Source organism: Athene cunicularia, assembly GCF_003259725.1.
Source record: "Athene cunicularia isolate RWA chromosome 3 unlocalized genomic scaffold, athCun1 chr3_part1, whole genome shotgun sequence".
Lineage (NCBI taxonomy): Eukaryota > Metazoa > Chordata > Aves > Strigiformes > Strigidae > Athene > Athene cunicularia.
This window is the reverse complement of record NW_020799097.1, coordinates 122,813,886-122,885,974: the sequence shown is the minus strand read 5'-3', so window position 1 is coordinate 122,885,974 and position 72,089 is coordinate 122,813,886. Positions and strand designations below refer to the sequence as shown.

The following is a 72,089-nucleotide window of genomic DNA, read 5'->3' as shown; positions in this document are numbered from 1 at the left end:
GTGATTCTGTGATTCTGTAATATTCTCCAGGTAAATAGCTTACCTTCTTGTAACCTGTTGTTGCAGCCTGTTTTCCTGACTAACAACTGTACAAAAGGAGATTGCAGTGCACATCTGCTTATTGCCCCGACAGCTGGAGAAGGCCTTCTTGCCTGCCTTGTGCCTCGTGTTGAGTTCTGCTTTGGTGCTGCTGAAACAAGAAGTTCAGAAAGGATAGGAAGCGTGGGACTTTGCTTCTCAATTTTATTTTTGATTTTTTTTTCCGTTTGAAAGCAATTCCTTAACATTTGAAGATTAAGGAAACAGCTTCTATTCTGGGTGATGAGTAAAGCACATTAAGAGTCTTAGCAGAGACTTGAGATGATGCTAAGAGGCATCTTCTAACCCCAAAACTTGTGTTGCTTCCCATACCTTTTTTTAAAAAAAAAAATTAAAAAATCTCTGTTCTCCAAAGCCTAGGACTGGTAATTAAATTGTAGCTGCAGGAGTAATGACAGATATGGGCCCCTTGCCCACACCTTTTCATCACCACACCCATCTCCCATCTGTTTTTTGTTTGCCCTAAAGCTTAAGTGGTTTCAAGATCTTCCTCTTGCATGCATGTTCTCACCATGTGCCCATTTTAAGTATCTCCAGGTATTTTAATGAATTAATTAATTGCCAGTTGCTGACCTCAACACAGGTACATCCTGTAAGTCCTGACTTGCAGCAGGCACTTTTCTTAGCACAGCAGCCCTTCTGGGGTCTACTCCAAGTCTAAACCTTTGTGTTGTCCAATAACTTTCTGTTCTAAACCACTCTGTGTAACCCTGATGTTGGCTTTCCCTGCCAAAGCAGGAAAGGCAAGGGTGGCATTAAGGACATGAAAGGCAGTATTTTGGGAAGCACCAAACCACATAATCTGCTTGGAATATTTTAGGGTTTTCCCCTTGTAGTGGGTATCAACACTACTTCAAACTACCATGGGGCAAGTCCACTAAGAGCAGGTGAATTTATTACCAGTAATTTATTATTATCTGCAGTACTGGTAGATTGTCTGCTCTAAGAAAATCTTCTTCTAAAGGGGGTGCTAGTGCTTCCCGTAGTGTTACAGGGTCATAACACAAGCCTTTGAAGCGTGGTCAGTGCTGGAATCCACATAGCACCACATGAGAACAAAACGCTGTAATGATAATTGCTCATTACCTAATTATACAAGAACTTATAGCCCCAGAGGGTGAACGACTAATTAAACGGTTATCCACTTTTTAAATGGCAACAAAGAAGTGAGGAATATTAATTCTTTTGGCTCTTGTTCCAGTAGCAAAGTCATGTGTTCCTTGAAAGGTGAGTGAGGCAGTCCAGGATGGACAGAGCTCTCCCCATCCTGATGCTCTGAATGCTGTCGGGGGTTATTGAGGCAGGGAACTTGTTTTTGGGAGAGCAGACTGCTTACTCCAAAGCAACTCAACTTTTGAGCTGATGCATGTTACCCAGGAAGGCAGCTGATGATGGCCTTCAGAGCAGTACGGGTGACCTTTTGCATTCAAGGATTTGCTTGTGTAGAATTTGAAAGAGAATATTATCTGGAGCACTTGGTCCCTTGGTGTGGATGCAATGTGCTGGGGACAGGCCCTGGTTTTACCCTATGTTGGGGCATGCTGTTATCACCTCGGAAAAGAGCTGCCTGTCAAAAAAAACCCTCAGTGGCATTTCTCTGTACGATTAAGGACCCTGCAGATTTTGCACCAGCAGTAGTAGACCTCTGCAAAACTCTTGTCCTGAGTGCTGAATTCACCAACAGTTAGCACCCTAGGCTCTAATTTAATTTTCAAAAAAAAGTACTGGACAGCTTAGACCTCATTTTGAGGCACACACCTTCCTTCGGAGCCCTCGTTCCTGCCTCCCAGCAGTGGTATGCTATTGCCCCACTTGCAAAAATACCAAGCACCTCAGTGCTTAAACCAGGGCCCCCCAAATACAAGAGACACACCAGCCTTGTCAGAGCGGAGCAAATCCCCCTTATCTGCTGTTCTTCGCTGTTGGGGGGTGAAGGTAGGCAATGAGTGGTTCTGCAGGACGTGTTTCACCTTGTGCCCCAGTGGTGCTCCAGCAAGCAACCAGTGCTGAGCTTCTGTGGGATTTGGAAACAAAGCGTTCCTCTGCCTGTCCTGCCTATGAAACCCAATAGTGTAGGCATTCCCAAAACGCAGCTCCTAGGGTATGAAACACAACTGTGCGGTCGTGGTACTTCCTGGTAGCTCACAGCTCACACCTGGGACATGGCAGACAGTGGTTAGAGCTCTTGGCTTTGGAACAGGCTGCAAAGCCCAGATATCTACCTCACCAGAAGAGCCCCCTCAGCATAACCACCAAACGCAGAAAGCAGAATTTGTGACCTTTCTAGGCCGAAGGACTAATGATTTTAATCCGAAGGATATAATTGCGATGGAATGAAATTTCAGCGAGCGCAGCAACGCCCAAGCGGTTTCTGGGGAGCAGCTGACGTTCTCTTGTCCACATTCTTGCAGTAACAGGGGTGTGTATTTTTTGGGGTTGCCGTAGATTACAGAGCTGTTTCTTAGCCGGATAGCTTTTATATTCAAGCTGGCTTTTCCCCCACTTTCCGCAAATACGTGGACCAAGTTTCTGCTGTTAAAGGGGGGTTACTAACTTGGGAGGTAGGTCAGTCCCTTATAAATCAGAACGCTAGCTATTTTTGGACATTTTGTTAAGGAGTGGAGTGGGTCAGACGGAAGTGACTCTTTTTTTTTTTTTTTTTTTTTTTTTTTTTTAATTCCCCATCCCCCCTGACATTGTAACACAGTTGTTGCTTTCAAGAATATGCATGGTCTGTTTTCTTCAGACTGTTGGCTCGTCTGGTAAAATAATTAGCTGTTAGGCAGACAGAGGGAAAGGATCACATCTGCACAAGACAGGAAGACTGGGACAGTAGAAAGGGGGGAAAAAAAAAATCCCTGCTTGAATCACAGCTGCCCACCATGCATAGTAACAGAGCTTGCCAAGAATATTCAAATTGATTTAGGGAGAAAAGCTGAGGAAACCATTTAACCCCAGCCTGCTTGGATCTGTGACAGTATCTCTATGGGCTGCTCTGCTCCCACTTTGGGCCGAAAGAAGGGTTTTCAAGCCACATGTTTCACCAACCATCCTTCCTCCTTCCCCTTTTGCAACCAGAAATACAAAACACAGACTAATTGCCAGGCATGAGGCTGTGAGCAGATTTCCACACTGAGAAAATAATCAAAGGTGGGAACATTTATTTCATATTGACGGGATTAAGTTGTAATTGTGTCATGTGATTAAAACCAAGAGCCAGGCAAATTATTTGTGACTAATTTCAGGCAATGGGAACCTTTTTGCTGCCCGCTGTACTCTCTGAATTAGGCCCCTTCTCAACAGAAGTGGTTGGCATGTGCATTGTCTGCAAACAACCTTTTCAAGTGTGAGAGTCCAAAATTACTTGTTCAAGGGTTTCTGAGCACATGCATCCACTGCAGATTGCTCACAAGCAGTTGTGAGAGTTTTGCATCAAAAAACACAAGTAGCAATTAGTTTGGACATGCGAGCCATGCAAACAATCCCTTTCCCTACTTAAATAAATCTAAATCTGTAAGGGTATGCTCATTTAATTATTATAAAAATAGGTGGTTGGGAGTATTTGTTCTCAGAACCTGTTGTCTCTGGGAATGTCTTTTCCTGCCGGAGTCCCAGCTCAGCCTCAGCAATCTCTTTGGGATAAATCCACAAAAAGATAAATGTAGAAATGCATAGAACTGTAGCCAAATAAAATAAAAGTGCTATAGTGCAGGTGTTTCAATACTCGATTTCAGGTGCTAGTGCTCAGGTTGAAATCTGAAGCCCTAAATGGCACCTAAGCTGTGGGTGGGCCTTCCTTGCCAGCTGGAGAAGCAAACTCCAGATTCAGCCACTCCAAACCCCTGCTCAGCTGCGACCTCCCTTAAAATGAGAGGCCTTTGGCACATAAGCTTTTTTCCAGTGAAAACACAAGTTCCCTGGGTACCTAAATGTCTGCTGTGAGGCAAATGCAGGTCTGCTGAGACCCTGACAGCACTGAGCAGCTATGTGCTGTGTCCATGCCTAAACCACAACAGACCTTAGCAGCAAAGCATTCTCCATCAAGTTCGCCTGCTGAGCCAGGCTGGAAGATGTGTGTGCAAGATGTTTTTGGATCAGGTCTCACACAAAAAACATCTGTGGGAGGAAATGAGCCCAGTAGTCAGACCACATTCACCATTAATATTCATTTATGCACAAATACTAACACAATCATAGATTACTTCTAAAGGAATGGGCCTAAATACCTCCAGCAAGAGACAGTTCTATGCTCTGGACAAATGATTTAGAGGCCACTGAAAGGAAACCCGAACGTTCTTCCTCTATTTCACGAGAAGGGCCTCTTATAAAGAGTTCCTGCCTGTGCATGCTGATGAGGAGGAGACATCTCCTTATAACACACGACTAAGCACCTGAATGGCTTCAAGGGGCCACAGCAGTGTTCTCAGCCCCTCTTATTTGCCACATTCTGTCAGCTTCTTGCACACAGCTGACCATCTCCTGGGAAGCCTCTGCTGCCCCTTCCAACATACACCAGCATGAAACAGGGCACCTGACAGCCCCTAGCACTGGCAGCTCCCCCAGGCTGCAGGAGAGCCACATCCTTGGAAAGATTGAGATCTCCAACTGCTCTGTAGCTCCTGGGGGAGACAGCTGATCCTCTTCTGCAGCACAGGAGCACTAAGCAGGTATTGGATATAAAGGCATGCTGCAGAAGGCTCGGATACAGGAGTAAAGGAGGCTGTGTCTGTAGTTAGGTGGATATGTTTGAGGCAGCGTGCTTGTAGTTTAGATCTAAAAGGAGGGAAGAGCTGTAAAACAGAATTACATATTTTTATTTTTGAATGTGGATAATTGGAAGCCAAAGAATCACATCCCTGAAGCAGGCAGGACTAAGCATGGTAACATCCCAAAGAATGACAGAGATCTAGTGCCTGAAGCTTACAGCAGCAAGTCAAGTCATCAGCAAGACAGAAATAGAAAAAGGCAAGTGCCACTCAAGGAAAGAAAACCAAACAGAATGGGAGAGAGACAGAGAGAGGAAAAGAGGGACGACAAAGAGGACCAGGAAGGAAGGAAGGCCATGAGATGGATACACTGGCTTACTAACCATATTCCAGACTGCTGACACAGACACATTTGCTGGCCCTTGCCGATGACCGTGCAGTCAAGGATAGATCAAGAATGCCCTTCAGAGGACATGCTCTGTCCCTCCTCATTTTGTGTGAGGTGACAACAGTCAATGTGCAAATGTGTGGCACTTTTCCCAATGTTTAGAGTAGAACTGGTGCTCACCCCTGGCCAGACTCCTTCCGAAATCAATGGAACAAGCCCTGGATGGGATAAGAGATGTGTTGAAGAGTGCTCTCGGGGTCCAAGGCAAACTTTTACTTGTCCTAGTGCTGCATTTTCATTTAAAGTTCTTGATGCACCAAGGATTACACCCTGCTGGAACCAGCTATTTCACTGGGAGCTCAGCAAAAAGGGAAGTTTGGGTTTTCTTCAAGGACACAGCTTCACTTTGAAGGGCAAAGCCTAGAAAAGTGTTTAAGAAGGAGGAGACATAGAAACCTTTCTCCCCAAGGTTTGCTCAAGTTCCCCACTCATGAAGAGAAGTTATTAAAAGGGTAGGGAGTGTAAATCCACTAACACCAGGAATCCGTTTTCTTTCAAACCAAATCCCTCAGTGAATCCCTGTGAAGGAGCAAACAAATACACAAGACCAAATCCTAAAACCATGTCGCTGCCCACTTAAGAGCCTCAGATAGATGGTTAAGCATCACCTTACACTGATGGTCCATCTGACTTCCAGTATCTGCACACACAAGACGTCGCCTGCCAACTTCAAGGGAGATATTCATGTGCGCAACAGGCAGGATGAAGCCTTAAAACCCACTAGTAGTTACACTTTTCCTGCCAGAAGCAACATTTTAATCTAAGTATTGGCTCCTGACAGAGGCTGTATTCTGAGGCGCTCCAACATCTTTGCTCCATCTGAATAATTGCAAATGCCTGTCTTTAATCTATTTTCAAGAATTGTTGGGTTTGTTGGGGGGGGTGTGGGGTGGTTAAGTACAAAAGAAAATATTTCTGTGTATACATTCATGGTAACAGAGCTACACAGAGACATAAACTAATGGAAGGTCCATATGTCGAGAGAGTATCATATGTAACGAGAACTGCTGCATTTTTGCAAAATGTAATGGGACAGATATGCAGCAGCTGTGGGTTACTCAAGAAGCAGCTACTTTAGCAAGCTGAATTCAAGGATATTTCCCAGATCTCCCAAACAATGAATAGCAGTGTTGTTTAAGATTACCATTATGCCTTACATCCTCCTTTGACTGGAAGCAGGGGGAGGAAGCCTCTATCTGTGCTTCTGGGGCAGAAGTACATGATTAGTGCCTAGCTATCATAGGAAGCCCCAGGGGAGTAAGGGGGTCTGGACTTGAAGGAAGGAAGGAAATTGTGTAGGATAAACAAAAAGGAGCCTCAGGAAAGCGGTTGAGATGGGCAAGACTTGGCAAAAAAAGAAAAAAGAGAAAGAAAAAAGGAAATACTGAAGGTCTCTGAGTTCTAGCTAATATTAAACTTCAAAACTAAGATGCCCTCTTCTAAAACAGCATTAGAAATTTAGCAGGTTTGTATTTCTATACATTTAGATTTGTTCTAAGGCAAGATATTACTCATTCCAAATACACAAACAGCAAAATTTTTAAGGTTTATTTACCCTTAGGTTTTACTCCCTCTCCCCCCTGAAAAAAAAGAAAAGAATGAAGATACAGAAAACCTGGATGTAGCAGATGCAATCACAGCTCCATTTCACCATTCACTACCAGATTCACTGAGGAGATGGGGCTGGTGTGATCTGTTCTCCCAGGGTGACCAGTTTGCCAGCAGCCCAGCTACCCCACAGCCACCCCAGAGAGCCACAAACTCATTGCAGCTGTGGCTGCTCTGGCCCACAGCACAGCCCAACAGCCCCAGCCACCCTGAATTCCCACTGCAGTTCGAGCCAAGTGGCTCATAATGGAAAGGTAAATACACCAGGGGACCTACACCAGAATCTGCTAATTCAAAATCTCCGAACTCTACTTCTTGGGGGAAGGTCTCTGTGGTGACAGTGCCAGTGCTGCCAAAGAAAACTGCTACAGTTTGCAGCCATCCTTCTGCAGCTGTCAGGCAGAGGGGGAGGATAGGGACCAGCTAATCTGGAATCCAAATTTGTTGCAGGTTTTACACAGGTGAACAAAAACAGCCAGGTCCTCAGCAAACTAAGAGATTACCCAGGTGAACAGAGTTTGCAAAGGATTTTCAGATACAGCAGCCTGGTAGTAGTAACTGCAAAGGAGATTGTTGCATTAAGACAGATTGCATTTATCTGGTTCCCAGATCATGATGTTAGAATTTTCTCTTGCCCTACTGTTGAGATAACCATAGGCTCTATCTCCCTATAAAAGAAAAACGCTTGATTTCCATACAAAACAGAATGAATTTACACAAGAGAAGTACCAGAAAAATCCAACTCTCTTCACCAAGCTCTTCTCTCTGCTCCACTGGTGGAAATCAGGAGTAAATACCCAAAGCTCCGAGACTTGCTGTCCACTCCTGAGGTAAGAGCAGAGCAGAGCAGAGGCTCATGCTTCGCTGATGGAGTCATTCCCACAAGCTCAACTTCAGAAATTCATTATAGCAACAGGCTCAGGCCAAACCTTTTTCTTAGTTACACAGAGAAGGGATCACTCTTTCTGTTGAAATCAATGTTAAAGCCACTGAGTGGCTTATGTAATGTAGCATTGGGCCTCCAAAGTGTTTTATGGCAGAGGAACACATCTGGAGTCAGCAAAAGGCTATTTCGGGCCAAGGACTTTGCTCTTTGGCATATATGATCTACACATGTAAGTCTGAGATGTAATTCTGCTCCTAGAATCACAGCAGAAGTGAGATAAGGCAGCTGAAAGTTTGTGAACTACCTGAAATAAATGAATATTAAAATAGACAATTTTTTCTACTTTAAACTTTTGAGCTGGCCCTTTATATATAGTGATAAACAAATACCACTCTGCTCTCATATCAGAATGCAGTTCCCAAAGCAGTTCATTCCTTTGAGTAAGGACAAAAGCCCAGACCTGCAGCAAGAGGAGCCTGAATTTATTCAGGAGCACATAGGAAACAGCTGTTGCTTTCAACCCAGCCTCTCCTTTATCTCCTTTATTGTTTATTCATGTCTCAGCTAATACTAGTCACTGTGAGCAGGTCAGGACTCTGCACTCCAAAAAAAGCTCCTCAGAAGCTGATGGAACTCAGCCCAGTGCCAGTAGGATGGAGGAGCTGGGTTTCACATTATTCAATTCCCAGGTGGTGACAGAGGTAAATTCCTGACTTCATTAGCTAATAGTGCAGATAAGAGCCAGGCCTTTTCCCCAGATTTTTGTGGAGGGGGGCAAACATTCAGTGAGTTTCATGAAGGAAACCAAATGCAACAAGCCAGAAATGGAGCAACTCTTTGGACATTTCTCCCCTTCTCCTCTGAGTTTGTTGACTACTCCTTTGTACTGCAAAGGACATTTACTACCCCTCTCTTCTGTAACAATATAGAGAGCAGGATTATGCTCAAAAACCTGCAAATGTTGATCTGTAAAGACTGTGTTGTGGTGTTAAGGCATGCAGAAGTGATCCAGAGCTGAAAGATAATAGACTGGGGATATATCTACAGAGAAATGGGAAAAGGCACAAAGCAGTGACCCCAACAGGTATTTGCTGTAGATTTGCTACCAGGCAGGGGGAAAGATGGCAGCACAGTGTGAAGAACAGGAAAATGGAAGGCAGGACTCTCATGTTCTCCTTCTAACTGCCTTCATTTGTCTCTGTTTCCAAGCCAAAACGTGGGTGTAATTGTTCAGGCATAGCATGAAGCTTTAAAGACTCGGTGGATACGGCATAGCGGGAGGACAGCATGATGTCAGCAAGAAGTGAGTTGTTTTCCTCGGCAGTGGAAGAATTAGTGAGCTAGAAATCCAGGGATGTCAGGACTTCAGTCCAAATTGGAAAGAGCATTTGAGCTCACCAGATTGTCAGGGGACAGAGGGACATCCCTATGTCTCCCCTTGCAGAAAGGCTCATTAATTTTTTTTGAGTTATGAAACATCAAGAGTTGTACATATCACTCACATGCTTTTAAAAAGTTGCAAGACCCAAACCAGCATCCCCATGAGGAGAGAAGCAACTTGTAACAGAGAAGTGAAGAGGTGAATGCCTGCTTGTAGAGCACACCTCTTTTCTTTTAACAGCAGATGACAGTGTCACTTATTTTCACAGACAGCTATTTAACAGTCAACATAAGGAAGCATCATGAATAGAGAACAGCAGACAAGGCATAAATTATACAGCTAACTAAAGAATATGGTTCCTACTCTGCTTTAAAAGGCAGGCCAGATGTCTTCAGATGCAGTCGACTGTTAGTCAGCGTGGTGAAACCCTTTCAAGACCAGCTAACTCAAGTCACAATGTGTGCTTGATTTGCTTGGCTGAACAGGGAATCTTCCTGGGCTGTGAGCAGGATCTACACGCAGCTGAAAATACGGTGGGAATGAGTCAGTTCCTTGGAGCTTGTGTGGGAGGCAAAGACAGAACTGTGGGTGGCTTCAAAGTGTTAAACAGCCTTTTAAATTCAGGCCCAGTTTCTCAGAGGAATAAGGAAACAGAGAGATTAACCCAGTCTGGATTCAGTTCCATGTCTTGGGTCAGCCTTGAGAAAATTGCTCTGATAGTAACAGCCACTTCCCAGGCGTGCAGGTCCGCTTGCTCCCAAGCCAGTTCAGCTTCAGATGAAATTCTGTGGAGTTTAGCAGCTACCCAGTTAGTCCCTCACACACAGTGAGGCAGCAGCAGCTGGCCCTTCTCTCCTGACATTTGCGGGCTGCCTCCAAGGTAAGGCAGAGCCTCACCAGCTCCACGTCAGGAGTTTGTCTGTCCATCTCTGCTCCCTGCGCCTCAACCCTTTTGCTCAAGCTGCCCAGGATAATAACTCTGCCAACACAGGCATCTCAGGTACCCACTCGCTGTGATGACGGAGAGCTGCTTCAACCTTTCTAGCTCTATACTGGCAGGGAGTTTCCCCACCCCGCAGTCTATCATTGCACCTCTGGTGCCAAGAGCTTTGGGATGTGGTTCTACCCACAGCCGGTCTGCGTATACAAGCGAAAGGAGATGCTGTGGGTTAAATTACCTGGCACATTGGAAATTCAGGCCCCATCCAGTTGCCTCCTGCCAACTGTTTGCCATTCAGCCCTGTTCTCCTATAGTGCAACTGGAGTCTGGTCAGCTCTAAAGAGGATTTATTGCTTTTACTGGATCAGGCTCACCCGTCCATTTAAGTGGATTAATGTGGGTTAGCTCTAACTTAGCCCCACATGGCATTAGTCAAGTCAACATAAAGTTCCCTACTACTGGCAATGTTGTTGTTTTTTCCCTGTCACGATGAATTTTTAATGGTCTTTATGTGCAAAAGCAGCTTTGCAAAATCTTAGGCTCCTTCTTTCCAACTTAGATGATTTGGCATGTGAAGAATGCAATGAATATTTAAACCTGTAGTTCGGCATAGCCTGCACAGAGCAGATAGAAACCTTGCTCTGGTCTTTCAAGGACTGGCCAGCAACCATGCAGAACCCCCAGCTCAGAGGAACAGCATGGGAGGCTTGTGAGGATACATCAGTCTCTAGCGCTCAACTGAAATCACCCTAACCCCATCATTCTGTAGATTCTTTTAATTAACCTCAGGATTCATATGGAGGAGCTGTACATGGGTGGAGCTGTGGGTTATTTGATAGATGACTCGGATCACTCTGCCGGTCGTATTTTATTCACGTGAGAGTAACTGTTGAAGGCTGTTATTTACCACTGGAACCAGAGTCCCCATCCCAGTAGACAGTGTGCAACCATGTGGTAACAATCTCTGCCTGGAAGATCTTGCAATCAAACCAGATTAGACAAAAGAGTCAAAAAGGAAGGGACCGCTTTTTTGCCCTCATCGTACAGATGGGTGAACTAAGGGCTCACACATACATTCAAGCAGCCACCAATTAAGTGTTTACTGTAACCCCTTTGTACACAGTTTAGCCCACAGCAAAATCAAGGCAAATTGACTTAGCTTTATCGGCTGTAAAAGGGCACCCAGTTCAGGAGCCATCACAAGAAAACCTCCATCATTCGCTTGAACACACAAGGATAGATGCTGGAATTCAGCCAAGACAATGTGGCTTTCATCTTTTACATGAAAGGGGGCTCCCTTTGACATTTTGAGGCCCACTTTTTTAAGAGCTGTTATGCAAACTTCGGCTCACATGAGCTTGAACAATACAGAGACGCGTATGTCTGAAAATTCCAAAGTAAGCGACATTTCCATATGCTGGACCCCATTCTGCAAAGGCATACGCAGGAATAGCCTCACTGACTTCAGCTGAACAATTCCAACAGGTATTAGTTTATAACCACCAGCCATAAAGGACCACAGCTGAAAGACATTTATTTCTGGTATCAGTGTCCCCTGAGCCATGGTTTTGGTTTAGGTATCAGCACGGAAAGGTGCACGTTTCTTCAGAAAGCGCTGATGCTCTCTCTCTCTCAGTGTGGCTTTCTGGAAATTCCAGATCTAAATATTGGCAGTTCTGTGCCATATAATTTGTGAAGCCATCAGACCTCCTGTAGCCAGTGGCTGTCTTCACACGTGATCACCTTTAGGAGGCTCCATAAGCTGGTATGTCATTATCTCAGTGTGTTAATTGATTAAGTCTGGCCTACGTACAGTCAGCTGGACTATTCCCTTTAGGTTGTTATTATTAGCAAGATCCAGACGTTCAAAGCCTTTTGAATCCCAGGAATCTCTCTCATCATGCAAGTAGAAGCCCAAGGAAATCTCTTGGAATCATTGACTTTCCAGCTACAGTAATTTAATTTCATAGATGGAACGATACTCATATTGTTGCACAAGCAAATGAGGACAAAAAAAAAAAAAAAAAAAAAAAAAAAAAAGGTGAAAGCAGACTTCAATCTGGCAACAACAACAACAAAAAAGCAAATCATCCACCTACAGCCCTTCAAAGATACAGCCAACACTCCCAGCTGAATTAACAAATTGTGAAGCAGACCCTTTAGCAGCTAGAGTCAGAGTGAAAAAAACCAGGGCATTACTTGACACATTTCTTTGCCCTGATTGGGAAAACATGTCACTTCCCTCCTAGATATCACTGGTATATGTTAAAACAAGTATTCCACAAGTGATGAAAACAACAGCACTTGGTTTCCAAAGGATGTGTCTGAGCATGACTGCCTGTTTAAGAGAGAGGTATGGTGTGAAAGCAAAGTTGTTCTTGGGGGGGTGGATCTTTAGTGTCCAGCAGGGCATGGCTGCCAGCCGAGTTTATCCACAGGTAGGGCATTTTCTCACATTGTTTTCCTGGTGTCTAATCAGGGATGAGCTCACCAAGAGTACTAACAGCTCTCCGTTTTACCCAGCTGCCTATTTTTATGAAGCTCATAGGAAATTAATTTCTTCAACACTTCAATCTGGTTTTGACTGGCCACGTGGCTTAAGACCCATTACAGGAGTAGGACAAGCAGAAGATTAATGGTGCAAATTCAGATCTGTTAAAAACAAAGCCAAAGCTGAATTTTTGTGTGTCTCTTTACTGCAAGTTGTGGTGAAATTCAGTGAGGCGCAGAGACTTTAGGATCCACATTTTAAAAAACCCCATACCTACTATTTTCAGTGATGTGGCCTCATTTCTGGAGATGCTGATCAGCTGTAGTTCATGTTGAAGCAATCAGCAATTACTAAGCAATCAAATTAGAAGTCTCAAATTAGGATCCAAGCATCAATCAATGATTTTCTGCATCAGAATCACTAATTTTCTACTATTTACCTGAATTGCTCACATGACCAGGCATTGTTTTAAGCAAAGCAGGTCTTTCACTTTGTGTTGCTTGTGACAAAGACCAAAAAGATGACCCCTAAACAGATTGTGATGGCGACTCAGGCTGTAGAACTTGTCTATATTTCTTTATAGGGGATGGGAAAATGCATAGAAGAACTTTGCAGAAGGAAATAAACACAAAGATGCGTTTTGGCATTGTTCTATGTATTAGCCAGGCTCCTAGAAAAATTGCTGCCAGTAATTAGTGTCCTAACTCTGTATTTTGGGGGTGACAATATATTATTGAAGCCAATGGCAAGTTTGCCATTGACCTCAGTGGAGCCAATGTTTTACACCTACCCGGCTAGGAACTTTTATGGGTTTCAGGAAGAAATTAAGACATTCAGCACCTCTCAGAGCAAAGCCACTTGTATTTAGGAGCCTAAATACAGACTTTACACCTTCATCTCAGATACCCAGTTCATCCTAGTTTATATTCACAGCTTCAACACAGCTGTCTTTGAAAGTATCTGAGTTCCAGAAAACGAGAATTATAAATCCAGCTCATTTGTCAGCAATCTGACAAATAAACAAAACAATAAATTCGCTGTCTTTTCAATGCCCACTTCATATCCTCAATTTATTTTGTGTCTTTTGACACATAGGAGGCTTCAGAGAAACTGTATGACAATAAAAATACAGTGTTGTCTCAACAATAAGAAAATTAAGGTTAAAGGATCCATAGGAGGGGATTAAAAACACTTGCCAAGCAAAGGATTTAGAAGAGGAGACAGTGGCATTTGCAAATGGCTGCTATAGGGCTGCAGCTCCTGAGCATCATCACATTTGCAGGGCTCTCTATATAAAAAACTGGCTGGGAAAACCCCTCAAACTATCAATTCAGGACTAGAAAAATCTCCAGAGAAAACAGTATAAGGGTTATTATGGTATTTCAGAGAAATCAAATAAATTTCAACTGAACAATTGTTAGGCTTAATGAATAAACTCACATTGCTGTTACATTCAATCTGATTTTTTTGAAGAGGCACATAAACCTTCCTGTTTGACAGGACAAATCAATGACAAATTGTCTGATGCTGGGAAGAAATTTCCTCTGCTAGCAGATGATTCCAATACAGAGTTTCTTGTATTCTCTCCCTTTGAAGTATCTGGTACAGGCTGTGGTTAGAGACAGGATATCGGCCTGACGAACCCCAAAGACATTTTCTTGTAGCTCAGAGTTCAGATGGTCACAAACAGCAGTTGTTCTGGTTAGAAAAAAGTATCACGCAGTTGCTGTAAGTTCAAAAGCTCACTGCTCAGCACCTGGATTTTCTGCTCTTCATGCCACATCTTTACAACCACTTCCTTCAGGAACTGGCCATAAACTGTGCTCTGATGGCGACAGCTCTTAAAACATTATGCATGTGAGTGGCTTTCAAAACACAGTCTTTTCAGGGGTTCTTCTTTGTTACAGGACCTTTTTCTCATGTATGTTAGCACATAGGCACCCTTTCAGCCTTTTAATCTTTGATTGGAAATTCAACATAATATTGAAAAGAATTGCTGGCAACTCGAAGCCCTGCAAGATGTCAGAAAATGAGTGAAAGATGTCTGAAGGAATGTCCCTGTCAATTTGTCACTTTTTAAGTCAAAACTGCTTACTCCTTCTAGATACATTTTTTTTATTTTCGATTCTGGCTTGTGAAGGTCCAAGTGAATGAAACAACCTGGCAACTGGGCACAGGAAAAAAGGCGATGATACAAGGTGCTAAGGGTAAAACCAGTGATCTGGGGTCACATGAAGCCCTTCCCCAGCCGTCAGCAGGAAGTTCTTGCGCCTCACTCACCTAGTTGCAACCCTGCAGGAGCAGAAAGTGGGTCCCATTTCAAACACAGCCCCTTAAGGACAGAATTGCTGAATTGGTGCACTGTATAGCATAACAAATTTCTTTTTGTAGACTTAGCTGCTTTGTACCTCGTGTCTTGCTTAGGAGAATGGGGGAGGGAGAAGACTGTGGAACGGTCACCTCCAGGAGTTGTTAGGAGAGGGGGTACTTTAGATGCCAGACCTTGAGATACTGGCATCCAAATCCTGCAGATCCCAGGAGACAAATCCTGGCTTCACTTAAGTGTATGGGATTTTTGCCACTGACTTAAGTGGAGTCAGGATTTTACTCCAGAGAACTGGGGAATGCAATCTCCTGGCACTGAACGAGCTGTTCCTCTCCAGTCTTCTCCTACCTGATGCTGGAAGGAGTCCATTTGTTCGAAGTCTAGGGAAGCACAAATGCAGCAAATAGCACTGCATCTGTGATGAGCGCTAGTGTTTCGAAATTAAATATATGTGGTATTTCTTGTTGTCTCTCTGACACACTGCACCCCTTTGTGCAAAGACAGGGGTAAGTGTGAGGACTCTGCTCACCCAGCAGCCTGCTCCAGGCCTGTGGCCCTTCTGGCCACACGTGGAACTAGAACTGTGTCTCAGCCCTGTGGCAGATGGCAGAAACCATATCTAAACTGTGGTACTGGCATCATTGCAAAGGCTGCCTTGCTCTGGCCAAATGGCTTACACCAAACCCCTCCATTTCAGCAGATGAATGAATGCACAGGCTTTCCTGCTCGCCACAGCGCCCATGGTTTCCCCACAGCCCCTATCACTGGCCCCAGAGAAACAGAGCCACTGACTATTTAGCACATGACCCTCAAGTCGCAGCAAAACAGATAACTCCTCTGCACAGAATGCATCTCTCTGCTTCATCCTATTGCTATTTCACTTTCTGCTTCGGAAGCCTTTCCATTTCTGTGGCTGGCTCAACCACTTAATGGGGTTCTGGGGTTTTCCCCAAGATGAGGATGTTCACTGAGGTCTATTCACTAAGTGAATAGAGAAATCCTGCAGCAGTACCCAATACTTGGGGCCACTGCACAGAAAACTCCATTCATTGTTGCCAAGCCACCAGGGTCAGCCTCACAGCTGGAGTTTTACCTGTTCATTTATTTATTTAAAGGGTAATTATCACTTGGGTTTTTAGTTCATGCTGGCAATTTCAGATTTCTGCTCCAAAAGGATACGCGTGCACACACACGTGCTTATATATGTATGTATGTGTATATACATTTCCTGCTTGACAGCCTGAGCCACAGCGTTGGTCTGAACACTTGTCTCAGAGGCACAGTCCATCTGCCCTTCCTGGCAGGAATATGTGGAAACTGCTGGGGGTACCTCAGCTTGAACATCAGGGCCCGTACCAGTACATCACTGTGACTCTGGGAGCATCATTTTAGGTACCCTTTAAAAAAAAACAAAAACCAAAACACTGTGTTTCTAGTTAAATTTTGTATCTGGGACTAACCACATATCCTGCATCCGCATTCAGTTGTAGCTTCTATTTTGTCTTTTTTAGCTGCTCAGAGTTTTCTGAAACAAATTTATTGGGATTTGAATTTTGCAATGTTCAGACTCATGAACAAAACCAGCAGAGTGTTGCTTCTTTTGGCTGTGCACATCAAAATGCTCTCTGTTTTAAGCTGTGGCCAGCACTTTTGCAAAATGTCATTGAAAGTTATACTTTCTAACCTGGCTTTTATCATTGTTCTCAGGAAGTTGTAAAGAGCAAGCACTTTTAAAGTGAAATCACTTGAGTTCAGGAGTTCTGGAATTGGGCTTTTAAGGTTGGAAATGGCCCTCTAGGGCACAAGGATGTTAATGCTTCAAATTTTAGAAGTGTCTGAGCTTTTAGTTTCTGAATCAGGTTGGAGCTAAACATTATCCAAATACTGGAAATCTCAGATTAGAATATAAAGTACATTTGGGAACATATCAGACTTGATACTTCAACATCAAAGATCTCACTGTTTGCGCTGACAAGCTCCCTATCCCTGTTCTTTTTTCATAGAATTGAAATCTCACATCAAGAGATTAAACAGTTAATAAGATAACATTGGCAAAACATTGAAACAGAGAAATTAAGAGCGTAAAAATCAGAAAAATGCTTGCTCAAAGTGGTAAGCCTGAGAGTAGTCTTGTCAAATTCCCTTAAATCAGATGTTGGCCAATTCTGCAGCTCATCGTGACATAACCTTAGAAAATGCAGAAAAAGAAATGTCAGTTCATATTACACTCTCTATATAATTAAGAATAATTAAGTATTCTAGATAAGAATTAAGTTTAAGACTGGTCATGACTTGGTAATGTCTTAGACATACCAAAGTATGCATTAATTCTAGCTCCCCCATGCAATAATATGTATTCTTAACATCAGTGACTCCTTAGGTCATTACATGAATTGCATTAAGTCTGGAAATGACTTTGTGCTTGCCTTACCACCTCAGAGTACACATCAGTGCATGGCGCTGTGATGGCTTATGCAGAGAGAAGGGGCGTATTACAGTCCTCGGAAGCCTTTCTCTCTACAGTCACCCAGAGCGCTGCTGTGAGATCCTGTCTCACACGACATTAGGCAGCAGCCTTAAAATCTAGCAGAAGCCAAACCAAAGTCTGTCAACTCTTCCTAAATAAATTTACAAGTGGGGAATGAGGGAATGAGATGAATGGCATGGGATGGTTGTGCATGAGTGCAGGGAAGCAACTAAAAATATTTGTGGAGATCTAAGTACACAACCCCAAAAATACACACATACTTTCCACCATTTAAATATCTTGTCTCTGGGTGGAAGCCAAACATTTTTCTATTTATTTCCACGTATGCCACCAAGATACTAAGGAATTTAATTGCCTAATTCAAAATGTTAAGAAAATACCAGAAGGCTGAACATCCTGGAAAAGGACAAGGTGTTAGGAGGATGTTAACTCATCTAGCATCATTTGCTGAAGAAAGGGAAGTGTTTCCAGTTGCTAGTGCCACAAGCTCGCTCTCAAACGATTTGTGAAAAAGGCTGCATTATGGTCTGTACAAGAAGCCAAGTTCTGTCTGTGCTAAGTATTGGGAACACATGCAATGATACCTCTTGTTTCCAGGCATCCTGACAGCTACTTCCAATCTGCATTTCTAGGTAGAATTAGCAGAGAAAGCAGATTTACACATTCCTTGCTGATTAGGCCGATTGGTTTGGTTTGTGCTCCATGCAGCGAGGCTCCTGTAGAAGCCCAAACCTCCCAGTTGGTCCTCAGACAGAGTGGCAGGAGAGAGCACCTTTGGATGAAGATGGTGGTGGACTTGTGCTACAAATTCCCCATGTAACGTTATGCAAGTCAATCAAACTTTCTTGGACTTACTCATTTTCACAAGGATATCAGTTTTGCCTGTTTAAATCAGCTCTCTGAGAATTTTATTACTGAGCAATTAAAGGAGGCTGGGTAAACCCTCACAAAAAAATTCTGCCCCTGAAGCTAATTCTGGGTAGCTGTAGTCACTCCCAAGAAATGCTCAGCACTGCTATTGAGGTGCCTTGCAGGAAAGCAGAGCTGTTGCAGCTGAGACCCACACTGGCTATCCCTTGCAGTTGCCCTCCATTCCTACTGCAGTTCCTGAGCTTTTGTGAGGGGAAGCTTGTTGGAAGTATCTGCAGGTTTCCTGAGTGAGCACAGCCAAGAAAATCCTCTCCTTGCCCTCCGTCTCTTCAATTTCACAGGCTACAAGGAGAAAAGTTCACACAGGTGGGACTGCTGTGATAACATTTGTCTGAACCCAAGGATGCCTCCCCAGGAAAAAGGCCTGGGGGTGACCTGGGTCAGTACTGCTCCTGCTGCCAAAGCCAGGCAAGGACAGGCCAGGAGAGCCGTTCTGACCCAGGCAATGGTAGCAGCACATTTGGTGTCAAGTCTCTTTGCTATAAAATGCCAAACTGCATTTGTCAGTGCCCAAAACTCAGCCTGGGTGAAAGGACATTATTTTAAAATGCAATTTGTATTACATTTACTAGTGAAATAGATTTATTTTTTTTTAAAGCCATAAAATATTCAACCTTGTTTCATGTGGTTGCAAGCTTACAGTATCTGTGTGTTCTGCAAACTCAATCTCCTTGGTTGCATCCTGCCAAAATGACAGTACCCTTCCCAGATGATCCGCGGGAGTAAGTCCGGGACCTCTGCATTGATAAGGCTGCAGAAGGTTGATTGCCTTTCCTGGTGCCTTGTGTCTCGATGGTGTTTGCATTTTCCACTGATCCAGGGCTGAAATGTACCACTTACTGGTTCAGATTAGAAATCTCCAGGCATAAGCAACCCTTTTGATTCACACATGAAAGCAAGATGATGTTGTAGGCTGCAGGAAGATATGTGGCTTAGCCAGGACTTCTGTGGGACAAGCAGAATTCAAATGGCCAGGGAAGAGTGTTCAAGTCTTCCTAACGTAATTATTCAACAGAGTCCTGAACACAACACCTGACCCGCAGGGCACACGTGTTTCTCATGAGGCCTGCAAAGTCTTTTAAATAATGAGTAACAAACATACAGTTGTCTAATAAATGTAAACAGAAATCTGTTTGTGTAAGCATATAATATTTCTAGATACATGTAAATACAAATATAAACCAGTAAAAAGTGAAAGTGGACTCAGGATCTCAGCAAAGCTGTGGCGAATTAAACATCGAGGTTACTTTAAACAACCACGTCACCCCATGTGCTGGGTGGGCGCAGATCACACCAAGCCCTGCCATTGCAGGGAGCAAACCTTTTATAAGAAATGTAGTCTGGTGTGCATGCTTCTTGTCTCCCCTCTTCCATGCTGCTCGATGCAGCTTCGCCGTTCAGCAGTGAAACAAAAAGCGGCACACAGAAGAAAAGGAGCAACAGCTTGGTTGTGTTAGCATCTTGGTTATGTTCTCACTTACCCACAGAAAAATAAAACTGGGCTTCTCAGAAGTGTGTGGTAGTGGCCCGACTAGCTCCCATTAAAAATAACTAAAAATTCAGATATACTCACTCTTTTTTCTCCGGTTTGCTGTTGATCGGCTTCAGCCTGGTGTCCTTTTTAACTGGGTTACTCCTTTTCCATCTTCCAAGTCCAACCTCTCTGAGCAGGGACAGCAGTGCCAGCCACCCCAGGCGTCTCTCCTCAGCGGTGGCAGCGGCATCCAGCCAGCCCGGCAAACTCCCACTGTATGACCTCAAAAAGCGAGGTGGCCCTCACGCGGCAGCCGTGTCTGTCAGCCTTCCTCTCTGCTTTCCCCTTTTCTTTGGGGCTGCTCTGCTTGAGCGAACCAAAACAAAATAAGTTCCCACAGCACATTTAGCCCAGCCCAAAGCAGCGCATGGGTTGAGGGCCCAGGGAGAAGAGAAGGGATGGCGGGAGGGGAATCTCAGCCACTGGCATAGCTGCCAGGGCCTCCTGGGGCACAGCACCGGCAGACCAGGCTGCCCTGGGGGCATCCTCCTCCAAAGTGTGCAAAACACCTGAAAACCACTAAAAAAAAAGTGGAAAAAAACACCTCCTCTCATGTTCTCCACTGCATTTGGTCGAGTATGGCCCATGCCCAAGGTTAGCAGCATTCACCAGTGAAAAATGTAAAATAAACCCATAAAAAACCCCATGTAAAACAAACTCAGAAATCCCAAGGTCTTGAGGATGTATTTCCAGAAATGGCCCTGTGTTTCCCAGCACCGTTTTGTTTTTCCCCTCATTTTCCAGCCAGCCAAACAACAACCACCAGTGTCATTTTGATATGATGTATTTATATTTACATGGTACATTTTAAAGCAATAGCTACACTGATCATACATATTAGAAACAATAAAAAAAGAAGTTAAGAACTAAAATGTACATCATACACTTGTATATATATTTTTTTTTTTACACAGAGGTAAAAAGGCTTATAAAAATCAATACAACAGAGTTTTAACTTTTAGTATATAGATAGAATAATGATGAGGCTTCAGGCACTTTAATTTGTTAACGTGAGCGATAGCTTGGAGAAAAAACAAACAAGAAAAAACTTTCCACAACAGGAAAAAAAAAAAATTTGGTTAATGTTTTGTTACCACAGATACAAAAATAAAATCTGAATATTTTCTCTCAAATGATTGATGTCAGTATTGCAAAGCTGACTGGGAGAACGCTACACACTGTTCAGCAGCAGTGTGGAAATTAAGGAGAAATATTTACAAAAAAACACCCATTTCTATCATTGTGCCCTTACACCACTGCCTTCACAAACCAAATAACACACGCAGCAAAATCTACAAGTATTACAAAAACCCAAGAGAAGAGGGAGGAAGGGGAAAAAAAAAAAAAAAAAAAAAAAGAGGGATTTTTTTCTTTTTTTAAAACTTTTATTTCCAGACATACAGAAAGGCTTGGAGTATGTCTACTTACTTAAATAAATAGGGGCACTTCAAGACCGGACAAAAAGCTGTAAGATCTTTTTGTAGTGTTGTGCTTTATAGAGAGAAGATCTTACAGATGTTTGTTTACATGAAAAAAACAGAAATAAAAGGAAAAGGTTTTTCCATTAATTTATTTATTTTTCCGAGGCTGGCTTGATGTTTACTAGACACCATTGAGAGATTTGTCAACTGCTATTAGGCACAAAATATTTATATTTCATTCAGCAAACCAAGACACATCACCCAGAGTGTAACACTCCATCCCTTTTCCACTATCATTCTTTTTTTTTTCTTTTTCCCAACCGAAAAAATCCCCAGCAACTGCTATGAATTAAGCCTACCAAACTCTATAGTGTATAAGCACATTGCATACTTAATTAATGGTTGACTAAAAAGCTGTGATTAACTCTCAGAGGAACCGTTGGGACATTCCACCAAGAAAGAATGGCAAGTGTTCCTTTTACATTTATTTGGCAAATTAATAATAATAATAAAAAAAAAAAAATCCTCTCTTTTAAGACTGATGTCAATGTGCAATAGAGGGAGGGAAAGGACATGCGCCCACTGGCAATTTACTGCAGAAAGAAATTATGGCAGGAACAGCAGTGCCAGTTTGACAAGCCAATCCCTAGCTGCCTCAAAGTATTCGGATTGTACTATGCTAGTTAGAGCTCACTGCGCTAAATCATTTTTATTTTTTTTTAATAAAAATTATTTGGCTATTCCTTGTAATATATTAGAAAAATACTCTTTTTCCAAGCTAATTACAAGCCTTGTACACAAGACAACATGACATTTAAAAAAAATAAAAAAAAAAAAATTAAAGTAATCTTATCCTGCTGTATGCACCTTCTGCATCCACTTGATAAATCTGGGTGGTGAACTGGGGAGGGGAAAGCCAGGGACTTGCTTCAGTCTGGCTCCTGCAAAGACTCACATGCTTAATCCTAGACGCAAACTCACAGAAACGCCTGTTGCACGTGCAATACGTCAAGACACGTGTAAGCATCTGGAGGTCAGGAAATGGAAGTGGTGGTTAACATCCTGGCTCTTGATTTAAAATACCTGTTTAGATTGCTAAATGTAGTTTCTACCGTGGACGCGTATGTTCTCATGCTCATGTTTTATACAGAAAACAAACAAACAAATACAATTTTCCATACAATCCACCACTTAATGCAGCATTTCCCCAGAATTGCCATGATAGTGCTTTTGACGTTGCATTGTTAAAAATTCTTTGCATAACAACAATTTTCCTCATCTGGAACCTTAGTGTTTTATTCACAGATCATTACATGGCTGGCTAATGAAGAAGTTCCCTTTCTTTTGGGCAGAAAAGACAGTTTTATTTTTTCAATGTTATTTAGGGAAAAAAGAAAACCCTAAAATTTAAGTTTCCCTTTCACGTAGTGGTCTGAAATGATTACAGGTAAGGAGAACTACCAGATTCTCAATGGTTATGTGACTATGGTAACTGAGCCTTGCTTTCTGTTCACAGAGCTTTATGAACAGAGAAATAATTTATGATGTTTGCTGAAGGAAATGACAATGGACTCTAGAAGAGGAACTGCAGCTTAGATGGCTATTTTGGCTTTGGAAAACAGAACAAAAAACCCAAAGAATACCAGTGACAGAAATACTGTGTTGTGGTACAAGTTTGTTACTAGCACACCTTCTATACACACACAATAACTCGACTGCAAGTTAAAATATCTTCCAAGTGAGATTTCATTCACTACACCACCCCGTTTCTAGAAATGCCAAAGCTTGCTAACACGCTGATGGTACCGCACAAGCAGAGGCAAGACGGACACAACCTGGAAAAAAAAAAAAAAAAAAAAAAAAAAAAAAAAAAGCCAACCCAAAACCCATGTACAAGACAGTCTGTTTTGATTACAGATTAATAATACAAAAGTCTATGCTGTAGGTTAGTTAGTTAGAACACTTGATGAGCAAATCAATGCAGCGTGAGCCCCAGACGACAATGTAAAGTGATCCAAACTGGTGGCTTCTGGATGCTGTTGGGCACAGTGGCTGCATCAAAATAAGTGATCTCAATGCTCCAAAACCAACGTGTTCCTTGAACTACAGGAAAAAACGTAACACTTCAAATGCATCTGTAGTCATCCAGCAGCTTTATGTTTTCCACCACAGCACCTGCACATGACCCCACAGTGGTAACAAGCCCGAAGCGGCAAGTAACAGCACATACATGGAGCAATGAAAGACAAGGCGATAAGGGCCATCCACCGGAGGCAAAACATTTCATCACTGGTGTCACACGAGCAAGGATCTGTATAGTCTCCTTCTGGATCGGACATACAGTGATAGAGCATAGTGTCTGCGCACCACATACAGCTCACTCGATGGATGCAAGTCTTGACGCGGTCTGGAGCATCCTGGCATTGACCCCGTTTGTTCTCCTCATGATTGAACATGTCCCTGCAGTACACGCACCGTGACCTCTCACCATCTTCCTTCCGCCTGGGCTTGAATTTGACAGGTTGAGTCTTTATCACAGCACCCTTGATATCTTCACCCAGGTCAAAGTCTGAGTTGTCTACATAAGGGTAAGTGTATTCGTGTTTTGAGGCCTCGCTTTTGGCGAAACGTACATAGGAGTCCATGTCATCATGATCAAAGTTCTTTCCTCGTGCTGGGGCATGGCGATAGTCCTCGTATCCAGTCATCCAAATCTTTTCCCGAGGATTGATGCGCACTATCTCCTCATCATCATCTGGAAAGTTGACGTGCCGGTAGGATCGTGGTACTGACTGTGGAAGTAGGGATGAAGGTGAAGAGGGAGAAAAGATAAATAAGCTCACTCATCAGCAATCACTGTCTCCTTGCTTAGTGAAAAGTCAGTATTTAACCATTTTGTCTTTCCTTCTTTGTACACCCTTCACCATGACCCATCACAGAGTTTCAGCCTTTGGCTTGGCAATCAGTACCACTGTCACAGACTCACAATGGTCTGTGTGCACATGGTACAACGTATCATATCAAATTACAGTGTAAAACCTTTTTTTTTTTTTTTTTTTTTTTTTAGTAATTGGAAGTGATTTAAAGCTAAGTGAGAAGGAAAGGGGGAGAAAGGAAGAGGGGGTCTTTCAGGGATGTAGGGGGAAAACCAACCACCAGCCTTAGCTATGGCAGACACAGCCCTTTAGGTGGCAACGCTGGGAAGAAACCTTACTTGATCTAGATGGTAGTGGTCAGAGCTATAATGGTCGTGAAGGTGTCCACGAGTGCAAATTCTTCGATGTTCGCAGGATGCAGGAGAAGCCAGAGTTCGCACAGGCTGTTCCCTTTTTTGAGAGGAGTTAGAGGAGCTATCTGTAGCATTCTGTTTGAAATGGAAAGGGGGGGGGGAAATCAGCATACATACAGCTGTTACTGCACACTGTATTAAAAGAGACGTTTTGCCACTCACTGACTTTGTGCAAACCTGCAATACTGGCAACACCTGACAGCAGGCAGCTTCATAAAGTTTCACGTAAAATACTTGAAAGAGGCAGATCTGTTACCAGGCCATAAAAGGTGTCGCCACACACATGGAAAAATAATATGCCATAGCCTACCCATGACATATTCACCAACACCACTCGTATTCGCTTGGCATGTTATTTGTTATACTGGGCATTGCAGGTTGATGAGCGTTCACACTGGAAGCTACCTCTGAAGAGCAAAGTCAAACTCCGTCAAATGATGCAACTGTGTAAGTCCTGTAGGAAGACTCAAACAGCAGCACATCTGTGTGCCCAGGCTGTACCCCACTAGTTACCCGGGCTACAAAAATACTGGCAATTTTGTTAACCTGCAGGCATCCCATTTAGTCAAAAACTCCTTTACATGTTCCTCTCTGAACACTCACCAAGCTCCAGTTCATCACAGGCTACTTGAATACTCAGCTTTCCTTTAAACACTTCGGTTTTTTTTTTCCTCTTGTTTTGTCACTAATCTCTAATGTGCAATGAATGCTACTTGTGTTTTTATACATTCCTGGCTCACTGTGAGCACTTTCTTTAGGTTAATTAGTTACGTCATTACACAACAACAATCATGAAATCAGTAACATGCTGTTGCCAATACATACAGCTTCTTCATACATGTATTTCTCCTCCTAGAGAAATACACAGTGGGGTACCAGTCTTAGCCATCCTCGGTCAAAATATTTTCCATACAGTATCTAGACATTCAGGATTTTGCCCATTAGTTCCTTTCATAGATTGGTTAGACTTTTTCATATTACCATGAATATCACGTGAGAGCTATTAAATGCACTATCAGATCAGAAGCAGGAAAAAGAGCCTCCATGCACAATGATCAGAAGAGCTGTAATGTTGCAAGCGCCTAAAATATTGGTGCTTTGAACTAAGAAGAGTCTCTGTCCCCCTTTAACTAATAAGCTGTGCTGCAGCGATAACAAGTCCCAGGGAAAGGTCTCCATTTGTCACAACAGTCAGCTAGAGACACAACCTCAAGAGCAGAGAAAAGTTGTATCGGTAGTGGGAGAAGACTGGTTTTACCTGAAAAACCTCCTCTCCTTGTCAAGAATGCACTGTCTAAATATTATTTTCCAATGAATCGTACTAGACACGTCTCTTACTCCAAGAATACAAGAATACTCACTGTGGATATTTATTTATTCTGAAAAACAACACTCTGTAAGACTCTGTCCAACTGTAAGCACACCTTAAAGCATTTACAACACAAAACAGATGTTGATCCTCTTTAACCAGTATAGCACTTAAAAGCACTGAACTCCCAATTTACTTTGTTGAAAGCAAATATACAGTTCTATTTGCAATGTAATGTAAAGCCAAGCTGGGTTATCTGAGAGGTACAACAAGCAGGATGAGTTTTGAATGGCTGACCCACCCACTAGGAACAGACTTTTAATGTATGTGTTTGTTTTGGTTGGCTTTTTTTTTTTTTAAACAAGTACCTAGAAGTAGAACAACTCTTAAGATTAGTTAACATCGCCTCTAAAATGTAACTAACTGGATATTCAGGCTGTTTTTGAAAAGCGGTTTCATCAGCCAAGTCTTCATAACTTCTTAGACAAAGGCATTTCAATTCAATTTCTTTAAATTCAAATCTTTAAATTCAAAGCTAATTCTTGTGCCAGTAACTTTAGGTCCTACAACATCTATCACATTTTGGGGACATTTCAAAAGAAAGAAAGCAGCTTCTGCAAGCAAGTACTTCATAGTAACATTAAGCTTCCAGTCTATTTGGAAAACCTGATAAGAGTTACGATTTAGTTACAACAGCCACCTCCCTCACAGGAGTACCTTTACGCAGTGCTGTATGCGGCGCAAACCCAGATACCGAGCTGTAATTTAAGCTTCTCAGAACAACAACAGAAAGGCATACACCCCATAGCCTGGGCAGCCTCAGCCTGCAGCATGCCCTCAAAGTTAAACTTTGACTGGCATGAACCAAAAAGGAGGCAGGGCCATAACACAGTGCCAGTGCCAGCCAGCAGGACCCTTCACCTTCACTGGAACTGAGGCTGAGCCCTGCTGGGACAAGCCTTTTGTCGATACACTCCGAAAATGTCACGGGTGCTCATGATCAAAATAACAAAGCCTGGGAAAATTACCCAACTGGAGAAGATAGCACATACTGGCCTGCAACCCCCCTTCACTCTCCTCGATGAAAATAAAAATCCCAGAATGAATGTAACTGCTAGATAATCTCAGCGGTGCAGCTGGGAGCTATACCCAGCCCTCCAAGCAGCATGCTATTTGCTGCTCTCGGGGAAGGCAGTATTGCTGCAACTGGAAAAGAGGCTGTAGTGATTTTTATCTTGCCTGATTCTTAACTACCCTTGCTTTACTCCACACCTTATTCTCCTTCAGACCCGTTGGAGCAACTGAGCCTCTCCTCCACATGTGTTGACATGGCTACAAAACCTGTTTGCAGCATACCACAGAGGCTGTGGCTCTGGCCTCTGCTTTCACCTTATTAAAAATTGCTGCATTTCCATGTTCAATGTCCTCAGATTAGAGGGGCAGTTTGCCAACACAAACACTCTAAGCACTCAGAAAGGGAGAAAGCAAGCTATCCGATACTAGGTCTCTGCTCACTCGTCTGTGAAAAAGTTCATGCTGCCTCCTGGTTGGTGACACTAAAGGCAATGGTTGACAAATGCAGTGGCTGCAGGGTTACTTTGCTGACCATTGGGCTGGGCTAAGCACTGTTGCTTTCCAGCAAGGTCCCCCACTGAAGCTTCAAACTTCTGTAGAAGAGAGAAGGCTCTTGACATATAGGAATGAACAGTTTGAAAACTGGGGGGAAAAAAAGGTAGAAAATACCCCCCTCCCAAGAAGAAGGTCACTAATGAATCCCACAAGGACCTCACCTGTGCCAGTGAGCATACTCATCAATGATCTGAAGAGAGGTGAACAAGACTACACAGTTTTCTAAAGAAACTTAAGCTATTCAAGGGAGTAAAAATGAACACTGACCCTGAAAATGTAAGAATCTCACAATGCTGAGGGACTGGATGTTAATTAAAAAAAAAAAAAAAAATTACCCCTAAAATGCAAAGTGATGGAAACACCTTGATCTGACATGTACAATGATGCACTCTGAGCCAGCTACTGTTGCTCAGGGAAGAGGTCTTGGGGTTAAAACAGACAGCCTTGTGACAGTGTCAGCTTGGTGGCTCAGCAACAGATAAAAAAATAAAGGCAGCAGCACCAAAGATGATCATCAAGGCGTTTCATGTATCTGTTGTGCTTCCCCAATCTGTCTGTGGTTCTGGCACCCACCTCCACCCTGTGTCAATAAAAGGGTATTTCCACCACGGCAAGTTCACAGACTCACGGTCAGGACAATCGAGGACATGGGACAGCTTCCCAACAACAGCTAAGTAAATAGCCTGGGTCTCTCCAGCCTGGAAAAAGAGATGATGGAAGGTACCATGAAGATAGGGAGAGGAGTTTACTGAACTATGAGTCCCATAGGAACATGAACAAGAAGGTATTATTCTTCTGGTATCCTTCAGAAGAGAAGATCACAAGGTATTCACTGGAACAGGCTCAGATAATGTTCAAACAGAAGGATTTCTGACAGAGCCCATAGTTAAAACATGGTTCAAGAAGCCATATGGCAATGCTCAGAAGAAAATAAGTGACCAAGGATAAAAAGCATGATAAAGCTCAGGCCTTCAAAAGCATACTGTACCACTCCCCTGGGACTGAACCTGGACTTGGTGACTGGTGAAAATCAGGCATGTTCTCAAATAAGAGGCACTCTCATCTTCAGCCAAGTGCCACTATGAACCGATGACGGCAAGCTTTTGTGAGTGATGGAAGTAAGGAGCAACTTCTGTTCCCCATATCACGATGCATCTTGGCTGGGATCTTCTACCACCAGCATAGCAGTGAAAATTTTGGGGAGGATGGTGAAGGGGAGGAGATATGAGAGGTTTGCTGCAGGTCACCCAAATACAACACACTTGCCTACAGGAATACATCTATAAAGGACACGGTCTCCAGAGGCAGGCTATCTCACCAATGGAAAAACATGTCCTAAACCATCGAGCCACCAGTCTGTCAGAGAAATACTGTCTTCCTCTAAAGCCTGTTGAAACCAATCCAGCCCCAGTATTTGTTTTTGAGGAGGAAACTACTGAAAACATGCCCAGTAGCCACATAAGAGAAATGAACCCAAAACTAGAGTTGTTGGAACAGAGAGTCCGGTAAGAAACTCTGTTTCAACATGCCCTCAAATACTCAATTAGAGAAATTCATGCTGCACGTACTAGAGCTCTGTGATTGCTATGGCGGTTGTGAAGTCTTGTGGTTTCACTGCTCGGATAACAAAATCATTAATCATGACCATAATAGTAATTTTATAAAACCTATGCAACACATTTCCTTTCGCAAGTGAGCGGTACATATCTGAGTGAGCACACATACCATGTGTGTGATATGGCCATTTTGAGAAACAACATTGCACTTCTACATGTAAATGATTGCACTGTGATCATTTTCAAAAATAAAGTGTCCCTGTTTCCCCCTCAAACTTTTAGAAGTGACACATTAAATTAAAATCCACTAGTCGTTATTAAAGAAGATTATGTGAAACATTTACTGAATTTTACTTCTCACTGAAATGGATTTGTTGCACAAAACCAGTCAGCTCATCAGGTGCCTAAGTAATATTTGGAGATAAGCATCTATCATAAAAACTGATGAGAAAAGCCTTCTGCTGCTCCTGAACTGGACTGATCGCCTTGTCTCTAATGGCTTTACAGAATAGGTTCACCCTGTGTGATGCAACACCCAAGGGTGACTATGAAAAAGAAGAAAGATTCATCTCAAAATTATGAAGCAATACAATCTGCGGCAGCTTGTCAGAAATTGGTTGCCAGAGGGAAATTATGGAGCTCTGTCACTTGTAACTTCCAGAAGTGCTCTCAGCCAGCTAAGGCATTTGCAAGTTTACTGTCAAAAATAATTGTAGGTCAAGCCAAGACAGGATGGGGTTTTTTCCCTCTAGGATTTTAATGGTTACATGAAGCAGTGAGGACAAGGGAGAACAAAAGTATCATAATTTTGAACAAGCAGTTTCTCAAGTAACTGTCTTAAAGGAATCGAAAACCTGTGAGAGACTTGCCTTCGCAAAGCACAAGCCAACCTGCTCTCTATTGCCACGCTCCACTTTGCTCATCTCCCACCGCTGTGCAAGGCTGCTCACTGCATCACCCGTATCTGAGGGGGACTGTTGACACAAAGAATGGAAATGCAAAACTTGGTGGGGGGGTCAAGGTGTCATCTTTATCAAGGCAGCCTTCTGCAATGGCCAGACCACCTCACAGCAGCTCCTGTGTTCACTTCGGGAAGCCTGAACATGTTAAAGAGGAGCCTATCACCATCTCGTCATCCGGAGAGACATCCCCGCCATCCCCAGGACAAGAAACCCAGCTCCCTCACCAGTTCACAGCTTGAGGATGAGCCTGGAAAAATGACAATCAGCAAACTGCAACCTCTCCAAGGCTGTAGCCCAACCACCTCTGGCTGAGACCTGTGTGATGAGCTCCCCACACGCAGCCAGAGCCCTTTGTTTGCTCTTTGTGTGCTCTGCCCAGGTGTGATCGCTTGGGAGCCCTGGCACAAGCCAGCTCTTCCTTCCTTGGCCCTTTTTATTCACTAGAATAAGGGAAAACACAGCTGTGCCATCAACATGGAAAGGAAAAATTATAAAGTTGGTGAAACCATACAGCAAACAAGAAATACTGAGCTAAGCACCAATCTGAAGCTTATCTGCAGAGCCTTTACTGTTTATGAACTTCACAAAGAAGAAGTCTGAGTTAGTTTGGACTCATGGCAAAGAAAATTCCACCTTTCCAAAGAAATTAAGATAAAATATAGTCTCCCAATAATTCCTTCAGCTTAGTCTTGCCAGAAAGTCCCTCCTTTCCCCTCCAGCTTTTTTATTTTAAAGCCTAAAGAGATATAGCACTTTTGAATTTCACAGAGAGAGGAACAGCAAAAATCCCAATTTTTGTCTCAAAACACCTTCTACTCTCTATTCAAGAAAATTAGAAAAGGAGACAGTTGACATTTTCCACCCACCTCTAAGTGCACCCTGTATACTCAGGACAGCCTACTTCAGAGGGGGCTTAGATTATCTAAGTATTAGAAAAAGGTTCAAGTGTGAAAAATCTTTCGAGATTCCTGTCTCCTAGACACAAGCTTTTAATTTGTCACGGCAAGATAAAGCCACAGAAGAAAATGCTTTTGTCAAATTTCTGTTTGTTTCCTATCACTGAAGACAAAACAGAAATTGTGTTGAAGAAAATTGCTTTAATACATTTTTGAAACGTTTTGACACTCTCATCTGCTGAAGACTGCTGGAGCTGAATCTAGTTTTACTCCCTAGCAGAAAATCTGAAGGAAAAGCTTCACGTTAGATCATATTCCAGTACAATTCAAAGACAAATTGGCTGTACACAACCATTACAATAAGCTTGGATTCAGATTTTTCCAAAACCAGAACAGGACTATAATTTCTCATATGTTTGGACTGTTTCCTAGTCACCACTTACACAAATACCAATATAAAGTGCAGAAAGCTTGCTTGTTTTACTGCTACCTTTTTTATTTTTAGGTTTTGTGGTTATAGCTTTTAGTGCCAGAAAGATGCTGGTGGCTGTGCTGTCTAAAGTCAGCAAAACTCAAGGAACATTTACAAGGATTCGGTGCACAAGATCATCTCCATTAAGCTAACGCTAAACTCACTCCTGGCATCATCGTCAGTTCTGTGTGGACCACAGATGTGGCTTAATGGCTCACTTCGAGGAGTAAAAAGAATATATGAGAATCAGACATGGTTAAATGATACAGCAAACACTCAGATGTAGGAAGGGGGAAACCTCAGTGAGATTCTCCTGTTTCACTGCTTGCTGGCGATACAAGGTGTCAGACACATCTCTGCAAAAGCAGGCATTTGAACAGATATGAAGAGAAATGCCTGCAAAAGTCGGAGGAGGACTGAAGACAGATAGTACCCCATTTTGCTCGGATTTAGCTCAGGACCAGAAGCTGTGAGTGGGTCCACACAACATTTTCTTCCCATACAATACCCCTCGTCTTGCCCTTACTGCACCACTGGCTAGAGCACCGCTTCAACAGAAGGAAAGGTCTTTGCATCAGGTACTCATAAGGAAAAACCAGAATGCTATAAAGGGAAAAAAACCCCAAATCACAAGCCCATGTTACTGGGCTGCTCCCCAGGCACCATAGCAATCCCATGGTACAGTGGTGAGAGTGGGATGCCTCTGCCTACTCAAGAGGCACTCGTGTCCTTGTCAATCTGGGGAGCCTCTCCTTACCAGGACTCCTACATTTCCTTCTTCATTCTTGTAACTCCTCCTTGCTGTGGCCTGACTGGATTTCTCCATGCTGAGATGAGCGACATCACTTCAGCGGGATCTTTTTACCTAAGCCTGGGAACTGTTTAAACCAACTAATTGCTTAAAACCACCTAGGGACAGAGGCAGGCTTTTCCTTTTTGCATAAAGAGTTCTGTTAATCTGTTTATGCCTTGGAAACGACATCTCAGTGTGGACTACAGCACTGTCAGGATGATCAGCTGCCCAATATTTGTGTTCATACAGCTCTGCGAAGATTAGCAAAGTCTCTCTCCTCTAACAAGTAATATTAGCCATGTTACCACAGCTGTCCTCTGCTAAGGCCATGAGAGATGACCACTGAGGTCCGTACCGCTCTGGGGAGGTGACAGTCCCTGCTTTTCCCTTCTACCAGTCCCACTGCCTGCTCTTTGTGCATACTTGGGTGGAAAACCAGGGAAATCTAGCCAAAAATAATTTTCCTATCAGATCCCTGACCCCAGTTGACCACCCATAGCAGCTTATGCCTTGATGGCACGGGAGGGTCTCCAGGCAAAGTAGGGGGCAGGTATGGGGCATTCTGGAGAGTGAGGTGGGTGCCAAGCTCCTCTTCAAAGTCTTCCATCTTTGACCTGCTTGTCATGAGCATAGCTGCTATTAATTTGGAAAGCGCTAGCTCCTAATTTTAAGGTGCTAACAGGGAACTCAGCGCATCCAATACTGCTGAAAAGCTTTCCTTTCGGAAGACAAGGGATGCTAGGAAAAAAAGGAGAGATGTCTCGCCAGGGGGTGTTAAACACTGGACGTGCACAGGGGACGGCAAGAGCCTGTGCTGCTGCTGAGCACAGCCGGAAACAGATGGCTCCACATAACTCACCACTGAATCTCAGCTTATCTATACAGAAATTTCCAAGGGGGTGGGGGAAGAAAATAAGGTTGGGAAGGAAGAAAAATATTAATGAAAATGAGATTACCTAAAATAAAATAATCAATGCACCTAATCCATCATTAATGTCTTTGCTATATACAAACTCAACACTTCGGCCCCTAAATTCAACAGCATGCTCCTCCTATATAATGCACCAGGTTACAAATGGAGGAGGAAAACAACATTTAAATTCAGACTTCCCACAGCAGACTTAATCTGATATTTTAAGAAGTCAGTTAGGGGTCATTTATTCACAACAGTTATGAGCATCCACGTTATTTTAGCTGGAATTAATCACCAAAATAGAATCCAACAGCTGATGCAAACTTTTGAAATACCCTCTTCACATGCACTGCAAATATGTCAGGCTCCACTTAAAAATGCAGTGGTACTTATTTACTTTGTCTTTCCTTCTCCCTTTTGCAGAAAGAACCGGAGACAGATGAACTGCTTCCTATAATCACCTCTGATTTAATTTTCATAAAATATTTACGAGATAAGGAGCAAGCAGACCCTTGGCAAAATGCATAAGGCAGGTGAGGGAAGGAAGCAGGGCTATTTAGATGCAGTTGTTTACAATGCATTTCTGTGCTGGGCGGAGGTCCATTTTGAGCTCCCTGGACTCTTGTATTCTGTTGTTCGTCCTCAGCTACTACCAAACACATGCATGGGGCAGAGGGAACACCATCCTGCAGTATTTTTTCAGCCAGAAAGCTGGTTTGTTTAGGTTGGGTTTTTTTTTGTTAAAGGGGTGAAAGGGGAAACCTGCCACTTTAAAGGAAAATAATTCTTGAAGCCTCTTGTAAAAGCACCTTTCACTTTTTAGCTTTAACAAACTCCTCATTTTCCTTTCCAAACTCTAAAAAGAGAAACGCCAAACAAAAAAAAAAAAACCAACCCAAACATGAGAGGATGCAACCAAATCATGTTAGACTAGCAACTCGGGTGCATACTCCAAGCTTCCTGAACATCGTGGTGATTTTTTTTTTTTTTTCTTTTCTACCTGTTAATTGAGACAACAGATTCAAACCAGATTTGTCAGCGTTTAAACAGCATGTGGAAATTACAGGCTCCATCATGAAGAGCAGGGCAACATAGCAATTTGCTCCACAGTTCCAAGTCAAGCCCCTTCATATCAACACCAAGACAGATGCTCCAGCTTGGCACCAGGAGCCAAATGTCTTCCCCTCTAAATTATGCAGAGAGGCTGGGATGCTATGGTCACACATGGCTTTGCCTTCTCGCTGCGGACCCGGATCCCTCCGGCCCCACCAGCGCTGCTGGTTTATGTGCCAGGCGGAGTTTCTCTAATCCCTTCTGCCACGGCACGGGAAGCTGTCAATCACTGCTCTGTCTCCTGGCCAAGGCTGCCTCTTTCCAACCGTGTTTACACCCTGTGCAGGGTCCGCTCTGCCTGTTACCTTCAGAGGCAGTGCCTGGGGCCAGGCGAGACACCCCAAATCCGGTCTCCTCCCACGAGTGCCCTGGGACAATGCGTTTTGTTCAAATGCAGCAGCCAGAGAGATTGTAGCTTACAAATACAGCTGCTTGCTGAAAGCAACTTCCTCAGGTTGAATATTAAAATAAAAGGCCATTTTCTGTCTTTGTGAAATTTTCAAGCACCCTGTGGCCAAAAGAAAGGACTAGACGCTTAAAAGGCTAAGTGCATAGCCCAGATTAAAGAAGGAACATAATGGAAAACTGTAAGTAATATCAACTATGTGTAAAAGTGTAACATTTGGCTATAACACACCCCCATCGACACCAACTCAGCTATCCTGTTGTCGTCTTCTTGTCTCAATCGAAGGATGAATTTCACAGTCGCAACATGAAGGAGGAACATACCATAAATATTAAGCTAGGCTCGGCCACAGGTGCAAGAACCACTTTACTTGTATGACTGGCACAAGTACAGCAAGGTATGCAGTGAAGCTGTCTTGCAGAAGGTGTAACCATGGCCAGAGGGTACACGATGAACTTCAGGCAGCATGATGAGTATTAGAGGGGTAGTGGAGGATTTTTGCTGCCTGCTTAGCCCATCACTCGTTATGGTTTCCCTTGAGCCAGCACTTCTGCTTCCCCAGCCCTACAGTGAGCTGGCTCGAGGAGCTAAACTACCGGAAAAGTATTCACTTTCTTTTATAGGGCTAGTGTTTGGTTCACTTCCCCGGGCTGGCTCAGCATGGGGTCAGCTGTGCTGGTAGAAGAGGAATGGCAGGAGCTCCTCTCCACTCCGCTGGCTCTCAGTGGTGCTGAGGCTAAAGATGCATCAGTCAAGTCACATCCCATGGCTGTAGTTTCGTATACAGCACTAAAATAACCTCTGCAACCCCATTCCTGCTCCCCCACACCAGCTCTGCTCTTGGAACGGCTGTGCAGCGAAAGCAATGTGGGGGGAACCAAGCTAGCTAGAAAATAACTTGCTTTTCACAGGCATTTTGCCTCAAATCAGGTCCCCCTTACATAATGCTGAAGAAATGCCCGGAGAACCACAGCTAAACAAAAGCAAGGCCAAGACGAGAAGGCCACAAACCCAGCCTGTGAACCTCTGTTGACAAGCTGAGGTAGGCAAAACCGCCACACTGCAAGCACAGAAAAGATGAGCTGTACTTACAAATGTTCCTCCTGGCTGAGGGGGAGGGATCAGAGTTAGTCAAAGGAAACAGCAAGGGCTACAGTGGCTGCTTTTGGGGAGGAATAGCAAACACCACCTTCAGCAAGGGATCCCAGGGATGGCTTCTGTCAGCGGCCAGAAATTTGGGCTCCACCTCTGGGTGCTCACCCCCCTACATCCCTCCTTTATCTGGGCTGCTGCTATTGCCTGCAGGGCCAGCATTGAGTCCAACTAGTAAGCTGATCCAGGTTAAAAAATAATCTTTTAAGAAAAAAATCTCCTCCCCATCCATTTTACTGTACACTAAGAAAGCGCAATTTCATCTTGGCTGTTTTGTTTCTGACACATTTGTGCCTTAAGCACACAAATGCACTAAAGCATTCAGCTCCAGATGAATTAAAAGGGAACACGCTCATAAACAGCTTCACACTTTAACTCATCGCATAGCTTAAGTACATAACTACACAGCCAAATTATTTTTTCAGAAGACAAACAGGCAGCTAGCTGATTGCAAGTGTGAAATGGTGCTACAATGCACTCAGATCACGAATTCATTAGCTAGAAACTACAGCTAGAGAGTCACCAGTCAATTCACCTTTGGACAAGGAATCCTACAGGCAGGTTTGCCGGTGATCCTTCTCATCCCAAAGCCTCAGGTGACTGTGTATTACAAGAAAATAGACTTTCAGTAATCTGAAGATTACTTAAATGAATGCAAGTCTGGTTATACATAACAAAATAATTGAATAGAGCGTAAAACTGAAAGAGCCAGCACACTAAAATATGCCACCATATCATCATTTAAGCACATGGAAAGGAATAAATGGGTGTTGAAAAGAGAAACAAAAAAACCCTGGCAAAAATCTCCTTTGAACTGCTGGAGCAAACTGAACAAAACTCAATACTTAACCAGTGCACAAATTACAGCACTTACAAGTTCTGGCAAGATACAGCTATAAGGAAACTTCCATCACAGCAGAAGATCAAATTTCAGTTTCCTGCAGGATATACCCCAATCCCAGTGCAGGACCAACTGTGTTTGTATGTGGGAATGGTACAAAGCCAGAAAATACACTACAAAAAACGGTCTTGAGAGGAAGAATTGTGACAAGAGAAATTGCTTACCCTTAACAAAGTAGCTCAACACATCCAAGTCGATGCTATAATTAGTTACATAAAAACTACACGACAGCGAGACTTGGAATATCTGTTAGCAATACAGATATCTTCTGCTTAATAATTTGTTACCAAACGACAGATACTCCTCGCCTTGTCTTCACACAGACACCTCAAACACCCCAAGCTCTCAGTAAGCTGATATTTGCACAAAAGGACCAATTCCTGTATATATAAAAAAAAAAACCCAACATATCCTTTCTTTTGGGTCCCAAACACTTTTCTGCCTCCTTCACAAAGTGCACGTGGGTGCCCGTGACTGACCGAATTTCCAACCACATTCCCATCAAATTCCCCGCCAGCGTGGCAGTGGCTACCGGACCCCTGTGAAGTGCTAGAGTACTGGCTGGGTGATCCCATCCTTGCCAAGGAGTCAGAAGTTTGAAGACTGTGTGTGGTAAAAGAATCAGACTGATAGCTCGGTTTAAAAAAGGAAATAAAAAAAAAAAAAAAGAAGGTTTTGTTGTTTGAAAGCCTTAGACTGAAAAAGTGCCAAAGCAACTAAAGTTCAGTGCACTTGGGAATTGTGCTAAATTACATATTCCTGATCTGCAGCATGAAAAGTCTGCTTTGCCCACCAGAGATTAACCCAAAAGCAAAAAAATAATACGATAAATACAATAAAACAATACATAAATTGTGCAAGACCTCTATTTCCCCCTCCTTTCTTTTAAAGAAAGCAAATAAAGCTTCACATCTACCCCATGGAGCTCTCTCCAATCAGTTCCCCTTAGCTCTTCACTTCACTTACTTCTCACAAATCTGTTATATACACAAGAATAAACAGATTTTATGTTCTGCGTACCTCCACACCACAGTAATTTTTGTACTGCTTTCTGTCCAGACAGGCTGCGAGTGAACAAGAAAAACTCTATAGGCTGAAGTAGATAGTAATTGCCCCAACGGTTTTGAAGGACTTAGAAGAAAAGAGCAGCTGCCATCTCAGTGACAATTGTATTAAATTATCAGTGAGTATAGCTTGCTTGTATTGGTAGAAAGAGTAAGAAAAATAAATGCATTAATTTCCAGCATCACTTAGAAGAAACAGGAGGTCCCAAAGAAAAGGGAGAAACACAACACTATAAAAAAAACCTGACAGCCAGATCCATTCCCATTGAGTGGCTTGAATTTGTTAATGGGCAAAGTTAACCTGAAGAAAGGCAGGAAAAAAAGGGAACAAAAAGAAGCTAGACTTAAAATACCTGCATATTCAGGATATTTTCACTATTTCAGCGGCATCTCTCCTGCCTCCTGACCCCTGGCATAAAAGCAGGAAGAATTCCACCAAGCAGCTGATACACCCTGGTATTAAGAAGGAGGAAGAAAAAAACCCAAACTACACATAAACCAATGACTTCAGACTCGGGGACTACCTTAGTAGTCAGTCTGCTGGAACAAATCAAGGCAGGTTTTACAGCACTGAAGTGCGAGGAGTAAAAGCAATGCTCAAACATGACAAAAAATTGCTAAATTGTTGTTGCACTGACTGTTCAAGTGTAGGATGGGGATGCTCAGACCACTGCAAATCACTTGAGCGCGCCAACTATTAAAAAAAAAAATAAAAAAATCATTCTTAATCCAGTTCATTGCTCAAAGCCAGGAAAGGCCTTTTTTTTTTTTTTTTTTTTTTTTTTTTTTTTTTTTTTTTTTTTTTTTTTTTTTTTTTTGAGGGAGGGATTTGAGCCTGCTGGCTTCTGTGTGTGAATTTTTCTCTTCTTGGCAAGGGCTTTTTCTTTCTTTTAAAATCTGAATTAGAATAGCTGTGGTTTACAATGCAAGCCCAAAATCCAGACATCAGAGGATGTGGCTAGCAGCAGTGAACCCTTCGGCCGTACATGCACAGTACAGCTGGCTGCTGAGCAGGAAAAATAACATAGGTGAAGCCATCTAGTCCTATCACTGGGACAATCCTCTAATCGCTTTGCTCAGCCTCACAGAGCCAATAAGGTGGACTTGCTCACGGTGACAACCTAAGCACCACACCCCAACATCCCCATACAGTGCTCCTCCAAAAGGCATTTTTCCATTCTGTTATTTTATTTCAGCCTTAAGAAAAAGACATTGCAGGCTCTTGCTGCTTCTCAATCCCTCAGCACAACTCGTGAAAGAAATAAATCTTGCAACTCAGTGCTTCATACACTCGGCAACATTGTTTTCCATGGAAGGATGGGACAAGAGATGCTATAGCATCACAAAGAACTTACAAATATATTCCAAAGGAATTGGACTAGGTTTTTTACACTTGCACTTTAAAGAAAAAGAGCTACAGTGGTTCTTTAAAAGAACCATCTGAATGTGGAACGACCAAGCCAGCAAGAAAAATTAGATTTATTGTTTATCTAACTAACATAAATCTTATAAATTTTAATAGTGAGGCTGTAACACGCTTGAGGCCCACATGGGAGATGAAAGTAGGGAAAAGGTTTCATGGAAAGGCAGCAAGGAGAAATCTGTTTTTTTAATTAGGAAACCAGAAGAGATGCAAGGAGGACTGTAACATTAACATCTGCCACAGTCTGCACTGCTACAGCAGAGAATGGGTAGTTGTGTCTGTCTCAAACAACTGTCAGCAGCGTCCAAGCCACATGACAAACTTCCTAACTCCAACATCCCCAAGCACAGGAGTACACGTTCACGCTGAGAAAAAGGCACGAGGGGCGCAGGATTGCTCCAAACACATGACTTCATGGTGAAAATGTGAGTCTGAAAACTTCTGCTGGTAGTGCAAATGTGAATCCCATCACCAGGACCCTGCACAGAGAAGAAAAGTGGTGGCAGCAAGATCTGTCCGCATCACCTTAGTGAAGCGGGAGAATATTTTCCCTGTCTTGAAGAACCGAGGCAAACAGGCTTTTAGACAGGAGTCTGCAAGAGAAGCAATGGATCGAGCCTAGGTATCTTAAAACACAACCCTGTAGCCCAGCCATGCACCCCTAGATTATGCCTCCTCTACCTGCAAATTTCCCCAAGTCTCATTTTGAACAAAAACTAGGATTTAAAAAAAATTATTACTGATTACACGAAACAGCTATGATTGTAACATGCATATCAAACTTAGTAAGGTTGGGTTTTGTTGCTTTCTCCCTCGCATTAAACCTGAACAGGACTGCTGTCATTTTTAGGTTCACAAACCAGAGCAGACATGGGAGCTGTTTTTCCTCCTGCCAGTGGGTGTCTTTTCTTTAGCACTAAAGCAAGCACAAGGCTGCAGATTTATCTGAAAAACATATGAGTGGCATTTCAGCTGAACTGGTCATAAGGTTTCAGAATGAACACCTCTGCTTTTTTAGATAGGTTGCTAAAAAGAGATCATTTCAGGCACTCTGCAGACTCTGGAAGACATTGACCTTTCTTTCCTTGGACTCAATTCACATTTTTCACTTCATGGTCATGTGGGATTATTATCTGTAATTCAAAGTAAAATTGTAGATTAAGGAAAAAATTTTGCATGAGAGCTAAACTATAATGGCAAATTCTGTGGCTGAGGAACTACAGAATATATGCAGTCCTTATTAAACGTTATTTCTGAAACGCATGTTAATTAAAGAAGGCTGAAGATGCAGGCTGGATGGATGGAGACAAACAGAACAATCTCAGACTGCTGCAAAGACAGTGTTTCCCCCAGTGGAGACAGATGGATGGCTAGTCTTACTCAGATTGCATCTCTTGAGAGGACGATTTATAATGTACAAGACAGGAGAAATTTATTTGCTAACATATGGAAAACATTTATGGGCTCTACTGAGGATCTGGAATTAAAGAAACACAACTACATACTGTTAAAACTTCTAAATGGCGATTTCATTTAAGAAATAAGCATATTCCCCTCAAGTCAATGACATTTACTTCTATATACTTTTGTCTTCTGCCCTGTTAAGGCATGAATTTCAGAACAGAGGGTTATATCGATTCATATAGTTGTTGTAGGTCTAATCCACTGAACAATCATTAGATGGCAAAGTCTTGTTTTGAAAGATACAACCCATGCTTCAGAACAACGGGTGGGGAGCATACACCATAGGGATGGGGCAAGGTACTGCTGCTCAAGTTTTGGTCTTGGCACTGCAAGTTAACAGCAATGGGAGGAGATGAGGCTACAGACACCAGCCATCTTCCCAAGGAAATGCTCAGGTATCCACAGCTGCAGATAATTCACCTCCTTAAAAACAAAAAACCCCACCTTCTGGTACAAGTAAATGATCCTCCATTAAGCCACACAAGATCATAGCCTGAGGGAGAGCTCTACCTCTGGGGCAAACCTTCTCTTCCCCATGTAAATAACTTGCTGGATGCCCGCAAGGGTTGCGTGCTGGCTGACGAATAAACAAAAGTTGCATGCAGTCATCGTCCCACAGAGCAGTATTGAAGCTAACAGGATCAGGGACAGTATAAAAGCCCTGTGTCAATCAATATCTGACAGCCATACCAGGGTCAGTGCTTATAAGTAAGGAGGCTGGTTGTTTTAAAGCCAGTACCATTACATTGGTGCAAACATCAGTGCTGATGTGCGAGACAAAGTTGGGGTGGCTGTCTGCAAAATGACATAACAAATGTGAAGTTTCGGACCTCTGTAGTTGAAGAGATTGAAACATCTTCAAGGAGAGGCAGGACTTCGGGCCAAATATTTGAGGCAGCAGTGTAGCAGCAATGGCTGGGATTTTCAGAGATGGGTAAATGACTGATTAAATGACTCAATCATGCAGATGCTTTTGAAAATTCTGCCGCACGCAGTTAAGTTTATTCATGCATGTGTGGGTGAGGGGGAGGACTGTGAAGATTTTAATAACTACCTTAGGAAATAAAAAAGAACAAATGTACTTTCTCTTTAAAACAGAGCAAAAAAAACCCCAAACCCCAAAAATCCACTGCTGTGGCTGGGGAAAAGAGTTTACAGGAAAGTTGTAAAGAAGTTTTGTGTGCAAGGATGACCGAATGGACTATGATACACAAGTCAAAAAGTGTCAAGAAAGAATGAAACAGAAAGGTAAAAATAAAACATATCACAGCCCTATCAATTTCTTCCAGTTTAAAACCCCTCCATGCTTCAGTCTCTTATTTCTGGCTTACGCAGACTTCATACTCCACCATCACCTACCAGATAAATGGGAAGTTGAGAGCTTCAAAGAGCTTAAGGACTGCAGGAAAAGCAGAGACTTCATCCTGGGAAAGTAAAGAAGAAATATTGGGGAAAAAGATGCTCCCAAAGCCTGATTTTTGGAGTTCAACACAGCTGCACTGATGTGACAGCTTGACTAACAGCACCATGTGAGTTACTATCATTGGTGAAGTCCCTCTCACGCTCTGGAGATCACACAACATGCAGTGAGAGCTGCCAGGCAGGGCACAACTCGAAGTGTGAACATCCCCCTGGATCCCAACAAGGTGCTGACCGCAGCTGAGGTTTCCCTCCTTGCTAATCCTATCAAGTAGCTTGTTCCTCCGTCTCCATGAAGCATCCTACCCATAAATATCTGCACAGCAGGGGGTTATCTGTCACCTCCTTGGGGTCAAGTAGGGGGGAAAAATTCTCACAGTTTTGGCTCTTCTTCGCTTTAAATGCAGGAGTTTGGGTGATTCTGATGCAGCTGGAGCACCATTCATCCAACTTTCCCAATGTAAAGCAAGACCTCCTTAAAGGCAACAACTTAAAAAAAGCACCCTACGAGTTTAAAAATCAACACTCAACCACAAGACTGAGCTTGTGGAGAAATTCAGGAGCGCTCCCAGGTCACTAAACGTCAGCTGGTTGGATTTAGAAAAAAGTCTTTCCTATTTCCACAGGCTACTTTTCACTGCTTTAACACTATTTCCACATCTTACCCAGTGAGAGCTGGTACACACCCACCCAAGGCACATTTCAACAGTGACCCCTTTCTGACGAGCTCAGAAGAGCCACACGCACACCCAGCACAACCACCCATCCCCAGCAGAGCACGGCTCACCCAGCAACTTTGGGGACAGAACAGTACAAATCAGTAAACTGCTCTGGCTCCAGCGGTGCCTCCCCCCAGTCCATTCCATTCCAGTGCCTATAAATCACTCTTGGCAGGTAGTTGGGAAGCAGCTGCTAATGATAGCTTTGCTGTGGAGTGCAGGAAGTCACCTTTTAACCCTGCCTGCTGTTGTTTGTCTCCCGGAGCTGTGACAAAAGGACAGATGTGGACAGCATGCCAGCCGACAGTAGGATCTGGCCAAAACGCAGCAGGGAACCTGCCCTGGTCCCTTACCACCAAAACATCACCCTCAAAAACACCTTTTGGCTTCGGGTGCTTCCCAGTGCCCATCTTCAAAATGTCAGTCCTCAGTTTTCCCTCATTCACCCTAAAGATGCTGGGAAGCATCCCAAAGGCTACTTTAATTCAGTTTGTGGCTGCTGCACTGAGGACATTTCATGTTCCACTCTCCTGCCATCCAGTCCCCACCTGTGCCATGGGACAAGGAGGGCATTTATAACATAACTAATGCACATACACGTGTGCGTGGGGGTTTGCGATCGGAGCTGAGCAAATAAATTTAATAGACAAAGTATTCGATGTGAGTGTCTTGTTTTCAGCTCATGGAATATCCATGATCGGATTACGATTTCTTCCAACGTAATTTTTTTTTAATTTTCCCTTCTTTTAAAGTATGCAAGCGTAGCTGGGACAGTAGTTTCTTCTGTTTCAGAAAAGCTCCAAAACACATATTGACATTACCACAAACTAAATACGAGCAACTCACTCCTACTTAAGTCACCACTAGTTAGGCAGATGGCATGCTACTGTACCTTCCTCCAGTTGAAAAACACTTGCTTGAACGTTCTACATTTCATGCATAGGTGAAACACCTTTTAAGTTGGCTTTTGTTAACTGCAGTTCAAAATCTTATATCCTTGAGTATGTACCCGAGTAGCAGCCACCTATTTGAGTTTGTGGGAAGCTGCTCAAGGACAGAGAGAGGTATTAAGAGAAGTGTGCAACACTCAGACTAAGCCACAGGAAATTTGAGGGAGATTATTTCCTCACTTCTAGCCCTGACAACACCTGCTCTGCCATGCTTTTCATGTGGCGACAGGAGGCCATCAGAAACCCTACCCATTCTGTAGAGGATATACTTCCATCAAATAAAACACATCCACTGGCCAAACACCATGACAGCTGGAAGCCAACCCCAAGGCATAAAAAGAAAAATCCTTTCCAACTTGACCATGTAAACCAGAGCATAATAATAATAATTCAAAGGGAGAATGACCTCGGGTGACATGTACTTACAGTGAAGACATCATCATCGCCGACCTCAGCCTCGTTGTGAAGTGTCGACGAGGAAGTCGTTGACCCTAGGAAATAAAATAACAGCTTTTTCAACACATGACATTTATATTTAACTTTTTTTATTAGGCTGGCAAACATTTGGATTCTCACAAGTTTGTATGTTGTAGATGTGTAAAAGAGGGGATTAAATTAAGGAAGAAAAAGCCATCTACTTGAAGCTGGGTTGGAAAGGTAAAATCTGAAAGTGTTTCTTGACACAGAACCACATGGCTGCCAATGCTAATTAACTATGTTAAAAATAGCAGTTACCATTTCCAATTACAGAAGGCTTTCATTTCTGAAGAACGGTAAAGCTATGTACTAATCAGTGCTCAAAACTAGATCTTCAGCTGTCAAGAAAGCATATACGAGTTATTCTTCACATGTTCCCTAGATCTCGGGAGAAAATGACTTTAAACCCTCATTTTGACAATGAATAGTTAGACTGGGTTTCTTCTAATTTTGGAAGTTGTTATACATTGTAAAGGTCTTCTCTGTTATCAGCTATTTCTCAGAGAACCACCTTGCCCCACGTAAGCAAAGTATTTGAATGGAGCTGAAATGTGTAAAACCATAGACAAGAGCAAAATACTGGGGTGCAGTTCTCACTTAATACATGCAAATCATCTAGAAAAGTGGGAAATCACATTAAAAAAGCCTTCCTCCAACCTCTTTCCGTGTCCTGGAGGGGTTCCCCTCCGGAGATGTTCAAGAGCCTGGTCAGCACCCACATCACAGAAGGGCAGTGGGGAGGGCGGCACACGCCATTGCTTAACGTGGTAGTAAATTTAAGCTGTGGCTAAAAGGGGGTGACCCCTCTCCTTAGCCCTGGTCAAGAATCCTGACCCCCTTCCCAGCTGGCTTCACCCCCCATGAAGCTGCCAAGGAGGGTGGGTGCAGCAAGATGCTCTGATGGGGGGAGAAACACCAAGTCAAAGTCATTTTTTTGATGTAAGCCCACTGTTATACTGAATTAGGGCCACATCACATCCCTAACTAAAATAGTTGAACAGTTTGTACCACCTTCATTCTGGAATTTTTTTTAAAATAATGTGCTTTATATAATGCTATCCACACCAGCCTTGGCTGCTCTCAGTTGCATCATCACAAAGATGTGCAGAGCTAAGTGTGAAAGCCCACTTAAAACACTAAGTAACGTGAAAACATTTGTGCCATTTGCTACATTAGCTTTAAAAGTAAAAAATCCAGACGCTCTACAGAGCTGTACAGGATTATTGTACTTGTGCACAAAACTTCTATGCTTCTGATGCTACAGGGAACAAACTACCAGTTAAATAATAATTATAAAGCAACAATTTCATGAAGTGACGTTTCAAACACACATGGTTTGCTGTCTTTAATATTACCTGCTAAATTTGATCAACCACATGAATAAAAAATGAGCAATAAATGAAATTCACTGTCCGACACTGTGTGCACGAGCCAGTTCTTGTTTTTCATTCAGAAAGCCTTATTTGGAAGTTAAGGAGGAACACATTCATGAGGATCAGTCTGTGCTGTTAATGGGATAAATATAGATTTGCTGATTTTGAAGTATCTGAGATCCAGCAGAACTCGATTTTAAATACCTCCACTGTAAAATGGATCAGAAAGAGCAGAGTAGGAATTGCCACATACCAGCATCTTCAACATACTACTCAGTATAGCTGTTATCACCTCCTTGAAACTTTGCACAATCCCATGCCACTTACATAAAACATCACATTTATGATTCAAAACGCTTCCCAGTTTTAGCAAGCAAGAAAAAAGTGGAAGGCCTAGCTGTAACTTCTTCACATTAATGGCACAGCAAAAAGCCAGTGAATAAAGTAGTTGAGAAGATCCTTCCTCTAACTGATGAGGTATTTACCAGGACAGAGCCCTGGGGGATTAATTCTCTCCCAGTATCTACCATTTCCATGTTAAAGCAAGGACAGGGCATCCAGAACATTAAGCTTTCTTATGGAGCTAATGTCCTCAAAAAGATCCTGAAAAAATAATGTCATTTGTATACAAAAAATATCCCAGTCACACTGGGGGAGAGGGAGGAGGAAGGCTTTAGACCAAAAAAAAAAAAAAAAAAAAAAAATCAAGTAAAACTCCCATGAAGAATCAAATTTCATTAGAAGTACTGAATTATAGCTGAATTATGATTGCCTGATTGCAATGAAATGTGAAAAGGAAAAATTTCTGACAACTTCAAAGCATAGGCAATTCAAACGCATTTTTTACAGAAATAAAAAAAACAAGAACACAACGAAGTCTTCAAGAACTACCATTCAACTAAGAGGATGCAGACAAAACTAATTACTGCAAAAAAACCAAAAACAAAACAAAGTTTTATTCAACTCCAGGCAGGAATTCATATTGTGATTTAACAAAGACTCAGTAAGACGAGATTCGGCTACATATAAAAAGCCTGGGCTGTTTGAGTTGCCTTCGCTAGTGTGAAAGCCAAGTCTATCAAAAAAAGCAGTATTAACAGACTTGATAATAATTAAGGGGGAAAGTCTGGACAAAGCAGGTCAGAGAGGACTGGAAAATACTTGCATTGAAATCCCTTCTCTCCTTAAGGGATGAGACAACTCAATTCTTGAATGTAAGCTGGGGCTTGCTCAGCATAGAGTAAGTGCTGGCTACACTAGAACACGTGCACAAGAGATGTCCAAGCCCAAGAACTGATTTTACACCCATCCCTCTTCCCAGCTCCGTGACTCAAAGCCCCTTCCCCACTCTTCCAGGGGTTGAAGTGGCCGCTACTATGTGCCGTGGTACCTTCAATGAGGTCCTCAATGGCTTTTCTCACTCCTCTGTCGAAGGCTCGAGCGTCAGCGGGGCTTTGAAAAGTGAGCCCGAATTTTCTGTTGTCGACTTTCCAGTGGTGGAAGGTGGGGTTCGCCTTTGTGTACACCAGGTCCTTCTTCACAAAGCACTCCAGCACCACCTGGGAGGGCATGAGCCCCAAAAGAGGAGCAAAGTCACTTTTCCTGCCCCAAGGACATAGTCGGTACCATCAAGCAAGCCGAATCACCTCACGCAGGTGCATATCCTTCCCTACCAAACGATGACTAATAAACACCAGACACTGTAAATGTTCTCATAACCACTGCACATTCATCCTTTTCTTGCGCTCTGAGTAGGTGCTTGCTCCCTATCCCAGGAGCCTATTTCAGGCCCAACATGGCACAGGTGACAGCTAGCAGGGGCTCAGGTGGAGGAAGAACCTCTTCTCTCAATAATTTCACTCAACAGAAATTTTATCTGCCAGAAGCAGATTTAGGAGGTGCTCTAACACTCCCCTCACCCTTTTTTCCTCCCTCATCCCCAGCCAGGCAGTCATCTCAAGCTCTGCTGTGCCAAAAACCATCTCTAGGGTGATGCTCAGGGAGAACAGGAATGGCTTGTTAGTCTTACTCTGTCCTCCAAAACCATAAGCATGGCTCCCAAACAGTATCCTAAGCAAAATAGTATTGCAACAGACAAACCATACGTGAAACAGCTTTAAAAAGGCAGTCTTTTTGAAAGGAAGATCATTTCTGACTCAAATAATGCAATTTTTTTTCCCCAAGCACTGAGTTTGCAGAGCCTGTGCAGGGAGTGTTTGTTTTCAAGTTAGCCCATCTCTTCACAGGAGCAAATTTCAGAAGAATCTAATATATAGAAACAAGATAACGAATTATAACATCTAAAATGGACCCTGGAAATATGGAAAAGGCTTTACTAATTTGATATGTGTGAGGAAAGAAGAGAGCTCCTTTTTAGATAAAGAGCTACCAGGAGAAACCGAGTGCGTCAATTCATAAGAGACAACTTGTCTTCATATTCTCACTCTGCTCGTTCAAACCTTGAACGACACACAGCATAAATAATTCATGGCCATTTTAAAGGCTTGCACTGCATTACTCAGTGCAATGTGACTGGCTTCATGGGTTCTTTACACTTGACTTCTCACTTACCCCTGCTACTTAGAAAAAAACCACAGGCCCTTTTTCAATCATCAAAAGGGGGTCTTTTGCACACGGATGTCAAAGATTTACCTGCGCCTTCCAGGTGGCAGCACGCCAACCTAGATAGCAAAAGATGGCAATTCTAGATGAGGATGGGTTTGTCTTGTCCAATCTGGTACTATTTGCACATGCATTTTTTATGTTTTCAAAAAAACTTGTGCAAGAATACAATAGCAATAGAAGTGGGATAATTCTCATTATAAGAACAGACAAAAGTTGAATTAGGGTCTATTACCAGTTTGTCTTTCTGCCTTTCACCATGGATTAGAAATCCACTTCTTCCATTGCCCTCCGGGTACGTGACCTTGCAGACGCCAACTCTACTGAGACCGCCTCCTTCTTGCGGCAACCATCCCCCACTGGAGTCATCTCGGGTCATAACCACAGCTTTGACTCGCACAATATAGCTGTCACTGCAATGGTAACAAAACAAAAACAGAACTTTTTGTGAGCATCGCACAGTCTCATCAGAGCATTTTTTTCTTGAGGGCGGTACTTAGACAGCACTGGTCTGTCCTCAACACAAAGTTTCTGCCCAAGATGGAAGTTCACCTCCATGACAGATGGCCTTAACCACTCCAGCCACCAAAGAGATCCATCAAACAGCAAGGAATGAAGCTGTTGGGTTGCCAGATGTCAAAATACAGATCGAACAACCCATGGTCCCTCATACAGCTGGGGACAGGGCCCAAGAGAGGGGGGTGAGTCAGGCAGCACCCCAAGGCCACCACCCACAGGGGATGCACTGGGGCATCAGGTCTCCAAAGTGTTGGGAGAACATGTGGAGCTCAAATAAACCATGAACAAAGTGTTTTAAAGTTTCTGTGATCAAATTAGCTAAGTGGGCTCTGAAAGACGACACTCAAAATTCCTCTGCAACTGGAAAAAAAAAACAACCCACAAGTGTGGCTCCAGTTGGTACCTCAGATGACAGGAGATGGGAATCATCTCAGTTCAGTTAATCAGGACCACATCAAGTCCCTAAAAAGTGCTACACCAGCATTTTAAGGGGCTTTCAAATGAGGCATATGATAACCCACAAGAAGCTATTCTGGAAACACTTGAGATTTGGGGGATAATCCAGGTGCCCATCACAAGGGATCAAGAAAGCCCCCTCAGCAGGAGGCTCCGCTACCCCTGGCTTCCTCCCGTACCCTTTCAACAGGGCAGTTGCTCCAGCATCTGCTGGGGACATCACCAGGGAGAGCATCATCTGGGACCAGGAAGGCCACTACAGGACAAAGCAAAAGCAGTGCACCTTGCATAGACGTGCAACAGACTCCAAGCTGAAATGGGTTGTCCCCACTCCAGAGCTGTTGAAAAATACCCAAATTGGCTTTTCTTCTTTCATGCTGCTGCTGAGTCCTGTCTTGGTGCAACCTGTCATGTTTTAGACATCAATTAACCCAGTGACCGCTCACGAACAGCGTTGATGGCTGTGATGCCCTCACAGGAAGGTGACAATAGCATGGTTAGACGTCAGCCATGCACAACCTCAGCACTGTCGGCTGCAGAGCTGCCTAGACACCCACCAGCACCTGCAAAAGCGCCACAGGGCACTCAGACCTGGGCAAAACTGGGAACCTCAACAGGAGCTAAGAAAAAGGATGCACAATGGAAACTGCCCAGGAGTTGTCCGTTTCCAGACCACAAGGTTTGCTCATCAGGAGGAGGAAGCTCAATGAGAGAGAGGGCTCCAGGGGAGGCCTTTCAAACAACAGGTATCAAATCTTTTAGGGAAAGAAATTCCTCCAGCATCCTGCACAACATGACAACACAACAGGCCTTTTCTATCCAATATTACAAGTAGCAGTAGCTTTCTTCATCCTGCACCAGGTAAAACTGCCTTTTTTTTTCAGACATTATTTTTGCATCACTTTTGTAATCCAAGTGCTAATAATTGAAGCTCGAGTTCTGCTTTCTCTAATATGACCAGATTTTATTTAATACCTAAGAAAGCAGCCTCATGGATACTACTTGAAGGCAGTTTTGAGGACAGACCAAGGGAGGCAGAAAGCATCTTCCGGGCAGAGGTGCCTTGGACCAGCAACTAATCTCTTCAGCAGCTAGAGAGATCTTGCAACACGCACGCTACAGTTTTCCCTTCACAGGCTTTAGAGATACACCAACTTTCTCTCCAGACCTACACAATGGAGGCAGTACAGATGCTTAAGGTTCACCCCTTGCTGCTCTGAAGACTTTGCACTGGTTGCTAAAAGCTTTTCAGCATACTCAGATACATGGTTCATACCACAGCTGACACACGCAAGGCATTCAACCAAGAAACAACATTAAGAATATTTTTGCTCTTGAGTCCTTAAAGCAGCATCCTGCTACAGGAAACAGGGCAAGCATGTCTATAAACAGATCCAGTTAGCTTTTTATTTCCTAATGAAAACCCACTTCTAGATTTTACCAGTGGCAACTTTAATCTCTTGGCTTCCTGATACTCAAAATTAAGAAAAATATTTCAGCTAATTTCCTACTGTGCAAAAATTGAGCTGCTTCCCTCCAAGACAATTTTTATTTTCTTCTCTGTACCTTTCCCACATGGTCTATAAGGATTAGCAATTAACAGATAAAGAAAAACTAAAGCCAACTATGTATTTCTATATAGTTCTCCTGTTCCCCAAGGATCCTTTCTGGACTTATTTTTAACTTCTCACTTCTGGGAAACTCCCATTAAACTTCAAGATCTCTTCTGAAGTTGGAGCTGCTCAACATGACCTTCCTTTCCCATCCTCCTGCAAAAGTCAACCACATAAACTGCTACTTCTTCTTCCACACTTGAAAATTGCCACTGGCAATACAGCTTCCTGTGGGATTTACTATTCACTTTTACGGCAGCAGCCGGAGCCCTCGGCTGTCCCAAAAGTAATGTCATCTTCAGTTACTGTGCTGCAGGAATCGCCCACTTAAAGGAAAACTAAGAAAGCTACTCAGTACTTTGTGATTTCTACCGATTATTTGTGTGTTTCCATCACATATCGGTGATCTCTCCAGGCTCATAACTATGTCTGAATACTAGTGGATGCATACACACTAAATTTAGGTGCCCTGACTACTATCCCTGACCATTATAATCACAATCTGGTGGGGCACCTAGCCACATGATTTTCATTTCATGTCCAGACCCATACTGTGACCTATGGCTCTTACAGCCTCTGCCATCAAGGCCACTGATTTCACCCAAGCAAACATCACATAAACTGCATTTCTCCCATGCTGAAGAGCTACTTCCTTAAATATATCAAGCCAGAAAACCTAGTTTCTATACCCTTAGAACAGCAAGAAGACCTCTGCTCCCCTGTCAGAAGAGGACTTTGTCCAGCAGAAGGGTTCACCTTTGACAAGGTAAGCAGAGCTCTGGCTTCATTAATACAATCCCTTGGCACACTCTCCTTCATGATTAAAAGTCACAGGTGACACTGCACTCCCTTGGAAAGCCCCATCTCCACTCCCACTGGGCTTCAGCCACAGGCACATGTCTCCCAGTGTGCAACCTATGCCAAGGGGCTTTGGAAAGAGACAGAAAAGAAATAAGGAAAGAAGGTGGTTAAGACGTTTTAGGGCTTGACATCTTGGTTTAGTCACTGGACTAGGACTCAAAAGCTGCACACTGAATTTTCAAGGCTATGCATCGCTTCTTTCAGTTTTCTATGTCAAAAACTTGCCTGCTGTTTCCATCCACAAGCCTAGAATAGGCAATGCTTCTTTCCCTCAGTCAGTGTTGATAAAACTTGGGAGGGACTCAAATATTTCAGGTCCCTATAAGGACCTTGCTTCCTTAGTGTAAAAGCTGTTTATTTTCTTTGCTATTTAATTTTATGCGGCTGCACCAAGGCTCTGGCTGGTTGCAAGCATTCATAATCCACAGGAGCGAAGTAGAGATCTGCAAATCCCATGTGCATGACACTGCTGAGACCTTAGTGCACTGAATCAGCGAAACAACCATGTTCAAGTCATCCATCTGCACTTTTATCAGAGCAACTATGCAATTTGACTGTTCCAGCAGAAATGGTTAATGAGGTACGTGAAAATATTTGGTCCAGTCCCATTAATGAGATAGTGATTACCGCCAAGATTAGATAACTGAAGCCTTTCATATAGTTAAAAATGAAACGACTATAAAAAAAAACCCACAGTAGCTTTAGTTCCCCTCATTTTATTGGCTTCTTAAAACTTTAAGACCACTCTAATTGTTGGGTTTATGGCCTACGTGCTACACGTTTCATGCAAACTACCCTTAATTACACTTTTAAATGGAATACTTTGCTATCTTTACCCTACAGATTGTCTTCAACAGCCTTAAAAGCTTGGGAAGAAAAGTATCTGCAGGGATTACCCAGCTGCATGGCAGCCAGCCAGTGTGTTCCAGGGCTGATTCAGGTTGTTTGCCCACCCCACCCTGAGCAAAAAACCATAATGAACTTGGGGAGTAAAGGTAGCACAGAAAGCCACGTGCTGTTTTTATTGGAAGGAAAAGAGAGCCCTTTAAAAATTATAGCTCGTGGGTGTGCATATATATCTATTAAAAAAAATATTTAAAAAAAAAAAAAGGAGTGCGTGCACATGTATCTGAAGGATATTGAGAATTTTCCTAAACAAGAAGTGAATGAATGATTACCTCTGCAACAACTGAACAATGGGTGCGTTACTTATAGATGCACAAATGTTTTGTAAAAGTTAGGCTAAGACATAGATGATGTTTAAGGTGGATAAAAGTGCTTTCTTCCAGCATGCATGAACTACATTATAAAATGCAGCTGACACCAATCAGTGCTCTCCAACATGAACCACATCACTTACAGCAACCACAGCACAGCAAAACCAATGGGGGACAAAGCCCTGAGCCTTGTACACCTGGTGTGGGTTTATGGCTACAATCCTGAATCCAGGACTAAACAGCAAATAGTTCCTTTGTTAGTTAAGGCTTTAATTTTGCCAGTGTCTTTGCAAGAGGAAGGTGAAAATCCACAGCTTCCTTCCACTCTTCTTACCCATCATGCTTCAAATGCAGCAACTGCAAATACCATCTGAGATATCTAAAAATCCCAAGGGGCAAAGAAAAAAAAAAAGTATTTTTTATTTACTACTTTTCTTTCATTTAGCATCTAAATCCCTTCCCAGACACCTTCCATAATTCAACAGTATTTTTCGCTCTAGCCAGACTAGTTGACCAAAAAACTTAGAAACTTCCATGCAAAAGCAGCCATACAGCATTTCAGTGTTTTCCTCCCTTCTCAACTTTGCAGCTTACAAGGCCAGGAGAGATTCAGGTCTCAGAAATAAATCTCATATAATGGGTTTCAAAATTACAGACTAAGGTCTTTAAGACATCAGTGATCCCAGATTTCAGGGAAGAGCCAAAAGGACAGCAAGAGGTTGAGAATGCAACAGCTGCCAAGGTCGGACCGTTCAGCTGAACTGAACTGCAGACACTGGGCACTTAAAGTGGATCCATGCAAATTTAACTTTACGATTACTGGGGCATAACCCGTCTTTGGCTAAGCTGGATGTATTTCATGGTGCTTTTACTCTGCCCTCTGTCCCTGCCCCAGCAACTCCGACAACTGAAGTTAAAGTCATCCCATTCTGCCCAGGTGTTCGCTGCAAATTATATTGCAGAGATCCTCTCCAGAGTTCATCCCACAGCCAGAAAGAATCAGCATTTTGGTGGAAGTTATCAAAAACTGCTGATTTTGGAGCCCCACTTTCTTGACCTGATGTTTGGTTCATGAACTTTCCAGCAAGAATAAAATACCTGCAGATTATAACCAGCATTTTCTTCTTCAAAACCCTAACTTACCTCTTTGTTAGAAAGAAAACTGAGTGCATGGAGCCACAGCAAAATAAAGCTGATATTCTGATACTATTTAGATTTCTAGTAGGTTTGATGATTTTTCATTATGTATCAGCATGAAAAAGCACCACCTGCACCACTCTGGTCAGATCCAATGTTAAAATGTAACCTGTAGAAAACCATGGAAAACCTCCCAAAAGTCTTCCTTGCCTTCACCTGTACATCACACCAGGAACACAGAACCACTGTATCTACAACTCACCTCTAGTATAATAAATTTGAAACCTGTATTTTTCTGTCTTTCAAATCCAGTACTGCCAGAATAAAAAGGCATTTGGAAAATTTTGGTTTCCACCCGGTCAGAGTAAATACAAGAGAGTTCAAGCTCCGCATGTCTTGTTCCAGAGATGCTGGCTGAGTCCTGCAATGTTCCTGTCCTGGGGCACTTCATCTTAAACCAATATTAACCTTACAAGCTCAATTTCAGGACATTTCTCTGTCTCAACAAAAAAACTTTGTTGGCATTTAGCATTTCCTCCCAGCTTCCCTCTGAAAACGGAAAGGAGTTTTCCCTTCCAACTTCCCAATTCATTCCTGGTTGCTGAACAGAGTTTGGCAGCACATGTTCAGCTTGTATGCTGACCATTTCAGGGGCAAAAAGGGGAAAAAAATATTATATTAACTCCAAGGACACTGTTAGCTGCAGCAGCGCAGATGGTAGAGGAGGAAAATCCTGCACTGAAGTGCTCATGCAGAATTTGGAGCCCACCGCTGCTAAGTTTTAAGAAACACACAGTCCTAACCTAATGTCCCATAAAGCATTCCAGAGGAGTAGTTCTGCACAAAGATCACTCAATGCTGGGGGTTTTCCTGCTGGCTGAGTGCTGCTCAAAATCTTGTGGGCAGCAAAAAACCCAACCCAGCAGGGTGATCGCTCCAATGGGACTGTGAGGGTCCTGGACATGGCAGGGATACTCAGAGGCTCAGATGTCTTTGACCCTCAAAAGCTTGTCTTCCCATATGACACATGGCCTCATGCAAGGAACACAGCTCCATGAGGCTGAAGTAAGCCCAGAATACCATCTTTTGACTGCAATTTTTTCATTCCTCTATGCCTTTCTGGGTCTAGAGCAGCCCCAAAGGCAGAATAAAGAAAGAGGGGCCTGGTCCTCCATGGCCAGTGCTTGGGTTTGCTTCCAGCGCTGTAGCCCATCTGAAAATCCTCAGTAGGAAAAGATTAACAGCAGGTTGGTTTGTTTGTTCTTTTAGAAGGAAAAGGACTTCTCAAAAAAACAAAACACCTGCAACAATCCAGCTGCCCGCCTCCACAACTCCCTTAAACACCGAGGCTACGATGAACAAAAGAACCCTTTCACCAAAATGCTTGTTAAACATTTAAGGCTGATTTTATTGAGTTTACAAGAAACAGCTCTATCCTAACTCACTCGAATAGCATTTCATAATCCCATAATTATTTTAGATCCTTTTGGGAAGTACATGAAAAACTAGTTTTCATATATATTTTTATATATATATATATACACACACATATATACATAATAGAGGTACACATAGCTATGTAATTTTTCTTTTATATTCATTTCTTTTATATATAAAATTAAATATAAGATAATATAAAATTATATTTATATTATATATATTTTTCTGGGTTTTGGTGTTTGGTTTGTTTGTTGTTTTGGTTTTTTTTTAAATGACACACAAAAGCATCAGTTTCTGCTGTGAGAGTAACTCTTACAGAACATTTTTACAATGCAATGTCCCAACTAATTTGGCTCCACCAAACTAGGGGACAAGATCACTTTTCTGATGAAGACAGGATCTTGCACAGACTAGGTGGGTTTCTTGGCCAGCATAACCTCTCCTCCTGTGCTAGGCTTGTCTTGTGATCCCCACAAAGTGCTGTACATGTGGGCAAAACCCCAAACCAACCAGTAAGCAGCTTTTCAGGGAAAAAAGTAGGCTTGCAAACATGCTGACAGGCAAGCAAAGATCCACCAACACAGCTCAAGTACACAGATTTTAAAGGCTATTCCCAGAAATTAGCTTACTACACAAACAATATTGAGTTAAAATGAAAGTTTAACTGCATCAGGGGAAGATTAATTTACTACTTGCGGCTCTACTGAAGCATCTATGTAATATATTGTTAAAACTGTGTTAGAGCTACCACAAGCCGCTGCAAAAGTTGTTAGAAAAACACCCCCAAAAGTATTTTTTTTAAAGAGACAGCCACAACACCACCCACTGATGCATGCTAACAACAAAACTCTTAATGAGCAACCATTTAATAAAACTTCTTCAAAAAAATACAGTGAACATCCCTCTTACTGGAGAAAGAATTACTTCAGACCAGCCCCCTCTCAGCTTTGCATGGCAACTGTTTTGTCAGTGATTGCAAGTTAGAGGTTTGCTGTTTATTAAAAAAAAAAAAAAAACCCAAACAAAAAAACCTGCAAAAAACTTTTCTTCAAAACTGTTTAATGGATCAGTTCTGCAATAAATCATTATAGCAGCACATGTAAGTATGTCTTGGAAAGTTGTAAGAAGCAGCAAAATAAAAAAAAACAGTTTAATAAAATAATGAATTTAAATAATTTACCCTGCAGCAGCTCATGAAGCTGGCATTCAGTACAGGCAAGAGTTGCACACTCAAGTCCTTCTATTTTTGTGCAAGGGTACAAAATATTAACAGATTTCAAGAAAAGCTAATTAGTACTATCATTTACTGTAATGAAAAAGGAAGTTGTTATTGCATGACAGATGGTATTTGTTTTATATCGCACGCCAGATAAGCGAAAATTGCAAAAGCTTAGCCATCCAAACAGGTAGTTGCAAGAGGATCTGCATCCTGAATTGATTTCCCACTCCATCCCTCCTAAAAAAAGCCACAACCAAGTTCTACCCCAATGTTTTTTCCAACATATACTGTCCATAAATACTCTGCCACTGTTACCCTGTTATCTAAGGAATGCCAGTAGTAAAACATAACCATCACAGAATCTGTACTGAAGCTTTCTAAGTTTTATCGCCCTCCTTATTTTGTAAAATTAAACTAGAGATTCGATAGCGCTCGCCAAAAATTACAGAGGAATGTAATGGAGAAATCTATTCAATTCACAAGATGATGCTGTTCCACGTGACCCTCTTCCCCATCCAATGAGTTTCTGCTGTCATGCTGTAGACCGCTGTGATGCCCACGACACCAAAGGCGTTAGCCAGAAGAGGTATCCCATTACTCCCATATAACATCATATTTTGCAGATTAAATGCCACCTGTCCTCATGCAGCCATATTACAGGTCGAGTGAAAATAATGCAAGGCATGTTTATCTTCAGCTACAGAATCCATGATACTCCAGGACATAAAAATAAATTATGTATACACATACACCGTATTTCTGAAAAATCTGAAATTTACGAAGAAAAGAAAAAACCCACCAAACCCCTTTGCTCAACTCAAGCAGTTTGCTTTTTCCCCCACTCTCCTCCATTTTGATGAGTGTAGAATGCAACTATATTTATCCCCCTGTAAACATCCTTCATGACACGTACCATACAACTACAAAGGCTAGACAACAATATTTTGCAAACATAAAAAAAAAATTTCTGTGACTCAATTCCAGCTGAATCTCTTTCAGATGAGGGGGCAGGGAATAAGCAAGATAACTACGGTCTAAATCTAAAATGTTTTTATCTTTTCCCATGTAAACGTGTTTAATTCTTAGCCACATCAAAACCAGCACGCACACCGTTCGCCTTCCACCTCACTTTAACCCCCCCAATCCACAAAGTGTCCATATGGAGAGGGACATCAAGTGCAGTAGCTTCCCAGGCAGCATCTATTTTCCTCTCAGTATTTGAGAGGGTGCACATGAAATCATTACTTCTGAAAAAAATGTATATGTAACCATAAAAGAAAGCGCGTGTTTCACAGAAGAAGTCATACATATTCACTGATAAATTATACGCTCATTTAGAAAAGATTCAGAAAGGCTGTGGGGGCAGGTGGAGGAAAAAAAGCAAGAGTAAAAAAAAATATGAAATTATACACCGCGAGAACACACACACACACACATACCTGCTGGGGGATGCCATTTCCTCTACATTTTACACCCCGATTGCTCCATTTTACCGTCATTGCCACTACCAGCCTCCCGACCGGCGCTGGCTGCCCCCCGTCCCAGCTGGCTGCTGCCGAGCAAGCGAGCGGCTTCCCCCCATGCGTGATTCAGTCTCCTTGAGGGATGTGCTGCATTGTACCGCGTGAGTCATCCCAGAGGTATTCTGCATATTACAGCCCTGGCCCGACCATTACTCATTCGCAACATCCTCCCCGCTCTGAGAGCACAAGCACATGCACCGACCAAAGAGCCTTGCTTCCCCACCCCGGTTAGGCTGGGAAAAAAAAAAAAAAAAAAAAAAAAAAAAAAAAAAAAAAATTACGATACAACTGCCATAAACTAATAACGGGGGCGTTCAGCAGCGGCTGACGGAGCAAACGCGCTGCTGAGAGGTTGCAGCAGACCGGCAGGATTGTCACCCGCGCACCCAGGACTACAAACAGGTCCAAAGTTGAAAGCGGGCGTCATCTCCGGTAACCCCGGCTGCACTTTATTCCCCAAAAGCTGCTCACGCAGCGCTGGGACCAACAGTCCAAACAACTCAACAGCCTTCAGGGAAGCACTCAGCCTCCAGACGTGCCTATCTCCATCGCAGCTTTTAACAGGATTTTAAACACTTCCAGTTTTCAACAAGTGGTATTTATAAATATCAGCTATAGGTATACATATAGGTATACTATACCTGTGCAGGCAGCTCACACAACCGAAATGCCAACACAGTAACGTCCCTACGCACGAGCTCCGTTTCAGGCAGCTGGTCTCAAGTGCTCTCTTGCTACTCAGAAACTTTCGTAACAGCTTTAACTCCTCGCTCAGCCACTGTGTCCCCCTCCCAAAGTTATATGATCATCCCTAAATGCCCTCTAATTTTTTAAAGCAGAAATGTTGTTCAAGAGCTGCCTTGGCACCAACGACAAGAATAAAAATTGTGACATTGGGGCTCTGAAAGCAGGTGCTAAAAATACTTCCCCAGTTTCTGAACTAATTTACACTGATGATTAGGCAGGAGTCGGGAAGAAAGCTAATTTAAGTGTTTCCAGGCTCAGCTGATTCTGCCTTCCTTAAATCCAAACTGGTTTAACCTTGATTTTGGGCAAAAATCCCTTCTTCCCAGGATGTAGAACAGCAGCCAAGGTGATGCTGCCTGAAAGCATCCTTTAGGAAAGCTGCATCCCCATTTTACAGACATAATAACCTCAAGTCACACACGCTCTTGAAAACTTCAAGCTTGGACCAGAGAAACACCAAGCTTGAGACCACCGAGGCTTGAACTCAGTTTCAGCACGCAGACACCAGGCTGCAGAGGATGCTGAGGACATCCCGAGTGACATTTGATCATTGCTTCTCTCCAGCATCTAGAGAGGACCTGTGCAGGTGGTAGTTGCAGGTATCTATTCACAGCTTGGCTAGATTTTGTCATGACACTGGAATTAAGCTACAGCCCAAAGCCATGCTGAAGGCCACAGGCAGCATTTTAAGCTTGCTATAGTGGGATGAGGTGAAGCTACGTTTACCCAATTTCAATATACAATATAAAAAGGTCCTTAATTTAACTGTCAAAGGGTACTCTGTTTTGGTAGAAGTGCATTTGCAACCACTGGTTAACTCAATAGCCAGTCAGAGCACTGTGCCATCCAAGTAATTAAAAAAAAAAAAAGTATTTAAAAAAAATTTTAATAGCACATCCACAACTTGTCCTACCCTGATGCGCCAGGATTTGCTGCCTTGCCACCTTCTTCAAGCTCTTCAGCAGCACTGCTTTTACCCTCAAACACTTAACATAGCACCCATCAGCTCTGTCCTCAGCCGTCTCCAGCAAGAAGTCAGCACACAAGTCCAAAGCAATGTCAGCCAGAAAAATTAAAGAAAGATGCTGTCTCTTTTTGCTGCAATTCCAGTTTCTAAAGTTTTTCTCCCACGGGACAGGGGAAGATGAAATGTGCCTCCCAATGTAAGACAAAACTATCTTTGAATAAGTTGTGTTGTAATCTTGTTTCTGAAACAGCAGCTTGAGCTATTACATTTCCCCAAAGCTTCCCTGTTTTCTTGCCTTCCCACTGCTCCACAGACCAGCCCACCACTGGTCCTTTTAGAAACTCAAGGCACCGCACACAGCAGGACTTGGGACTGAGCATCGACATGAGGCAGCTTACGGAGCAGCAGCATTAACACACGATTTCAGCATTACAGGTCAAAAGATGGGTTTACACAGAAAAGCCATCGCGCTGTAAAGCTAACACAATTTTGCAGCTGCTGCAGGGTAGCTCTCAGCTCACATGGCTGGGTTGAGCCATGACCTGGGTATTTTCTGCAGTCTCCTGTTTGCTGGTGTGCTGGAATCAGGGGCAGGTAAGGAGAAATGCTCTGTGTGTGAAAATGCAAGACACAGAAAAACTGTTATAAATGTTACAGCATGCTCAATCCATATGGATGCAAATAAAGCCCTGGCCTTCAGTCTACACCAAATTGTATCCATCAAGAAGAACCACCATCACCTCATTGAGTTGGCTTCAAGCCCTGCTACCAAGGGTTTTCTCTGAAGGGAGGTGGATATCAACTCACCAGGTAATTGTGAGCATCAACCGAATCACTGGTTGGATTCTTGCTTTTGCAAAAGTTCTTTAAACTTAAGGCTAAGCTAGCAAACCTCATCTCCAGGGTTGGCAATGCTGCTGCGCTTTTTAACTATTATTATTTTTCCCCTTAAATACTGCCCTGTCCAGTCTATCTTTGCATGCCCATCCTTACTAGCTTGGTGGTACTGTGAAATATCCTCCAAGGCTTTTGTGCATTTCCTAGCTTGGGACTGATGAGCGGCTGCTCTAACACATGAACATTTTCCCCAGTTTCCAGCGGGATGCACCCTGCCACTGGGTTTTGCTATTTGAAATCTAAAATAAACATTGGAACTGGAGAGCCAACAAGGCAGTGGATCCGCTTTCTGCTGCCTGCCAGCCAACTACAAACACGGTTCAAAGAGCTGAGACTGTGGTTGGAACAAGAGAAGCCCATTTTCACTGTAGCTGCTGAAGTATTTGTGATTAAGACAATGATATTGAGTCACCACGTTAATGCCAGCTGTATTAACGGGCTGAACTTCTACAGCACAGCATGAACACAGTGCACAGGACCAAGCTCTCACAGCTTGTAAACCAGGCAAAAAGACGTTTCAGCGCATAATTTCAGTGCAGCGTAGGCTTCTGAGTTATCTGCAGCCCCAGGCCCATATAGGACACTCTGAAACTTACGTCTCATCACCTGGGAACCTACCTTTGGTATAGCATTCAAGATTTCCTATAGCAATATTGCCTAAACTTTGCCTACTGTATCTTGTGAGGGGTAAAAAAAGGTTGTTTTCCTCCACTTTTGTTTTAATTAAAAAACCCCCCACTAAACAAAAGACCTTCTAGACATGGTCAGCGCAGCTTTTTATCCAGCACTTCACAGACACCCAGTTCATTCATGCTGTCCTTGTTGCCTATAAAGTTTTCTTGAATACAGCATCAATTTGAGTCATATTGTAGGGAAGAGCTCAAAGTATAGCAGAAATAGGAAAAAAAGACAGAAAAGTTGATCCTTAGAAATTACTTTAAACTTGTTATGATGTGCTCGGGGCTGCTGACCATTGAGGAGCAGTGAAATGCTCCTCCCTACATACCATTACCACACTTTCCCTATTTTCCATGAAACTGGAGTAAGGCTCTCCCATCCTGCACACCTCTGCCAGCACAAAAGTAAGGTACTATTAAAGTGTTTTGGGAGTTGAGCAGTCTGCTGGGGGATAGATGGTCCAAAAAATCCCATGCAGGATCAGTTCTGGTCACAGCTCAATTCCGGTCATCACACACCAAGAGAAGCATGGACAGCATGTCAAGGGAGGTGATTCTCCCCCTCTGCTCCACTCTTGTGAGACCCCTCCTGCAATGCTGTGTCCAGCTCTGAGACCCCCAACATAAGAAACACAGGGACATGCTCAAGTAGGTCCAGAGGAGGCCACAACAATGATCACAGGGCTGAAGCACCTCCCCTGTGAGGCCAGACAGAGAGTTGGAGGTGCTCAGCCTGGAGAAGAGAAGGCTCCTGGAAGACCTTATAGTGGGTGGCCTCCCAGTACTGAAAGGGGCTACAGGAAAGGTGGAGAGGGACTCTTTATCAGGGAGTGTAGGGATAGGATGAGGGATCCTGGTTTTAAACTGCAAGAGGGTGGATTTAGATTAGAGAAGGAAGAAATTCACCACTATGAGGTGGTGAGACACTGGAACACGTTGTCCAGAGCAGCTCTGGCTGCCCCCTCCCTGGCAGTGTTCAAGGCCAGGTTGGACAGGACTTTGGGCAACCTGGGCTAGTGGAAGGTGTCCCTGCCCGTGGCAGGGGAGTTGCAACTAGATGATCTTTAAGGTTCCTTCCGACCCAAACCATTCTATGATTCTGCAATGTTTCTGCTTATGCATTTATCAATATAGACTTCACTTGGAAGTTCAGCTTCACTGAGCATGATGCTTTCCTAACACAAATACACCCTGAGTACTCCAGTAAAACTAAGGAAAGGGGAAAGCTGCAGTATTTATTTTTTTTGTAGACATCACTGATCCAAAACAGAAAGGATCCATCCCTTTTCCTTTTTGCAGTTGGCTCTGGACTGTAGGAGCACCTTGCATTAATGCCCAACAGCAATTGCTTTGCAGCTCAGGGCCCAGGCTGGGAGGCCATCATCCCAGCTGGACTAGTGCAGGCTGTCCCTCTGGCACCAGAGCATTACACACAGTACAATCCCAGGCCCTAGTGAAGGCACACCTATTAAAAAAATTAGCGATACTAAATGAACATGGCAAGTTGGAGAAGCATTTCTTTGCCATTTCAAACTGTGCAAACCAAGGCAACTCTGTTGTATGTATCTGTTTAATAAGTCCATCTCCAGGTGACTTAACAGCTTGCAACAACCATTTTTCTTATCTCGGTGTTTTAAAGCTCAGGCCTTGGACAGACATGTCATTCTCATAGATGAATGGACATTTGTACTTAAGGATGACAATAAAAATCGACCCCAGCATAGATGGGTATTTCTATCCAGGACACACAAAGGTTCTGGGTGGAGGCCATGTGGGTTTAATTTTCCTGCAGACAGATCAAAGGAAAACTGCTGAGAGCATCTTACTCTACTCCAAATAAACATCCATGGCCAGAAAAGAGGTTACACAAATGACATGCACTGAGCTCCTCCACACCGTAAAAGCCTCATGTGCTTTTCTTCTAATGAAACCCTTCCTCCATAGCTCCTAATTGATACCTGGACAAACAGCTGTTAATATAGTCCAGGAAATCTAACTCTGTACTTTGCTTACTTGTGTGACACAGACTTGATCATCACAGAGCAGACTGAAAATTTTCATTTCCTTGATTAAAAAAACGGTAGAAGAAAAGCTAGTAAAAAATAGAAAAGACCTTCCTCCTCCCCCTTTTTTTTTAATGTTTAAATACTTAGCTCAAAGAGAGGTGTTTTCAATGTCCTGCCTCTCCACAGTTTGCATCTGAATTTGCATTCTTCTTGCACCAGTATCAGTATCTCCTAGACTGCCCAGACGGCAGAGCTCAAGCACTTCTTTCACGTCATCTGCCTGAAGAGCCCCTTGCCTCTAAGAGCCAAGATCAATTACTGCCACGAATGGTTTCACACCTCTGATCCCCTGAGAAAACTGATCCCTCACAACACAGGTTGAAGAGCTTGACTTTGCTGGTTGTTTCTAAATCAAACTTTTGTTTCATTTCAGCCTTAATCCAGACTGCTTAGTATGAAAGATGTTTTACTGCATAAGATCTCAAGTGATGAAGAATCCACAACATCCCTAAAAAAATATTGGCGTTTTTTTAAAGTGTGAATCTTCTTTTAACTTCTAACCACTGCATCTTTTCTTTCCCTTTCTGTAGGATAAAAATCTTTTCCGTGCAAGTACACTCAGACTAATTATGTCTACCCCAGGCCACATATATCCAGTTTCTTATCTTCACCAATTTCATCTTTCTAGATTTCAAATCATCTTTGCTGCTTTTTCTGAGGGTTGGTGCTATTGTTCGCAAAAGCTCTTATGCCAGGACTCAATACTCCATATGCTCAAAGCACCTGCAAAGGCAGCAAGATACAGCAGACCAAGAGGCAAGCACTACAAAACCTTTACCAACCTGGATTTCTAAATCTAATGAAAACTTCCATAAAACCACGTTGACCAGATCCAAGTTCATACACTCAAGCTGATATTGACTGCATCTCCTTTCAGTCAACTCCCTGTTCTGACTTAAGTCAGTTAGCTGAAATTTTCGAGATCACTCTGCTTCTCTGTGTTAGTAAAACATTATCTTGCCCTTAAAATGTACCTTGTTGAGCTCTCCAGTGCTTGTGGGAACAAGCTGCGATTTTATTGACTTAAAGGAAGGTGGTTAATGCTTATGATTTTGCTTTCATCTTTAGTAGCATGTGAATTATTTTATTGTTCATTTAGAATAGTGATCCACAGCCTGACTCTTTTGAAATACAGAATGATACAGGGCAGGTTTCCCCTGCTGCACAGAGTACTTCAAGCTTTGCCATGCCTGCCCTGTATTAGGGCATACAGCATTAACAATGATTCAGCTTTCTGATGTTATTATGTACGTCCTATAGCAGCCAAAGGTTTCTAATACCTTCAGTTTCCTCCAGGCAACTGTGTGCATCTCCCAACTTCTACTTTGTTCTCCCTGCAGCCAGCTTTCCTGTTTACATCTCTGTCCTGGATTCCCTTGCAAAGCTGAAGGGCTTTGGAAAAAGCACAAACAAGCGTTTCCTCAAGGTGCAGGCAGTTGCTTTGCCTCTCTTCCTACCAGAGTCCTTCACCCAGTCACAAGTGTCTCTTGCATTTAACAGCTTGTATTTCCTGTGCTCTGTTCGAGTAGGCAGATCTTTTACACGCTAGAAGATACAATGGTGTGAAGTGCCTGCTGAATGTATCACCGGCAACAGCAATTTTGTTTGCATAGGGCAGAGAAGTCAATCAGGGGAGATCACCTCGGGGTCATTCTATATTCTCATGGGTGAGGATGAGATGTTCAACACACTGCAGGTTCGTGCTTTCACACCAATTCCTTCCAAAAAGGTTAAGTTTTGGGTACATCTGCCTAGGGACAGCCAGAGCCCTCTGGCATATCTGAAGGTAGGTGGTGAAGGAGCTTCTCATCCTTGTTCCCAATCGGGGTTTTTGGTGCACTCTCTATCAGCTAGGAGCTGCAACCTCAAATATTCTGGTTTTATTGGGGAATAGCAGAACAACAAGGCCACATACAAGACAAAAAAAGCCGCTAAGCTTAGAAAATATCTAGTAACAGGTCATGCAAGTCCATTCATTTAACAGGCTATGACACTCTGCTTAAAAACACCAAAACATGATTACTGAAGAAAAGCAACACTATCTTCTTGCTGGAGATCTGCGAGAAGAAAGCATTTACTTTTCGTCTTTGGACAAAGCCCTGTCTATACTATATGTTGCCCACCTCCAATAAATTAAGGTTCTGGCTAGAAGGAAGGGAGAAGATATACCGTTTTTTTTTTTTTTCCTACTTGTTTTTCATTGTCTCAAGCTGTGTTACAACCACTCTACACAAGTTCAGCAGATGATAATGGAACTGCAAGTGTTTATCTCAATCCAAAACGGCCTTTTTCACCCCCTCCCCTCAGATTTATCTAGGGTGTTTTAGTTCCTGTTTACCAAGGACACAAAATCAATAGGAGGTTCATGTTTATCCTTCCACACCCCATCTACAAATTTGGAATTCATTTTCCTTAAGGCGGTTTCATCCAGTTATATTATCTCTGACTTCCTTGCTTAGGATTTATCTGCCTCTGCCATTATGTCCACTAATATCTTGGAGCAAGAGGAATTTTAGAAAGGAAAAGCCTTGGTCTGAAGATGTGCCTCCACTGCATTCATGCAGAGGGAGGGCAGTTACACACCCAGCACTCTAGTGGGATGTTTTGGCTCCCAGACAAGACAGCGGCAGAAGCATGACATGTGAAGACTGTCCTGCAAGATCTTGTTGTCTGCTAGAAATTAATATTCAGAGAAAACAGAGACAGCATTTCCATGTGCTATGGGAGAGAAATATGCATGCATCGCCCAGAAGCAAGATTAATACAAGCTTTGCTAAACAACTCACACCATGATGGGAAATCACAAGTTGTCAAGTTGTCTGCAAAAAAAAAAACCCCAACCCCAACCAAACCAACCCAGTCAAAACCAAACTGAACCCTCCATCCCCCTTGGCCTGAGTCTGATCAAGTGCTATTTCCAGTTTAATTTGCAAGGTGCGTCAAGGGGAAATTCAAAAGGTTATGACTTGAAGGACCCACAAGACACTTCTTCATCCAGGGGTGCCTTTTATTAATGTTAGCACCATGAGGAAGCAGGTCCTCAACCCATGTTTCTTCTACCATGGGGACAGCCCTTAAGGAGCAACCCCACCAATGCTGTGAAGACACTGTGAGTATCAACACAATCCAGCCCATGCCACAGAAACCCGAGGCAGAGCCAGCACGAGCATTGAGTTATGGGTGGCGTAACAGTCTCAGCTTCAGTGAACTCAGTGACAGAGTTGGATGATGACAACTCCATCCAAAATAGAAAGCCGAGGTGGAAAGCCAGCTACTCATTCCAATCCAGCACCCTCCCTTGGAGATGCATGGATGATGCCTATCATCAATTTTGACACAAAAGGGAAAAAACGCATCCTCGTCTCAGTCTGTGCAGATGTGCTCAGGTTGTAACGAGTCCATGGAGAACTTGGGAGTTGAGACCCCATTGACCACATGCACGCATGCATGAGGAAGAATATATTTAAAGGCACATATTTAATGCATGTGTTTAAAAGCTGAACAGATACTATCTAAAAGTAACAAAAGTTAGTAGCATATTGGCTGAAAAGTTTGCTCCAAGGCAATGCAGGAGTTTGATGTAGAAAACAGGCACTTCTCTGTTGACTAACGGCCAGTGCTCATCATGCTAATAAATTAGGTGGAAATCCATGGCCATCTCAAAACAAGCTCTAGACATGGCAACATCTAGGTAACAGTTGGACAGAAGACCTCCAGATGCACTTACAACCAAATAAATGAAGTTTAGCTGAAACAATGCATTGCCAAAACCAACACAAAGACAGTGACCTCTGGAATTTGGGGCTACTTGCAGATGTCCTGAAGGATGCCATCAACCAAGTCATATAAAAGGTACTTTAACCCCTGGCAGTGATTCATCTAGATATTTTTTTCCAGCAAAAAGCCTTATTACTGAGGAAGAGTTTCCTATTATTTGCAGGAATATTCAGAAGCGAACAAGTAGATACTAATTTGTTAAAAAGACAGATAAACATGTACAGGAAATACTTCTATGAAGGTCCTGATCCTGTGAAGATTAATAATCTGCAGTACTGGAGACAAAACCATGACACTGAGGAAATAAGTGAACTATAAAAACAGGAAGAAGTGGAAGTTTATTTTTTTATGTTATTTTGAGGGAATATTTGTTTTTCTGAAGCTTAAGATACCCTCAAAAGCCTCCATCTGCAGGTCACACTATTCTCTATACAAAAGCAGCTGCAGAGAGTTTCCTCATCCAGGTCCCCAGAGCTGTCAGTCTAGGGAGGCCATCCTGCACATTACGGATTAGCTGTCTCCCTAGCCAACATTGTTACACAGTTTTCACCTCATTTAAAGCCATTACAAGTCACTGAAAGGGCTGTCACTGTGTGGACAATGCATTGTAGGTGATACCAATAAATCAATCTATTTTGCTGTTGCGTTTCCCCTTACGGCCACAGGACAAAGGCGCTCCCTCCACATTTGTATTTTGGTATATCTACTGTGATACTCAATACCAAGGTAGTACTTGTTGGAAATGAAGGGTTTTGCCCCAAATAGAAAGTGTTAAGAAAAGCTGTTCTGGACTCTCCTGCCTTGGGTTTTGGTCAAATGAAAATAAACCAGCCACTACTGTGAATTACAGTCCCTCCAAGGATGCAGCAGGGATACGCTGAGGCCAACCACCACTTTGGCAGCAACTTGGTGGCACAAGCGTTTTCAGACCACCATAAGTTACCAAAGCTGAACAACCACCACTGCTTTGTCCAGAGGCACTAACCTTTTCTTCTGTCTTGGAAATGTCTCATGTTAACATACAGTGGCATCACAAGGAGCCTTTGGACTCGTGTGATGTCTTACACATAAGTTATCTTCCTTACATGAGTCAGGCTGAGGCACAGCATTGCCCAGGGGTCTTCTGCTATTAAAGGAAGTGGGGAGAGTAAGGGACTGGAACACCACATCAATTTGTCCTCATCTAGGAACTTTCTGAAGCAACTTCTCCACCTCTTTCTTGCAAAAGCCTGCAAGAAATTGAGATCATTCCCATCGCAACCAATGCTGCAGACATGTACTGAATGCTACCCTAAGAGCTGAATTAAGCTCACACCTGTCTGCAGGATTCGCAAAGAAAGCCATCAGTACAGAAATTAAGTTTAACTTAACCTGAAAAAAAATGTTTAAATATTTATGCTTCTAACATGTTCTCATCACTTCTCTCTTTAGTACCATATATAGCTGAATTATTTTTGCCCACTAGAAGCAACCCCTTTGAACTAGGGCATTCATTGCTTTGGAAATATCATTAATTTTCCACATTAGTTAGCAGATATTAGTCAACTATGGGGGGAAGATTATCCATATTAAATAAAAAACACCAAGTGCAGTCCTGTTAACCCAGCTTTCCATTTGGATTTGACCTCTACCACAACTACAGCGAAAACCTAGATGCTATTTGTATGCTTACTGTATGGAACATTTGTATAAATATCTACATATTGTATCAAATATTAAGTATTTGCTATTTGTCTGACACAGAATATACCAAGCCACATGTTTTCTGGTTTTGTACATACCAACTAGGACAGCAACCAACTATAACAGTACAGTCAATTAGACTGCAGTAAAATCAGAGAAACAAAGATCTGACTCTGAAACAGTTTAAAATTTCAGTTCACACAAATTATTCCTGTCTATAGAAATGCCAATGCTGCTACAGTGGCATAAGAACTCATCAACATGCGGATGTGGGATAAGCAAAGGTCTGGGATCAAAAGCCCACCTGAGCCAGCCAGCCTTGCTAGAGGGTATCTGACTTATGCCAATTCACATTCACTTTTCAAGGGATTATTTACATTAAAATCCTGCCGAATTACTGCAGATCCAAGTACACCAGCTGTTAATCTTTTCTAATTTTTGAGTTTGTCTCCCACGTGTGTTAGTGTACCAGGGTTTTGTGTGATGAAATGTTTTACACCACCTCGCAGCTCCTCATGTTAACTGACAGTATCGGTAATTAAACAACTCGCATCAATTACAAGCAGAAATTGGAATAACAACAGACACAGATGGAGCCCTTGAACACTGGCTTCTAGGAAATCACCATCAAGAGCACTGTTAAAGTTCACACTCTCTGGCTAATTATGTGAGGTGGCCGTGAGAAGCTGCACCCGTATATTGCATTTGCCATGGTTCCCTGTGCTTTGTATCCTGCATTGTCACCCACAAATGTCATTTTAACCCTGAATTGGTACCCAGTTATTCTGGCTTCACTCCTTTTTTGTTCTAGATGAAGGTGGAGGACGAGCTACCAACAAAACCTGGATAATACTTCCACAAAAATAGGAAACCCTGACTCCTGCCATTAAGGTAGCTCATCAAGTGTGAGCCAGTTAGCAAAACACAACAGTATTTTTCTCCCTTCTCTGCTAATACCCAAGAGATGTTTTCACGAGTCACGGATTTGGTCCCCAAGTCCCTTTCTTGAAAGCATATAAAAAGAGTATAAAGTAACAAAAAAATTACAATAAAATGATAGGTTCCTTGTCCAAAGCAGCTTTCCAAGCTTTGACAGACCTGGTTACAGAGCACACAGTGCACAAGGACAGCTGTGAGCTAGCTGATGCTGAAAGCATCAAACATTTCTTCTGGGGCATCTCATGGCTTCTTGACTTTGCACAGCCCTGGCTGCAGGGGGCATTTTTGCCTTATCCATTAAAACAACCAGTGTTTAAGGTCCATGAGTACTTCAGTAAATCAGAGATGCATGCCAATGACATCAGAAATAAAACAAAAAATAATAGTTTAAAAAAAAAACAACAATCAAGCAGTTTAAAAACTTCCATGACACTTAACAGGCTGTGGACTCTCCTGCCAACCAAGGTAGCAACAGGGAGGGCTGAGCTCTGGTGCCAGGGACCCCAGATGCCCATCATGCCTCTGATGACCAGCTGTTGCCAGTATAGAGGATGGTATGGGCACTATTCCAAAAATTCTGCTCCTGGATAGCGCTTGGGACTTCCTCGTGACTCTCTGCCAAGCAAGTGGCATTGCGAGCTCAAAGCGGCTCCTCGCTTGCTTTCCTGAAATGCTGCTGTGAAATGGGTACAGATGGCCCTTAGGAGCCTGGTGGTACCCACACTGTTCCCACATAGAAAATTTTATTAACTTTAACCTGCTAACAGCTGGCAATGCAATAACCCACATCCATGGACTGCTGAAGCTGCTACATCCCATTTAGATTTGTAGGAATAAAATTGTGCTTTTCCGTTGATACGAAGTAATTTTTGCTTAGTGCCCCAATGCTTGTTCAGGCAGGCTTTCTATTCACCTGGGGCAAGCACACTCTTCAAGCTTAATTAGGTCATATCATAGGCTAAAGAATTTAATAGTTAACTGAAACATCTCGCCAACCATCGGTGTGCTCTGCATGTCTCTCATGCCTCACGTAGTGGAAGTCCAAGGGTGGGAGAGCAGCTTGGGCTGGGGAGAAGGTTTAAATTTAGCCAAAAGGAAGAACACATCCAGCGCACTGCCTAGCTAAAGAAATAAAATAAAAATCCACTCTGTCATAATACTGCTGCATGACATGGACTGACTAATTAATGCATGATCCATAACATAAAGGAGAACTAAATGCTAAAAAGCATTCACAAAACTAGAGCTACAGTCACAGACAATGTAAGCCAAGAGTGCTGTGCTATGCAATGTGGGGAGAAAGCCTGCACAACCCCTGAAGCTCCCAAGCACGCCTGTACCAATACACTGAGGGAGCCCATCACAAACCTCATGCTTGAGCTGTTACAACTGTAGCCATGGCCTTGCAGAGTCTGCTGGCCATGCTTGGGTAGGAGAGTGTATCTTCAAGCCACCTCCCGGTCACCAAACACATAGGAAATACCTTCTTTATATATAAACAGGTTTCTCACAAGTTTACATATCCCTGTGTCAGGTCATTGTGTGGTTTTTTGTACAAAAAAACCACACAAAGACCAATCTCAGAGATACTTTTTCCATGTCTGCCTGAACACATTTGATCAAAGGGAAGACAGTAACAGTCTTCTGACCTTTGTAAGAAAGCACTCTTGACAAAATAAAGGCTATACTGTAGAGGGAAGTTACCACATACAGAAGCAAATATCTTCCTTAAGCACGAAAGATATTTGTATATTTAGCATTTTAATTAGATCATGACTGATAAAGCCGCATTCCTGCAAAAGAGTTCCTATATTTGAGATGTTCCAAAATAAAATGAAAATGCAGAAACTGGATTTAACCTTTTAGGTATTTCCTTCCCCATATTTAAGGTCTACAGTTTTCAGAAGTAGTGAAATATAAAATACCAAGAATGTGCACAAGCTGTGAACATGCACAATCCTTTCAACTTTTTTTATTCAAGTAAGTAAAGAAACTCTTGCACAGCAGCATTCAACATTCCCTGCAACACACCACCTTCCAATGAGCCACATTTCCCCCTCTCTCCTGTCTTAAGTTTTCTCAGGGTTTTAAAAATCTACCTTTGCTGTCAAGGGAGTTTCTGAATCCCCTTTATGAATTATACAGCAAGAGATGCCTGAACCAGGTGCTTAGCCGGGCACATACCTATTGA

At 42.9% G+C, this 72,089-nt stretch overlaps 1 protein-coding gene across 1 annotated transcript; it reads right to left on the bottom strand.

Moving 5' to 3' along the window:
- Positions 1-20,608: 20,608 nt before the first annotated feature.
- Positions 20,609-58,161, bottom strand: SPRED2 (sprouty related EVH1 domain containing 2). The gene is made up of 6 exons (XM_026845936.1): positions 58,062-58,161; positions 48,396-48,573; positions 46,929-47,097; positions 44,115-44,179; positions 24,473-24,622; positions 20,609-24,050 (listed from the first exon to the last, which is right to left on the bottom strand). The coding sequence occupies exons 1-6, from the start codon at positions 58,076-58,078 to the stop codon at positions 23,400-23,402; spliced, it is 1,230 nt and encodes a 409-aa protein (XP_026701737.1). The 5' UTR covers positions 58,079-58,161; the 3' UTR covers positions 20,609-23,399.
- Positions 58,162-72,089: the final 13,928 nt, after the last annotated feature.

What these genes read in the sequence shown, in the direction of transcription:
- SPRED2 (XM_026845936.1), bottom strand. An exon ending in AAAGGCAGAAAGACAAACTG is followed by an intron (nt 47,098 to 48,395) that starts GTAATAGACCCT and finishes ATGCCCTCCCAG; the next exon opens with GTGGTGCTGGAGTGCTTTGT. An exon ending in GCGATGATGATGTCTTCACT is followed by an intron (nt 24,623 to 44,114) that starts GTAAGTACATGT and finishes CATTTCAAACAG; the next exon opens with AATGCTACAGATAGCTCCTC.